Genomic DNA, 71,931 nt, shown 5'->3' with positions numbered 1-71,931 from the left:
CGATAACCCTTTTCATATAGGAAATTTCGAGTTTTAATAGTGTCCATTTGAGAGCTGGTAAAATCTGGACTAGCTATGAGCAAGTCATCCACATACTGTATTAGACTACTGTTTGTTAAAGTTAATTCCCTTAGTTCTCTCCCCAAGGAAGTCCCAAAGATATGAGGGCTATCCCTAAACCCTTGTGGTAGTCGAGTCAAGCAGAGTTGTATGGTCTCCCTTGTTTCCAAGTCCCGCCACTCAAAAGCAAAGAGTTTTTGGGATTCAGGATGGAGGGGAATGCAAAAGAAAGCATCTTTAAGATCCAAGACTGAGAAGTACTTGGCATTTCCTGGGACTTGGGATAGGAGGGTATACGGGTTTGGGACTATGGGGTGGATGGGAACCACAGCTTCATTAACAGCTCTTAGATCCTGGACGAATTGATAAGATCCATCTGGTTTTTTAACAGGCAAGATTGGAGTATTGCAGGGGGGCTCACAGCTGATTAGAATTCCGGTATCTCAGTATTTGTTAACAAATGGTCTAAGACCCTCAAGAGCTTCTGGTTTTAAGGGATATTGTCTTTTCCAGGGGTAGGGAGCATTTGGTCTCAGAGAAATCTTTACCGGTGGAACATTTATGGCTAGACCAGGGCTGGAGACATCCCACACCTGGGGATTGACCTCATCTAGGAAAGGGACAGACTCCTCCTTTTCTACCTCTGACTGTAAATATTCAGACACTAGGCAAAGAAAATTATCGACTTCTACCTTTCCCCAAGTCACTCTGGTTTGGAGGCGGCAAAGAAGGTCTCTCCCCAGTAGGGGAGCAGGGCAACCAGGGATGTATAAGAAGGGGTGGGTTCCTTGCCAATTTCCCACCTTACAATGGAGGGGCTTAGTAAAATTCTGGCTTTGGGGTTTTCCATCTACCCCATCACCATTTTAGTCTGGGAGTCTAAACGTCCTAATCGGAAAGGAAGAACGGAGAAGGCAGCCCCCGTGTCTAAAAGAAAGTTCACATCCTTACCTTCTATTTGTAGAGTCACCCAAGGGTCGAGAGGAGTGATCTGGATCTCACCATTCGCAGGGGTTTCTCAAGCCGCTGGGCATTGTCAGTCCCAGTCGCCCAGGACTAACACAGAGGGAGCAGGTGTAGGGGTCGCCATACGCCTTCCCTTAAGGCGATATGGACACTCCCTTTTCCAATGTCCATCCTCTCTGCAGTAGGCACACTGGGTGCGGCTCAGCCGCAGTGGATTGTTAAGATCTTTTTTTCTTCCTTGCTCTTCCCGGGACTCTCGCATAGTGGCAGGATGAATCAAGGCCAGGATTTTAGCCTGTTGTTGGGCCAAGGCCTGGGTCTGCCTATCTATTATCCTCTCTTTTCGGACTTCTTTTTGCTCCCTTCTTGCTTCCTCCTCCCGGTCCCTGTTCAAAAACACCCTATTTGCCTCCTCCACCAAATCGGAAATTGGGGTCTCTGATCCTTTTCCTAGTTTTTGTAATTTTCTCCTTATGTCTGGGGCTGCCTGGCTTATGAAGGAATGGCCAACAGGGCTCGTCCTTCCATACTTTTTAAATCTGTCTTGGTAAAATTTTTAAAGGCTTCTGTGATTCTGCCCAAAAAAAACGCTGGATTTTCATTCTCTTCCTGTGTAACCTCTTTTATCTTACTATAATTAATAACCTTTTGCACACCCTGGGTCATTCCCTGTAGTAGGCAAGTAATGAGGTGTCTTAAGGATTCCTTTCCTGCCCTTGTATTAGGATCCCAGTCTGGCTCTGTCGAGGGAATTGCCTCTTCGGCAGGGGCCGGACTGACATCTATCCGCTGCCTTTCATCAGCCACTTTTCTAGCCTGATCTAGGATTCGAGCTTTTTCCTCATCATTACAATACCAGGTGAGGATGACCATTATATCCCTCCAGGTGAGGGAGAAGTTAAGGCTAAGACGCTCAAATTCATCCTTAAATTTTTGGGGGTTCTCAGAATACGAGCCCAATTGTTCCTTGCATTGGGTAATGTCTTGCATAGAGAACAGAACATGAACGTGCATAGTTCCCCTCTCCCCATCTGGTACCTCTCTAAGGAGGCAGATTTTGCCTGAGGATGACCTTTCCTTCTGTGGAGGACAAAGCTTACTTCCTGATCGTAACCCCATGGGGGAGGGGACATATGGAGGAGGAGCCAAGGTGATTGGGAGTGACTCCTCTTCGGATCCCATGACTTCCAGGCCCAGCCTCGTGACTTCTGGGCCTAGCCTCCTAACTTCCGTGCCTGGGCTCATGACTTCCGGGTGTGTCTGACCCTCCTTTCCTCGTGGCCTCTCTGCTGAAGCAGAGGAGGTCAAGAGAAGGTCAAGGGGATCTTCTGTTTCAGACCTTGTTAAAAGGATTTTGGAAGAGCATTTATCAAAGTCCTCAAGCTTATATTTTCCCTTTTTTTCGGAATCCTGGTAGAGGGCCATAAAGGCCTGGACATAGGGAACTTCCTTGTATTTACCCTCACGTTTGCAGTATAGACTGAGCTATAAAATGGTGTTGTGTCCAAGTGATCCTGACTGGGGCCATTTTTCCCCTCCTCCCAGGGAGTAAGTAGGCCAGTATTGAGTACAGTATTTGATAAGTTTTTTTCTTTTTTAGCCCTCCCAGTTGGTATCCCTCCCAGTTGGCCAAAAGACAACCGAGTGGGGTGTCTAGAGGGAAGGTAGGCTTATTTCCCATTTTAGCGATGGTATAGCTTATATCTCGTTCCCAAGGGACCAGTATTGGAGCGGATGCCTCTATATCTGACTCTAGAGAGATTGTAAGCTCTCTCCTGGTCCCAAAGGGCCTGATTGTATATGCACCAAAGGAAATGTTCAGTAGTAAGCACAATCAACGGGGCTGTAGGGCTGGTCCCAAAAGGTAAATTAACCCCTAAGAATGTATCTAGGGTGTTAATTTTCACACAAGACCAGGTGCAACTATACTGAACCCCGTCAATCACTTCCACGTGGAAGCACTCAGCCAAATGCTCAATTAAATGGCTGAATTTATAGAAACAGGGCACCCGATGGAAGGCTTCTAACGCCCAATCGTCTCCCCAAGAACAGAAAGCACAGTTGATGGGGAGCAGAGGGCATAGCCTCTCTGAAAATCTCTTACAAAGACCCAGAACTTCAGGTCCAAGTATTGAAAGACAGAGTAAGCGGAAATAACTTGGGTCTTCAAAGAGAGGGAAAAGGGCCAGGTTGAGAGTAAAGGAGTGGGAAGAAACAGAAGGTCTAGGAGTGGGGGAGAGAAAGAGAAAAAAAAAGGGGGTGGCCTTACAGACGTCTCCTGCTACCTGCAGACACCCAGGTGTTACAGGACTTTTCCCTGGGCTTCCAGAGAAGGGAGGACTGGAACTCGGCCCTACCAGAACCAGAATTCGAGTTCTCTGCCAAGAGGAGGTGATCAGTCTCCAATCCTCAGCTCAAGCTGAGGCCCTTCGACCAGATTCCTGCGTCCAGGACCGGGGGACTAGAAAAATAGGATAGGTTGAAAAAGGGGTGAGAAAAAAGGGGTCAACAAAATCTCTTGTTCCTTACCCAGTCGGGGCACCCTGGCCAGTTGTCCGCGTCAGGAGGAGACCAGGGAAAAACGAGTCCCAGTTGCGGCCGCTGGGTCAGATCCGTTGGCAGGCGAGCTGGTCCTGGAGTACCATAAGCGGTCTGTATGTCAGCCCCAGTAGAAATGGGGGTGTCCCTTCGTGGTCGCCAGTTGTTGTAGGAAGGGGGACCCCTTCCAGGGCCCAAAGTTGGGCTCTTGTCTAACACTTTGAAAAGAATTGTCCGAGGAGACACGTGCTGACAAAGCAAGAGATTTTATTGGGAAGGGCACCCAGGTGGAGAGCAGGAGGGTAAGGGAACCCAGGAGAACTGCTCTGCCTCGTGGCTGGAAGTCTTGGGTTTTATGGTGATGGGATTAGTTTCCAGGTGTTTTTTGGCCAATCATTCTAATTCAGAGTCTTTCCTGGTGGCACACGCATTGCTCAGCCAAGATGGATGCTAGCAAGAGGGATTCTGGGAAGAGGACGGACAGGCAGGGTCTCCTCTCGACCTTTCCGAACTCTTCCGGCTGGTGGTGGCTTATTAGTTCTGTATTCCTTATCAGGATCTCCTGTCATAAAACAACTCATGCAAATGGTTACTATGGTGCCTGGCCAGGGTGGGCGGTTTCAATCAGTGTGCTTCTCCTAACATTTTGGTCTGGTGATGAGTTCTAACACACAACAAAAAAAGCCAACTTTTCCAAATTGTGAATATAAGTTATTTCACACATTGACTTTTACAATTTTAGGCATTTACTCTGCAAAGGACCTTATTCAAGAGAAGCAAAAGACAAACTGGTAAATGAACCACTGACCACCCACCCTGGCCAGGCAGCAGAGAAGGGAAAACACTTCCAGGAGTCATCTTGCAACAGGAGGTCCTGGTCAGGATCAAGGAACTCACAAGCTACCAGCAACCAGGATTCTGGAGAGGTCGAAAAGAGATGGGAGACTCCAATGCAGAGGTCCTACTGACTTCCCAGGATCCTCCTCGCTGGAATCCATCTCGTCTGAGTGGTGCGTGTGCCCCCAGGAAAGATGCCAATTCAGAATGACTGGCAAGAGACAAGCCAGAAAGGAACCCAATGACCATAAACCCTGAGACTGTGAGCTTCCCTCCATTTCCCTCTGGCAAGAGCAGTTTCTCTCCCATTTCCCTCACCCTCCTGCGCCCCTAGGCGGCTGCGCTCCGGCGGCCGCTTCTGGCTGCGCCCCGCCCCCCGCCCGAGCTCACAGGTGCGGCGCCTAGGCCTGGGAGCGCCCCGCCCGCACACCCACTTCCAGCATGGGCCCGCGAGCCTCGCTCTTGCCGCCAGGTCAGACAGCTGGAACACCAGCAGATCCACCCCACAGAGACAATCCAAGCGTTTTATCCACTGATCTGTCTATAATTCGGCGATCAAACTAAGTCTACAGAAAGGAAAGTTGACCTGACCTAGGACGGCCTTGATATTCTACAGAACCAGAGACAACTGGTTACAGTGAAAAGTGTTTTCCTCCTGGAAATGGTAAAGCTGGTTCTTTTGCATATGCAATTATTCAAAACAATTGCTTCTTACAAAGGCCTGCCTAGGGCCACGCATGAAGGGAACCCTTTCCAGGGCCTTGGGAGAAGTCCCTCGCAGCTCAGGTGGTAAAGCTTCCCACCTACAATGCAGGAGATCTGGGTTCGATCTTTGGCTCAGGAAAATCTCCTTCAGAAGGGAATGGCAACCCACTCTGTTATTCTTGCCCAACCCAACCCCCTCCAAAAAAGGGGCTCAATAGCACATTTTAAATCTCAGGTAGAAAACTAGAAGATCTCCGACTGTCTGCATTTACGTATGTCTCCATGTGAGTCTTCTGTTTTCTCATAATTGCTGAAGTTGTGAGTTCTTATCGAAATGGTCTAAAGAAAAGGAAGCCCTTACAAATCAAACAGCTCTAACTACAAGAAAAAATTGACCTAAATGATTTTCAGATTCACAGGAACTGGAGAATATTCAATATTAAGTATCTAGTATTTTTTTTCCTGCTACTCTTCTATAGACATATTTAAAAGTAATTAACATGAAGCCCAAAATTGTCATTGTGCCTAGGTTTATTATAAGTTAAAAATTGCTATATTGTTATATCTGTCACAAGCTTGTCAACAGAGAAAATACCTCTAAAATAATAACAAAGAAAACTCCTAAAAAATGCAAATGTGATGTCAGCTTTTAGATAAACTCTTAACAATAATTATACTCTAAAATCCCTGTCTATAATAGTCTCAATTGAGGCAGAGGAGAAGGGGACGACAGAGGATAAGATGGCTGGATGGCATTGCTGACTCGATGGACATGAGTTTGAGCAAGCCCCTGGAGTGGGTGATGGACAGGGAAGCCTGGCGTCCTGCAGTCCACTGGGTCACAAATAGTCAGACATGACTGAGCAACTGAACTGAACTGAACTGAACTGACAATAGTTTTTCCAGATTTTGGTCACCTGAGTTTCTATCATTTTTCTAAACTAAGTGATGACAGTGTATTGAATAGCTAGGTCATTTCCACATAAATTAAGGTTCTGAAACATTCACTACTTTACAGGACCTTCCTCTTACACAGAAATGAGAGATTTTTGACTATCCATGAATAGCGTCTGGTGCCATCCTGAAACTAAACAATTTTATGGAATCACATTGCTGTGCTCCCCTACAGTCCAATGGACTTTCACAAGGACATGATTTCCTGAATGTTTATTTCAAAAAGTTAGAATTGGATGACTGCAAACAATAAAACTAATAATATTTTAATACATAATATTAACAATACAGAGTTGGTCATTCTTTTTCCTATTCTACCACAGCCTACTGACTGGAAGTCAGTTTTAGTAACTACTACTATCATAAGACCCTCATCAGTAAGTGAAGATATATAGGAAAACCCATAATATATCTAAAATAAAAATCAAAGATACAATGATGATTAAAAAAAAATACAGTGACATCTTAGTTGGTATAGATACAGGATGATTATGAAAGCACAGCCCATGATCAAGTACAGGCCATGGAAACCTGTGACTGTCACGAGTGTTGACTTCTCCTTCATCTGAGGTTGTCAAAAGTGCTTTGTAAAATCCTCAGGTTTGCAGCACTTGTAACCTCCTGAAGAGACTGCAATCAAAAGGGTTTCTAGAATACCCTGATGATTTGCATCTACCAGACTGTGGTGAGCTCAAGTAATACATTCTCCAGAGGACAGAAGACAGACATGTTGGGAAGTGGGAATGACTTCTACTGCACTTAGGGAGAAAGGGCATGTTGCTACTCAGCCTCGTACAAGTATAGAAGCATCACCTCAGTGATGAAACCTTTAAAGGTTCGATAAAAATGACAATGACTGGTAGGAATAAACCTTCAGAAGTGCCTTCTCAGACCTCCCATCATAAGCACAAGCATAATAAAAACACCAAGTTTTCATGGTCTCACACAAAATTAGACTCACTTATGACAATGGCCGGAGAGGCTCCTATAAGACATTGGGGCTGGGCTTTACTGTAGGATGCACGTCGGTTCAGTGCATCGCTATGTGTTATGGAAATATATGTTACTGGCAGGGTGAAGGCATATTCTTGAATAACACAGCAAATAACACTACAAATTGAAGGAACATGGCTACTGTTCCTTCCTTCCTTATGACAATAGCTGATTTCATGATGGCTACTGCTTGGTAGAGCTAGGATTGCCTCTCCCATTAAGTACCTCAATGGCCAGCTGTGATAGTAGCCATTAGTTTCTCACTGGAATTCTCACTTAGAAACCGAACCTAATACTTACCATGTTGACTAGCACAAGAACAGTGAAAGCTCCTTGGAGAAGCAAGTCAGACAGACATGCTTCTGTTTTCTCACAGAAGCTGCTTATGACCGGTCCTGCTCACAGACAGATTGCTAATTCCAAATTTATAGACAGTTATGCAGATATTCTTTACCAACTGAGCCACCAGGGAAGCCCTAATAGCTCAGTTGGTAAAGAAACTATAAATAGTGAAGAGAGGGAAGGAAAAATGGGAACCTGTCATGAGGCCCCTCAAAATAGGGAACTAAAAACATTTCAGAGATTCGAAGTCAAAGGGGGATAATGGAGCAGCATGCACAAGCTCTAGAATGAAATGAAGGGCAGAAGAATGAAATTAGGGAATATAAGATAGAGATTTGAACATAGAACAATGTCAAAGTGAAGTCCAACTCTTGGAGAGGGAATTCACAGGGCCTGGACCCCGTCTCAGACCTGTCCATGCTGGTCGTGCGCGGCCGCCTCTCCAGTGGACTCTGAGCTCTGCGCTTAGTGCCTGTGGGAACGACAATGGAAGGATAGGACCCCCTCCGCACAGGGGGACCTTGAAGAGCGTGTCCAGGTTACTCATCGCCTAAGAGAAAACAGACACTCATCACCCCTGTCTCTGGACCTGTCTCTGGACAGGTCATAAATTTTTCTGTATCTATCAGAGTGTAACCTCGGGCTTATTGATTATTGGCCAATTGTTTAACTTTTTGAACACATAACACATGAATGATGGGATTATTGTGATTGTATTTACCCTTCCTTTGTTTATGTAAGTCTCAAGGAATTTGGGGTGCTGAGTTCGGACACAGACACATGGGGTATAAAAGATTTTCACAAATGCTGGTCGGGATCCTTGGCTAACAGAAGGCTCTGCCTTGGGCCTGCCACTGTAATAAACTGCACTCCACTATCTGCATTGTCCTTCTGAGTGAATTTGTTTCCCAGAATGCATGGCTACAACACTCTTACAAAAAGTGTAGATCAAAGAATTAGGGAAGAAAATTAAGATATACTGACTGCTTATTATGTCTTGCACTGATTAGGAACTTTATAACTACTTTTTTAATTTAATCTTCCAGGCTCCCCTGGTGGCTCAGTGGTAAAGAATGCAGGGAACATAGGTTAAGTCCCTGATCCAAGAAGATCCCACACGGCAGGAAACAACTAAGCCTGTGTGCCACAACTATGGAGCCTATGCCCCAGAGCCCGGAAGCTACAACCATTGAGCGCAGGTGCTGCAGCTGCTGAACCCCTGGAGCCTGTGCTCCACAGGAGAAGACACGACAATGGGACGTCCACGCACCGCACTTAAAGAGTGGCCCTCACTGTCCACAACTAGAGAAAAGCCCGTGGGGAACAAAGACCCAGCACAGCCAGAAATAAATAAATAAAGTGACTTTATAGTTTAATCTTCCAGTTTCTATTTTCTATGAAATAGCTATCTCACTAGCGGTGATATTCAAATATTTAACAGTAGACAAATATTTAACAGCATAGACAATGAACCAGTCAGAAGCTGGCCAGAGCACCCCTGCTGAGCCAGGTATTAATCTCTAATGACTGGCTCCCAAGGCCACAGTAGGGATCTTGGGAGGGGTCAGGGCAGGCCAGCGAGCACACAGGAAACAGGCTCTAGACAAAGGCCATGCACTCTTCTTAAGAGTGAAATGATATGTACCAACAGAATATCAGCTCTCAGTGGAAATGTCCTCTGGGCAGGTTTAGACTTAATCTCCATCTTTACGTTATCATCTCCTTGATGCTTCACTAGCAACTGGGGTCTTCCCTGCTGCTCTTGCCTTCAAGGGGCAGTACCACTGCTACAGACGGTGGCTCCAAGGAGAGCAGGCAGCAGAGACCCTTGTTATCATTTGCCTCCAAATCCCTTCAGCATCCCCAAGATTAGCACACTAGCCTGTATAAATTTAGGTACATTTCTTTACTAAAGGCCTGGGAGCAATTACAGAAGGAAATTATAATGAAGGAAAGAAAGAGTTCAAGTTCTAGTTCACTGAGAGTTCTAGAGAAGACAGGGTTTCCTAGACATTTTTACTTGGTCTGCCCAGCACCCTTTCCCCAACCCCACACCATGGTGCCTTGGTTAAAGGTGTAGATGTGCAGCCTGTGCTGTGGGATTTGCAGTTATCACTCAGTAACACTGTAGCATTTAGCTACACCTCTCAGAGTGACACCTCTCAGAGCCAATATGGATTGGTTATTAAGACTGCTAATTTTATTAGGTGGGACATTGGCAATTTGTAAGAAAAAAAAATTTTTTTTTGCTTTGACTTGTAAATGGAGGTATGTGGGGAGCAGGAAATGAGGTGGTGCTTGGAATTTGTCTTTAAACACACCCCAGGCCAAAAAAGGGAGTGCTGGTGCAGTGGTAGGAGAGGACAGATGATTGCTGCAGCAAGGCGAGGGCTACATAGAGCGGGGTGGGGTCTCTGTGCTCTCCAGAGTTGTGTGTATGTTTGAAACTTTTCACTAAGAGTGAATGAACCAAAAACAAACAATAAGGATTTCTGAAGTGCATGTACATTTCATAGTTGCAATTTATTTGATTTTCCGGATAGATTCCAGCTCTCATCCTATCCATTAGCTTCCCTAGACATTAGCAGGGATATTCCCTTTGACAAGACTTGCCAGGTCCAATGCTAGTGAGCACACTGGTCTGGATTTTGTCCGTTCACTTCAGTCGCTTAGTTGTGTCTGACTCTTTGTGGCCCCATGGATAGCAGCAAGACAGGCTTCCCTGTCAATCACCAACTACCAGAGCTTGCTCCAATACAAGTCCATTGAGTCAGTGATGCCATCCAACCATCTTATATTCTGAGGTCAACTTCTCCTCCTGCGTTCAATCTTTCCCAACATCAGGGTCTTTTCAATTGAGTCAGTTCTTTGCATCAGGTGGCCAAAGGATTGGAGTTTCAGCTTCAGCATCAGTCCTTCCAGTGAATATTCAGGATGCTTTCCTTTAGGATGGACTGGTTTGATCTCCTTTCAGTCTAAGGGACTCTCAAGAGTCTTCTTCAACACCACAGTTCAAAAGTATCAATTCTTCAGCGCTCAGCCTTCTTTACAGGCTAACTCTCACATCCATACATGACTACTGGAAAAATCATAGCTTTGACTATATCAATCTTTGTTGGTAAAGTAATGTCTCTATTTTTAAGTATGCTGTCTATGTTGGTAAAGCTTTTCTTCCAAGGAGCAAGCATCTTTACATTTCATGACTGCAGTCATCATTTGCAGTGATTTTGGAGCCAAAAATAATAAAGCCGGCCACTGTTTGCATTGTTTCCCCATCTATTTGCTATTAAGTGATGGGGACCAGATGCCATGATCTTAGTTTTTTGAATGTTGAGTTTTAAACCAGCTTTTTCATTCTCCTCTCTCAGTTTCATCAAGAAGCTCTTTAGTTCTTCTTCACTTTCTGCCATAAGGGTGGTGTCATCTGCATATCTGAGGTTGTTGATATTTCTCCCAGAAATCTTGATTCCAGCTTGCACTTCATCCAGCCCAGCATTTCACATGATGTATTCTGCATATAAGTTAAATAAGCAAGGTGACAAGATACAGCCTTGACATACTCCTTTCCCAATTTGGAACCAGTCCATTGTTCCATGTCCGGTTCTAACTGTTGCTTCTTAACCTGCATACGGATTTCTCAGGAAGCAGATCAGGTGGTCTGGTATTCTCATTTCGTGAAGAATTTTTCAGTTTGTTGTGATCCACACAAAGGCTTTAGTGTCAATGAAGCAGAATTCTCTTGCTTTCCCTATCGTCCAGCAGATGTTGGCAATTTGATCTCTTGTCCCTCTGCCTTTTTTAAATCAGTTTGAACATCTGGAAATTCTCGGTGCATGTACTGTTGAAGCTTGGCTTGGAGAATTTTGAGCATTACTTTGTTAGTGTGAGATGAGGGCAATTGTATGGTAGTTTGAACATTTTTTAGCATTGCCTTTCTTTGGGATTAGAATGAAAAGTGACCTTTCCCAGTCCTGTGTGGCCACTGCTGAGTTTTCCAAATTTTCTGGAATATTGAGTGCAGCACTTTCACAGCATTATCTTTGAGGATTTGAAATAGCTCAGCTGGAATTCCATCACCTCCACTAGCTGTGTTTGCAGTGATGTTTCATAAAACCGGTTGATTCACACTCCAGGATGTCTGGCTCTAAGCGAGTGAGCACACCATTATGTTTATCTGGGTCATTAAGATCTCTTTTGTATAGTTCTTCTGTGTATTCTTGCCACTTCTTCTTAATATCTTCTGCTTCTGTTAGGTCTATACTGTTTCTGTTCTTTGTTGTACTCATTTTTGCATGAAATATTCCCTTGGTATCCCTAATTCTCTTGAAGGGATCTCTAATCTTTCCCATTGTATTGTTTTCCTCTGTTCCTTTTCACTGGAAAGGATTCCAATAATTCCAATTCCTTTCCTAAGGAAGGCTTTCTTCTCTCTCCTTGCTATTCTTTGGAACTCTGCATTCAGATGGGCATAGCTTTCCTTTTTTCCTTTGCCTTTCACTTCTCTCCTTTTCTCAGCTCTTTGTTAGGCCTCCTCAGACAACCATTTTTCCTTTTTGCATTTCTTCTTCTTGGGAACGGTCTTGCTCCCTGTCTCCTGTACCATGTTACAAATCTCCGTCCATACTTTCTCAGGCACTCTGTCTATCAGGTCTAATTCCTTGAATCTATTTGTCACTTAAACTGTATAATTCTCCCTGAAGAGGGGAAAGGCTACCCACTCCAATATTCTGGCCTGGAGAATTCCATGGACTGTATAGTCTAGAGGGTTGCAAAGAGTTGGACATGACTGAGCAGCATTCACTTTCACTTTTCATTGTATAATTGAGAGGGATTTGATTTAGGTCATACCTGAATGGTCTAGTGGTTTTCCCTCTTTCTTCAATTTAAGTCTGAATTTTGCAAAGAGGAGTTGACGATCTGAGCCATAGTCAGCTCCAGGTCTTGTTTTTGCTGACTGTATAGAGCTTCTTCATCTTCGGCTGCAAAAAATATAATCAGTCTGATTTCAGTATTGACCATCTCGTGATGTTCATGTGTAGAGTCATCCCTTGTGCTGTGGGAAGAGGATGTTTACTATGACCAGTGCATGCTCATGGGAAAGGCTAACTCTGTTAGCCTTTGCCCTGCTTCATTTTATAGTCCAAGGCCCAAACTTACCTCTTACTCTATGTATCTCTTACTTCTTACTTTTGCATTCCAGTCCCCGAGGATGAAAAGGACACCTTTTTTGTTGTTGTGAGTTCTGAAGGTCTTGGAGGTCTTCATAGAACCATTCAGTTCAGCTTCTTTAACATTAGTGTTTGGGCATAGACTTGGATTATTGTGATAGTGAATGGTTTGCCTTGGAAATGACCAGAAATCACTTTGTCATTGCTGAGATTGCACCCAAGTACTGCACTTTGCACTCTTTTGTTGACTATGAGGGCCACTCCATTTCTTCTAAGGGATTCTTGCCCATAGTAGTAGATATAATGGTCCTCTGAATTAAATTTGCCCATTCCAGTCCATTTTAGTTCACTGATTCCTAAAATGTTGATGTTCACTCTTGCCATATCCTGTTTGACCACTTCCAATTTACCTTGATTCATGGACCTAACATTCCAGTTTTCTATGCAATATTATTCTTTTCAGTATCAGAATTTACTTCCATCACCAGTCACATCCATGATTGGGCATTGTTTTTGCTTTGGCTCAGCCTCTTCATTCTTTCTAGAGCTATTTCTCCACCCTTCTCCAGTAGCATATTGGGCACTTACCGACCTGGGGAGTTCATCTTTCAGGGTCATATCTTTTTGCCTTTTTTTTTTTTTTTTTAATGTTTATGGGATTCCCAAGGCAAGAATACTGAAGTGGTTTGCCATTCCCTTCTACAGTGAACCACGTTTTGTCAGAACTCTCCACCATGACCCATCCATCATATGTGGCCCTACATGGCATGCTCATAGTCTAACTGAGTTAGATAAGGTTGTGATCCAAGTGATCAGTTTGGTTAATTTTTGTAATTTTGGTTTTCATTCTGTCTACACTCTGATGGATGAGGAAAAGAGACTTGTGGAAGCTTCCTGATTGGAGGGATTGGCTGTGAGGGAATCTGGGTCTTGCTCTGACATGCTTAGTAAATCTGTAATCTAATTTTCTATTGATGGGTACAGCTGTGTTCCCTCCCTGTAGTTGGCTTGAGGCCAAGCTATGGTAGGGATAACGGAACCTCTTTCCGAATGGTTTATGCCAGGACTGTTGTATTCAGTGAGACCAAGCTATGGTAGGGGTATTGGCAACCTCCTTCCAAATGGTTTATGGCAGGACTGTTGTATTCAGTGTCCCTGACCCCACAATAGCCATGTTGACCCATGCCGCCCCTGGGGACTCTTGGACACTCACAGGCAAGTCTGCCTCAGTCTCCTGTGAGGGTCACTGCTCCGTTCTCCTGGTTCCTAGTATGCACAAGGTTTTGTTTGTGCCCTCTAAGAGTCTCTTTCACCAGTCCCATGGAAGTTCTGTAATCAAATCCCACTGGCCTTCAAGGTCAAATTCCCTGAGGGTTCTCAGTCCCTTTGCTGGATCCCCACGTTAGGAAATCTATTGTGGGCCTTAGAACTTTCATAAAAGTGTGAGAACTTCTTTGGTATGATTGATCTTCAGTTTTTGGGTTGTCTACTCAGTGGCTCTATGATGGGGCTCACACATTGTGCTTCCCCAGTCTGCTGAAGCCACAGCCCCTGTCCCCACAGCAGGCCACTGCTGACCCATGCATCTGCAGGAGACACTCAAACACTCAAAAGCAGGTCTGACCCAGACCTATAACCATGTTTTAAAAATGTGACCAGTTTGCTGTTTGCACTAACTTGAATGCAAGAATCTCACTTTGAGGTGTTATCTTCCTCTGTCCCACTCTTTCTTAAGGACTGTTAAGGGTTAATGTTATCTCCAAGGTGAAAACAGCCTTGGGAGGAGCAGCCTACACCTGGTGCATAAAGGCAAAGTCTGCAGGAAGAAGAGTTTCAGGGTGAAGAGTGTCAAGAGAGGTTTGTAGTTTGAGTTATCAGTCTCAAGGAGAAAAAAAGAAAAGTGAATCCTCATCATTTGATCATGGTATTCGGAGCCAGAGGCAGGGACCTTGGGAAAGTGAAGAAGAGAAAAAGAAAGAAAAATGTCAAAATAAAATAGGGATGTATGGGGGCAAGAGGAAGGAGAAAGTCTGAGAAAATGGGGTTGGGTGTATGATCACATTGATTTGCTGTTGTTGTTTCGTCTCTAAGGCGTGTCCAACTCCTTTGCAACCCCATGGACTCTAGCCCACCAGGCTCCTCTGTTCATGTGATTTCCCAGGTGAGAATGCTGGAGTGGGTTGCCATTTCCTTCTCCAGGGGAATCCTTCCAACCCAAGGATCAAATCTACCTCTTCTTCATTAGCAGGTGGATTCTTTATTACTGAGCCACCAGGGAAGCCCAATCACATGGATACTGGCCTCAAACACAAAAATTTGTTATTCCTAGTGGAAAATGGAATCAGCTCAGTTCAGTCACTCAGTCATGCCTGACTCTTTGCGACCCCATGGACTGCAGCACGCCAGGCCTCCCTGTCCATCACCAACTCCTGGAGTTTATTCAAACTCATGTCCATTGAGTGGGTGATGCCATCCAACCATTTCATCCTCTATCATCCCCTTCTCCTCCTGCCTTCAATCTTTTCCAGCATCAGGTTCTTTTCCAATGAGTCAGTTCTTTGCATCAGGTGGCCAAAGTATTGGAGTTTCAGTTTCAGCATCAGTCCTTCCAATGAGTAATCAGGACTGATTTCCTTTAGGATGGATTGGTTTGATCGTGCTGTCCAAGGGACTCTCAAGAGTCTTCTCCAACACCACAGTTCAAAAGCATAAACTCTTTGGCTCTCAACTTTCATCATAGTCTAATTCTCACATCCATACCTGACTACTAGAAAAACCATAGCTTTGACTAGATGGACCTTCGTTGGCAAAGTAATGTCTCTGCTTTTAATATGCTGTCTTAGTTGGTCATAACTTTTCTTCCAAGGAGCAAGCATCTTTTAATTTCATGGCTGCAATCACCATATGTAGTGATTTTGAAGCCTGCCAAAATAAAGTCTGTCATTGTTTTCATTGCTTCCCCATCTATTTGCCATGAAGTCATGGGACCAGATGCCATGATGTTAGTTTTCTGATTGTTGAGTTTTAAGCCAAGTTTTTCACTCTCCTCTTTCACTTTCATCAATAGTGATGATGAAATTCTTTAATTCTTCACTTTCCGCCATAAGGCTGGTGTCATCCTCATATCTGAGGTTATTGATATTTCTCCCAGCAATCTTGATTTCAGCGTGTGCTTCTTCTAGCCCAGCGTTTCTCATGATGTACTCTGCATATTAGTTAAATAAGCTGGGTGACAATATACAGCCTTGACATACTCCTTTGCTGATTTGGAACCAGTCTATTGTTCCAAGTCCAGTTCTAACTGTTGTTTCCTGACCTGCATACAGATTTCTCAAGAGGCAGGTCAGGTGGTCTGGTATTCCCATCTCTTTCAAAATTTGCAACAGTTTATTGTGATCCACACAGTCAAAGGCTTTGGCATAGTCAATATGCAGAAATAGATGTTTTTCTGGAACTCTCTTGCTTTTTCGATGATCCAGAGGATGTCGGCAATTTGATCTGTGGTTCCTCTGCCTTTTCTAACACCAGCTTGAACATCTGGAACTTCACAGTTCATGCATTGCTGAAGCCTGGCTTGGAGAATTTTGAGCATTACTTTACTAGCATGTGAGATTAGTGCAATTGTGCGGTAGTTTGAGCATTCTTTGGGATTGCCTTTCTTAGGGGTTGGAATGAAAACTGAAATTTTCCAGTCCTGTGGCCACTGCTGAGTTTTCCAAATTTGCTGGCATATTGAGTGCAGCACTTTGACAGCATCATCTTTCAGGATTTGAAATAGCTCAACTGGAATCCCATCACCTCCACTAGCTTTGTTTGTAGTGATGCTTCCTAACGCCCACTTGACTTTGCATTCCAGGATGTCTGGCTCTAGGTGAGTGATCACACCATTGTGATTATCTGGGTCGTGAAGATCTTTTTTGTATAGTTCTGTGTATTCTTGCCACCTCTTCTTAATATCTTCTGCATCTGTTAGGTCCATACTATTTCTGTCCTTTGTTGTGCCCATCGTTGCATGAAATATTCCCTTGGTATCACTAATTTTTTTCAAGAGATCTCTAGTCTTTCACATTGTATTGTTTTCCTCTATTTCTTTGCATTGATCACTAAGGAAGGCTTTCTTTTCTTTGAACTCATCACTGAGGAAGGAGATATGGAATAGTTTCTGCCATATCAATAAACAAAGGATATCACAGTTGTCAGCAATTGCAGCCACCATGGAAGGTGAGCTAGTGAGCCCTGAGGGTATTTTTCAGGATGGAAATAGTGCCTGCCATCTAGTAGCCATCAAACTGCAGCCATTCCCTATGGTGGGCCCTGAGGAAGTTCAGGATGTTAAAACAGATTACTGGCCCCAGATAGTTGAGGGGCATATCAAAGGAATAATTTCAGTAAGCCTAGTCTCTCGCATCTTTCTTTACATAGAAAAGCACTAAATTTCTCATCTTGGGATATCTGGTTTTCTTTCAGTTACAAAACACTTTTGACATTCAGACTACCTACACTTTGTTGCAAAACTTCTATATAACCTGTCCCCCAGCTCCCTGCCTCCTCAGAGCAGTTCTCTCAGGGTCACTTGAGCTGCTGTCTCCCGGACTTGAAGTCCCAAAAATTCTCACCAAATAAAACATAACTCTCAACTTCTAGGTTGTGAATGGTTTTTAAGGAGATTACAAATAAATATGTATGCACATGTATTTGTGTGCTATGTTCCGACTAGCTGGGTGATGAGGTGCTCTTTAAGAAGAGTGAAGACCAGAGTTACTCAAAGGTGCTCCATTAAGAAGAGTGAAGACCCAAGGTTATTCCAAACTCCCACCTGGATCTGAGTCAGATCCTGGAGCAATATCAGGGAAGAGATCCTGGAAGAATGCTGCAGGTAGATTTTTCCCAGTGGAAACGGTGGCTGGAGAGGAAGCCCCAGACTCCTCCAGCCCGTGCTCTTCAGCCTCAGACCTACCTCACCGGGAGCAAGACTGCCCCGCCCAGCTTGCCTGAGCTGCAGTGCCGCCCACCGCCGCGTGGAGGCAGCATGACCTACAGCGCGGTGTCAGCTTCTATTCCCCACGCCCCTCTTGGCGGCGGCGGGCGGAGGCCTGCCGGGAGAGGCCGGCTCGCGGAGCCTTCGCTGACTGGCCGCGGTGAGGCTGCTGCCATGTTGGCTCTCTGCGGGAGCAACTGGCTCTGGCTGCGGCTGCCCGGCCTGTACGCATAGGATCTTCCTCATTCCCCTCACCCGCCGTTGGCGCTGAGAGGCGGCGTCCGGCGGGATGGAGAAAAGTAGGATGAACCTGCCCAAGGGGCCGGACACGCTGTGCTTCGACAAGGACGAGTTCATGAAGGTGCGCCCGGGGGACTGTGCTCCCCGATCCGAGGCGGGTGGCCTGTCTTCCTTTCCCTCCGGGGCCTCCTCGGGCTGCTGGGCCGCGCATGCCCCTAATCTGCCCCCTGCGGGACCTGGCTGCCTTCACAGTGAGTCTTTTGGCCTCAGGTGGGGCCCGGGCAGCCTGCTGTGAGAAGGCACTTCTGTGAAATGGTGCATAGTGACGAAAAGGCCTGAAGTTGTGGGCAAGTGGTTTTGAGTTAGGTGTAAAAGCTCCTGTTATTCCCGAGCCCATTCCCATGCAGTGCAGTCGGAATTGCCAGATCCTGGGCAGACAGAAGTTTGTCGATCGCCGCCTTGCACCTAGAAGCTCAGTACGAATGTATTGACCAAATCTCTGGACCCACGTCTCTACCCAGGGATTAGGTGGGTGGAAAAGGCACTCAATCGAGAGTTTTTCCTTAACGTTTGCCTAAAGTTTCTGAATGGGATATTTAAAAGATTAGAATCTTATTACTGATTTTGTTCCAATACAACAAAGCAAACCATTGTGCTTCTCTAAAGTTACTCTACTTTTTATAAGGTGAACTTGAGGTTGGTCTGAAGGTAGAGAGTTGAAATATGATGGATATTAAAGGTTTATCCGGCACAGCCTTTAAAGTGTCCAAGATTTGAATCGGAGCTAGGAGGAACTTTGCATATTCTTTTGGGGGTAATGTTCTGGAACTGTACATAACACCATCAAGAAATACAGTGATTGTTCATAATAGCCAGGACATGGAAGCAACCTAGATGCCCATCAGCAGATGAATGGATAAGGAAGCTGTGGTACATATACACCATGGAATATTACTCAGCCATTAAAAAGAATTCATTTGAACCAGTCCTAATGAGATGGATGAAGCTGGAGCCCATTATACAGAGTGAAGTAAGCCAGAAAGATAAAGAACATTACAGCATACTGACACATGTATATGGAATTTAGAAAGGTGATAACGATAACCCTATATTCAGAACAGAAAAAGAGACACAGAAATACAGAACAGACTTTTGAACTTTGTGAGAGAATGTGAGGGTGGGATATTTCAAAAGAACAGCATGTATGCTATCTATGGTGAAACAGATCACCAGCCCAGGTGGGATGCACGAGACAAGTGCTCCGGCCTGGTGCACGGGGAAGACCCAGAGGAATCGGGTGGAGAGGGAGGTGGGAGGGGGGATCGGGATTGGGAATACATGTAAATCCATGGCTGATTCATATCAATGTATGACAAAACCCACTGGAAAAAAAAAATAAAAATAATAAAAAAAAAAAAAGAAAGAAAGAAATACAGTGATGCTTTATTTCTAAGGATTGGGGTTTTTGATACCACTTAGTGGCTGCTTTCAGTGTTAAAAAGTTAAATCTTTTGGCTCAGTAGACACTTAAACTTTTGAGCAACTGAATTTAAGTCTTACTTTTTTTTTTTTTTTTTTTTTAATGACTTCAAGTCTTAGTATGTCTTTTGCTTTTTAGCTTCATTAGTTTATCTTTTTGATGCTTACATTTCAGTTCACAGTCTCTGGTTTTAAACAGTATTTACATCTGTTCTTTTTTATAGCTGAGTAGTATGTACCACATGGACTTGAACTTGGGCATACTTGGGGAGGTGGTGAGGACCGGGGAAGCTGGGTGTGCTGCAGTCCACGGGGTCGCAAAGAGTCAGACATGACTTGGGGACTGAACAACACCACATCTTCTTTATCCATTCCTGTGAACTTTTAGATTGTTTCCATGTCTTGGCCATTGCAAATAGTGCTGCAGTGAATACTAGGGTGCGTGGATCTTTTCACAGGATGATTTTCTTCTGATTTTTGCCCAGGAGTGGGGCTGCTGAATGATATGGTAGTTCTATATTTAGTTTTTAAAGGAACTTCCATATTGCTCATCAAAAAGAGCCAAATAATGCCATTTGCAGCTACATGGATGGACCTGAAGATTATCATACTAAGTGAAGTAAGTCAGATAGAGAAAGACAAATATATCATTCACATGTGGACTCTAATAAAAATGATACATGCATGCGTGTATGCTCAATCTTAAGCAACTCTTTGAAACCTCATGGACTGTAGCCTGCCAGGCTCCTCTGTCCATGGGATTCTCCAGGAAAGAATCCTGGAGTAGTTTGCCATTTCCTTATCCAGGGGATATTCTTAACCCAGGGGTGAAACTCACATCTCCCATGTTTCTTTGCATTGGCGGGTAGGTTGTTTACCACAGAGCCACCTGGGAAGCCTGAAAAGTGATAACAGATGAACTTATTTACAAAACAGACTCACAGATCTCAAAATTAAATTTATGGTTCAATTGATTAGCCATGTCTGACTCTTGGCAAGCCCATGGACTGCAGCACGCCAGGCCTCCCTGTCCCATCGCCAACTCCCAGAGTTTACTCAAACTCATGTCCATTGAGTTGGTGATGCCATCCAACCATCTCATCCTTTGTCGTCCCCTTCTCCTCCCACCTGCAATCTTTCCCAGCATCAGGGTGTTTTCCAATGAGTTAGTTCTTTGCATCAGGTGGTCAAAGTATTGGAGTTTCAGATTCAGCATCAGTCCTTCTAGTGAATATTCAGGACCAGTCTCCTTTAGAATGGACTGGTTGGATCTCCTTGCAGTTCAAGGGACTCTCTAGAGTCTTCTCCAACACCACAGTTCAAAGGCATCAATTCTTCGGTGCTGAGCTTTACTTATGGTCCAGCTCTCACGTCCGTACATGACTACTGGAGAAACTATAGCCTTGACTAGCCGGACCTGTATGGTTACCGAAGGGAGGCATGGGGAGAGGTGATAAGTTAGGAGACTGGGATTAACGTATACACACTACCATATGTAAAGCAGATCAGCAGAGGTTCACTGTGCAGCGCAGGGAGCTCTGCTCAGCACTTCAGTGACCCACGTGGGAGAGGAGCCCAGGGCAGAGTGGGTCCACGCGTGCACACAGACAAGCTGCTCTGCAGCACGCCTGGGACTGGCACAGCAGTGCATGCCAGCTGTGGTAAAAAAGTTAAGTGATGCAGTTTAAGAAAAAAGCAGTTACATCTGGATCTTCTCCAGTGTGGCCATGTCATTTTTATTATGCAGGCCATCTAGACCCAGGAATAATGTACTCTTGTCCTTGTACAGTGATGTTTCTGCTAAACCTCTGTGATGAAGGGCGTCATTTGAAAGGGAGTACCACTTGAGCTTGCCAATCCAGAAACGCTTTGTTCCATCCGCTGGCTGAGAACTGTCCTGGAGCAAGGGTAGGAAGAAAGAGCGTGATGAGGCGAGGTGTGCTGAAAGAAGCCAAGGCACAAGCAGAGATGAGGGGCTTTGTTCTGTTCGGGAATCTCAGAATACAGAGAGCTTAGCCTGACCAACTTTGCCTTCTTCAAGGCTTCCTTCAGGCTCAGCACCAGCATTCTTTCTGACTTGCTAGCCCCACCATGTTTCTTGCCCTGAACTGATAGAAAGCCTTTGGGAAGAAAGGCTTCAGAAAGTAGAAACCTCAAAATAAGTTCTAAAGTAGAACTTGATGAAGGGGAGAGCAAACTGGGGAGGTGGCTGAAATGGCAGCAGTTTCATATTCTTTCATGCCTCCTAAGCCTCTGAATGTGCTCTGTAGTTTGTAGTGCTAATAAATGTGACGACTTCACATGTAAAAGCAAAATACATAGGACAGCCACCCTGTGTTAAATGTTGATTTTCTAAGTGAGACTTGGAGATTAAGGTTACTTGCAATTTATGTTTCCTTCAGAGAGACATTTTAAAAGTTTTGGTCACATGTCAGAAATGATAGGTAGAGAGTTTGCCTTTGGGGTTATATTTCTTAAGTCTGTCTGATTTGATGCATATTGTAATTTGTGCCTGTGAGAAAGTTAGAGAATGTCTGATTTGCATTAGGAGAGTGAAGGTTACTCAAAAAATCCAGTCATTGGGAAATTTGTTTCCAGTCAAAGGAAACTGTGTCACACACATGATGAGACCCTATTAGGACAATGGTGGCAGTCATTCATTTAATAAACAGGCACTCACTGATCACCTTGGAGGAGGAAATGGCAACCCACTCCAGTATTCTTGCTTGCTGAATCCCATGTACTGAGAAGCCTGGTGGGCTACAGTCCATGGGGTTGCAGAGAGTTGGACATGACTTGAGTGTCTATCACTTCACTTCACTGATCACCTGCTTTGTGTCCACCAGCAGTCTAGACTGGATGGTACAAGGTAGATAAGATTTAGGCTTTTGAGTATGGTCACAGAAAGACCACAGTGTGTGCTGAGAAACTGGACTTAGTCCAGAGAGGCTGGGAGGATGACCAGAATTGAGACTAGAAAAGTAGAAAGACAGCTGGGTGCGACTGCAAGTTGTTCTCGTGTACTGCACTGAGGGGTTTGCGCTTGATGAGTTACAGTCAGGTGGAAAGCAGGAAATGACGTAGTCATGTCTGTTGCATTGGACCCGTGTTAGAGGATGCTGGACCACTGGTTACTTCAGGTTAATATAGGGTTCTGTTTCAAGGGGAAATTATGTTGCATTTGAACTGATGAGCTAATATTTTGATTTGGGCCATTCTTGCACATGTATTTCAGTCCTAACTCAATGTCATAGTGGTATCTCAGACTTTTAGGAAGTTATTTAATAAATGCTTAAGAAACAACCAACTACCTTTCTGAACATAGAGAAAAAATGCTTCAGTGGTCCTTGTAAGATCTAATGAGAAATACAGAGCAGAGGACAGATTTGTGGAGGATGTAGATGATCAGAAAACAAGAGTGGCAGATGGTAGTAGAGGTACCATCACTTGGGGACCTCTGTCACTTGGTAGTAGAGGTGGTGATGACATCATATCATTAGTTTTGTCAGCTTAAAAAATACAAAAGTCCTTAGCGAGGGTTGATGGTCAACTAATCCATGAAATAGGACATGAGATACTAGTAGTATGGGAGAGAAGAGGCTGCTAACAAAGATAACTTAGACCAATTCACCTAGGTGTGCTGTTGAAATCTGTCCTTCTATCTCAGCATATGACTTCTATTTTATAGAAAAAATAGTGCCATCAGATGGGAACTTCTTCATCTTGACTGATGACAGCTCCATTCTTGTATATGTACCCATCCCCTTTCTCCACCTTGCCTGTTTGGAAAAGGGGTTTTCCTTCCTGAGGTTGGTCCTTCCTACCCCACTCCTCCCCGTGCTTGCAGCCCAGACCCCCTGGTACTCTCTCCACCCTCTGATTCCCCTCTCCTCTGACCTCATTCCCAGTGGCTTTCAAACACGCTCCTGCTTTGGTCTCTTCCTCTTGACCCTCCTGCCTCTAGTCATTTTCATATCATTCTCTTCCACATTCCAGCCAAACTCTTGAGTTGTTTTTACTTTCTTATATGCTGATTGGCTATTTGTATATCTTCTTTGGAGAAATGTCTATTCAGATCCTTTGCTAATTTTTTACTTGGTTTATTTGTCTTTTAACTGTTGAGTTGTAAGAGTTTTTATACTCTGGATGTTAGACCCTTGTCAGATACATGATTTGCAAATATTTTCTCCCACTCACTGGGTTGTCTTCTCACTTTGTAAATAATGTGTTTTAACACACAAGTTTTAATTTTGATTGAGTTCAGTTTATCTGTTATCTTGATGTTTTTTTGTGTCAATGACTGCCTAATTCAAGGGCATACAGATTTTCACCTGTTTTCTTCTTAGAGTTTAATTGTTTTAGCTCTTCTATTTGTCTTTTAATCTATCTTGAGTTAAATTTCTGTGTGTAGTGTGAGGTTGGTATCTAAATTCATTCTCTTCCATGTGGATATTTTCTAGATAATAATATCAATTGCTGGATGTTTAGTAAATCTACAGTGTAAAATGAAACCCTCTGGGAAGTGAAATGTGGCAGTTATTACATGCCACTGTGAGTCTGAAGTCGTTTGCTGTCAGAGGAAAAGCTCTGATATTCACAGGTGTTCTCAGTCATTTTCTCTTGTGTGGAGCAACATTTGTTTATCCAAGAACAAATATATAAATGGCAAACTGAGCACTAATATTGCCTGATAGCATTTGTTAGAGCTCAAGTTATATGATTTAGAATGCCATCATGAAGTTCAGCTCTGAACTTCATCCACTTGAAGTTCATACTTTCAAAGTAACAAGCCGAGTGCTCTGTGTAGTCATACGGCTGGTCAGTACCAAGGCCAAGCTGCCAGGCTGAGTCCTGCCCCCACATTCTTTCTGTGATTGTTGTGTAACTGTGAGTCTAAGGTGTTATCTTAGGTAGTCTCAAGAAGTAAAAGAAACAGATGGTTTTTCACTAGGTGGCTGTGAAATTATAGTTTGGTAAGAAATCTCTTATCTGACACTATTATAGCAGGTGTTTGGATGATTAATTAAGAAAGTCAGTTTTTATAATACTCTTATGGAATGGTGCATGTTGTCCTTAACATATGTGTACATTTGTTCTACATTGATGTGGCTCGAAACTCTTTTCTCTGAACATCTGTCTGTGAATTCGATTTTTTTTGTTGTTGTTGTACTTTAAGTTGAATGAGAACCCCAAGGCATTTGCAGAGAATCTGGTATAGAATCCTTCAAGATTTGTATGATCCTCCTTCCCACAGCACTACCTGGTTCATGGTCATCTCATACATTTAATATAATTCAGCAAAAATTGTCTTATCAGTTTCTCAGTATCAGGTCTTTGCAAAGCATCTGCTGTAGTTTTCATGAAAACAGTTATCACTGTGTGCTTATATTTTGTTGGTTTATACAATGTTTAATAAAAGTATGTAGTTTTGGTGATAAGTATAAGTGGTCTTAACAAGTTTGGGAATCATCGTACCTGATACTTGATAACTAAATAGCTCAGTTAGTACTGAAGTCATAAGTAGACAGTGGTTTGCTGTCTGTATGCCTGTGTGCCTACCAGGGGCATCAGAATGTTATAAAGGGAGACAGGGCATAATGATTCTGTGAACAATGCTTGGAAGTTGGTTTTGAAAGATTTTGAACATCTGTTCAGTTGAATACTCAACATCCATGTAAAATGTCAATACCAATTAATATGTATTATGAAAAGACATTGAAGCTATATGTAAAAGGAGAAAAATAGCTTAGAAAAGGTCTATTAAGATTCTGTGTATGTATATGTGTTTGTGCATGTGTGTGTGGACATAGAAAAAGGTCAAGGATTTCATTCAGGGAGGATCCTACAACACTTACCTCCTCCCGTGGACACATGAAATCAGTAGCTACTCATGAAATAGTTTCCTCCTCTGAGCAACTCCTGCACATCTGGCCAACACCCACATCAAGGTGGATAGGAGAGGCTGAGACATGGTCTCACCATCCAGCCCACTCCCAGCATGGTGACCCACAATTGGAAGGAAGCTACCATCCCCAGCTGCTCCCTGAGAAGTGAAGGGTCTGAACCCTAAACTTGGCACCCCTCCTTTAAAGACTTGCACCTGGGAGATGAGCCCCCAAACATCTACCTTTGAAAGTCAGTGGAACTGGAATCTGCAAGACCCACCAGGCTCATGATGTGAGAAACAGCTTTTGAAGGGCAGCATGAACTTGGTCACCCTCCTGGGGCCTGGCACAGGGACAGAAGCTGAAAAGGGCCCAGACTTTCTGTGAAAGAGACTTGTTTATCTTAAAGCATCAGCCTGAGGGGCCGGCCTCTCATTTAACATTCTCTGGGGGCTTGGAGGCTGGCAGGAGCCGTCTTTGCCCTCTCTGCCTCATTCCAGCTGGACAGTATCTCCTAGAAAGGAACTTGGGTACTTGTCTGGTGCCCTGATGTTTGCAATTGCTGCCCAGAGACAACTCTAGGTCACCTGGCTTTGGTGGCCGGTGAGGCTTACACCTGTAGGTCCCCAGTGTTCACTGCAATATTATTTGCAATAGTCAAGACTTGGAAGCAGGCTTAGTATCCATCGATAGATGAATAGATAAAGAAACCATGATATACACACACCACACACACACACACAGGAATATTATTCAGCCATGAAAAGGAACTAAATCTGGACTCCCCTGGAGTTAAAGGAAAAGTTAAAATTTGACATAACCTCCTGCTCTTTCTGCCTGTGTAACTCAGCTTGCTCCTTGCAAAGTCTGGATCAGGTAGGTCACGCAGTCTCAGAAAGTGGGGATTTAAGATATGAGGAAGTGGAGCTTATCTCACCACCCTTGTCCTGCTCTTTGCAATTCCCTAGCCCCTGTAAACCTGCTTAATCATGCCTTTCCATATAAAGGTCAGGCATTCCCCTCCCCATCTTGACTGCTGTTTCCGTGCACACGAAACTGCTTCCTTTAAACCAGCCTATTAGCAGCTAGTGTTGCCCACTATAGTCTGTCTGTGAAAACTCTGTAACCCCTCTGTTTGGGGCTCAGAGCTTACAGTGTTAACTGCTCTGGGCCCGCTGGCATAGTAAACGTGAGTTCTCCAACTCTCCGAGTATGGTGCTTGGTTTCTCGAGTACTGGTTTCGACAACAGTAAAGTGACTAAGAATCTGCTTGCCAGCTCAGGGGACACAGATTTGATCCCTGGTCCGGGCAGATGCAACATGCCACAGAGCAGCTAAGCCTCTGGGCCACAGCTACTGTGCCTGTGCTCTAGAGTCCGTAGCCCACAACAAGAGAAACCAGCAAATGAGAAGTCTGCAAACCGCAACACAGAGGAGCCCCTGCTCGCCACAACTAGAGAAAGCCCGCATGCAGCACTGAAGATGCAGCACAACCAAGAATAATAAATTAAAATATTTTCAAAAAAGAAAGAAATCTTGCCATTGGTGGCAACGTGGATGGACCTTGAGGGCATTAATGCTACATGACATCAGTTAGAGAAAGATGATCATGATCTCACTTTTATGTGAAATCTATAAAACAAAACAAAAAGTAACTCAAAGGTACTGAGAACAGATTGGTGGTTGCCAGAGCAGGGGGTGGGGAATGGACGAAATGGGCGAAGGGGTCAACTGGTACAGACTTCTAGTTAATCAGTTAAATAAGTCATGGGGATGTGATGTATAGCATGGTGACTATAGTTAATAATACTGTACTGTATATTTGAAAGTTTTGGAGAGTAAATCTTAAAATTTATCATAGCAAGAAAAGGAAATTTGTAACTATGTGATGGATGTTACCTCATCCATCCTCACAGTGAAAATATTTGGGAAAAAAATTCCAGAAAGTTTCAAAACACAAAATTTGAATTCGCTGCGACAAATAGTTGGCAACTCTTTACATAGTATTTTCAGTGATCTATATAACATTTACATTTTATTAGGTATTATGTAATCTAGAGATGATTTAAAGTGTATGTAAATACTGTGCCATTTTATTTTAGAGACTAGGACATACCTAGATTTTGGTGTCTTTGGGGGTCCTGAAAACAGGCCCCCATGGATGCTGAGGGATGGCTTTATTTATAGGTTGAAATTGTCACAGTGAATATTTGTTACTTTTAAAACTTAAGGGAAAAGGAACTACTTCTGTTCTGAGAAGAGCCTATTGAACATGTGTAGTTAAAAACAAATGAAATCCCTTTTGGGACTTAGGCAGCAGGAGAGAAAGCTCTTGGTCAGGGGCCTCCCTCTTGGCACCTTGACAGTGTGCAAGCGCCTTTCTGTCGTGTGTGTTTTAAAGTGCTTTATCCTGACAGCAGTTAACCTTTCAAATGAATAGAATGGCGTTTCTCTGTTGTTCTCTATCCTTTTATTTGTATGTGTAAAATGGGATATTGTTGCAATAATTCTTTTTTTCTGGTTTTATTTTCAGGAAGACTTTGATGTGGATCACTTTATGTCTGACTGTCGGAAGCGAGTCCAGCTGGAAGCACTTAGAGATGACCTGGAGCTCTATTATAAGCTGCTTAAAACAGCGATGGTTGAGCTCATCAACAAGGACTACGCAGACTTTGTCAACCTGTCAACAAACCTGGTAAACTTGAAATCCACAGTTCCTACCTGTCAGTGTATTTACATATGTACTGCACACTTTTTTTCTCACTCATGTTTCTTCTTAACAGCTCTGCGTCTTTTTAGAAACCTTTTAGTTATTTTTTTTCCTCAGAAACTTGAAGGGATTGCTAATCTTGATTAATAAAGGAACTAAACTTTCTTGATACACGTGTTTTGTGTTTAGTTTGATTATGTTTTGAATGACTTATTAAGAAGTGGTGAAAAGTAAAGGATAGCAATGCCAAGAGTGTTTGTTTTTGTTAGTTGCTAATTGATTCCCATGAAATCCCACCAGTTTAGACTAATTTCCGAGAGCAGATATTAACTCTTCTTAAGGAAATGTTTTATTTACTTTTAGGAACATGTGCTAGCCAGAGATAGGTTGAGAAAACATTGGCCAATATTGATCATTAAGAAGCCTCTTTTTATACATCTTATAAAAATGTAGGAACTGTTTATAAGAAGCATATCAATCACTTGGGAAAGTTGTTTAGAAACACTTGAGTTTTCATACTTGCGAAAGTCTTGTTCATATTTTGTTTTTAAGTCTGTTTGTCGAAAGAGGTATGGAAAATAGCCATCTCTATGGGAATTTCAAGAAACATTGAGAATAATGAGCCATATTTGCTTTTGGGAAATACACCACTAAGATAAATGTTCCAGTAGGATTAGAGACCCTGAAAATTTTATTTCCATCCTATTTAATTTGGATTTTTCTGAAGGGTTATAATAATGCTTAGGAGAGATGTAGTCCGTCAGACTTTCATATCAGCTGGTTGAATATCATAAACAACAGAGATAGCTATTTTTCCTGTTAGTTTTTTAAGTCATTTAAAATTTCATCCCAAAGGCAAATTGTGCATAGGAATTTTTTATTTATTATGACTTTCCTTATTTTTATAGTGCTTATGTATCAACAGGTTTTTCACATTCAAGGAGCAATGTTTATGGCCAAATAACATTTTTGTTATGTAGTTACTAGCAGCATTTAATTGTACAGAAAGAATAACCTAAGCCTAATACTGCTTTGATCATTAAGCATAGGCCTCACTGTTAATCCTGGCCCTGATGCGTCTGTGCCAACATGCTTTTGCCTTTACGTTGGTATGGACAAGGCCCTCAGTCAGCTTTCTGTGCCTTTGGGACAGTTACGAGAAGAGGTTCTGGTACGTCCCCAGATAACAGTCAACAATCTACCATAAAACATATTACACTTGTTTGCCTTCTCCAAGAATTCTTTTTTATTAATCTGTTAGATTGTTGTGATTGTTGTGGTTGGTGTTTTTTAATGTTCCATGATTATAGTATAATACTTTCAAAATGTAAATGATTTGCATGTGATATTACAACCTAAGAAACATATTTGGTTTGAAGACGGCAAATTCTCAAGAGTAGAGTAGACACTTTTAAATGTCGGGGAGGAGGAGAAGGGTATTTCAAAAATTAAATTTGTTAATACCACCTCACCCATGTATAAGTGGTCTCCAGCTTAGAACTGGCTTACTTACATTTTAAAATTTGTCGTTTTACAAGTATTTTCCCAGACAATATTTTATATGTAGTTAGATTTGTGGACCAGTTTATACCAGCCATTTAACCCCTGATGTAACTGAAGGGTAATATAAATGTCGTGTAATACCTAGTTTCTCTGAGAAAATCTCTCCCTTGGGAATGGAACTGTCTGCCCCTAAGCCATGAGAACAGGGACTTCATCCGGGTGAACAGTGGAGAGGGAGTTTTGGTATCACCTACAACAGAAAACTGCCGCCCTGTCCTCCCCTCACCCTCTGGGCTGTGCTAGGCGCCTCGACCTCCATCCTCCCTTCGTTGTGAAGCACTGCACCGTCATTTCTGCGTGTGTCAGCAGACCACGTGGCCTTATGCTCCTTGCCTCGAGACAGTACCTGGCATATGCAGGGTTCTCAGTAGATAATGTAGTAAAGAGGTTCTGCTTGGATAAAACTGTAGGAAATGCAGGACAATGGGAATGTCAGGGCTGAGAAGTCCCGAGGAGGGTAGGCAAGAAAAAATTCTTAAAAGAGGTTTAGTTGTGGGCTGTGCCTTGAACTAGCAGATTGTTTGAAAGTCCGTGTCTTACTTGAATTTCACAAAGCTTATTAAAGTGCCTTTTGTTGGAATAGAAGAGAAAGAAGTTTTTGGTCTGCTGCTGGATTTCACACCAGCCTCTGCGTGGCCTTCCTGACTCCTTTTCAGGACTCCTCTTCTCCCAACCTGTAGCTATGACATTTCCCGAACCCCATCCTTTTTTAACCTTCCACTCTTCTCTCTGAACTCTCTCCACTCTGCCCACCTGTGCTTGAACTTCCTCGACTGACCTCATGCCTTCAGGCTCTTGTCCTACACTGCCAGCTGCCAGCACCACCTACCGTCCCTTACTCTGCGGCTGTCTTTATCACCACCCTTCTCCTCATCAACCAAGACCTCACCTGCCTTTTTAATCTCAACTCAAGAAGCTTCTCTGAGATTCTAAGATCATTGAGGGAAAAGACTGTTTCTATCTAATTCATCATTGTATCCTCATTGGCTGATTGTTAGTAGACATTTCATGTTTATTGAATGAATTAATTCACTTTTCTATAAAATTTTTGTAATTTGTCTGGTGGTGGTGGTTTAGTCGCTAAGTCATGTCTGACTCTTGCGACCCCATGGACTGTAGCCTGCCAGGCTCCTCTGTCCACGGGATTCTCCAGGCAAGAATACTGGAGTGGGTTGCCATGTCTAGTTTATTCTCATCGTTTCTTTTACCTTTGCTTTGGCCTGACTCTTCATATTTTGTTTAATTTATTAGCTTCTGGACATGTTTCTCCACCTATGAGCTGCCTTTTCCTGGCCCTTCTTTTCCTTACTCCTTGATTCGTAATATCCTTAGAACAACATGGCATCATGAAGTATCAGTGCTTAAGGATTGTTTAGTTCCTGATAGAATCTAGTCTAAAATTCTCCTAAATCTCCCCCACCCCCCGTTTATTTCTACTTCTCTCCAAAATGAAGCCTGTTCTGCAGCCGGGTGCACCCTCCAACCCTGAGTGCGCCCTGTCAGTTGTACCTTTCCACCCTCTGTCTTCTAGTGACTGCTCTCCTCCACCGTCGGCCTCCACAGGCTCTCCAAGTCAGACTCGAGTTCCATCCCCTGCGCCAGATTTTCCTAGTGTTTGATTCAGATGGTTCTTTCTGTACTCTGACCACGTATGGCGGTGATTGTATATGTATTGGGTTGGCCAGCAAGTTCCACTGGTTTTTAAGTAAAAATAAAAGACACAGTTTTCATTTTCACCAAGAACTTTATTGAACAGTGTGTTAACAGTTTTGTTCCACTACCTTCTGCCATTTTTTTCAGGCAGCTTCATAATTCCATCTTCCCAAAACTTTTTATATTTTTGAGCAAAGAACTGTTGCAGGTGTCTTTTATGGTCTTCCAGGGAATTGAAATTTTTCCATTAAGAGAATTTTGTAAAGACCAAAATAAGTGAAAATCTGAAGGTGCAATGTCTGGTGACTGTGGTGGATGAATCAGAACTTCCCAGCCAAGCTGTAACAGTTTTTGCCTGGTCATCAAAGAAACGTGGTCTTGAGTTATTCTGATGCAAGATTATGCGTTTTCTCTTGACTAATTCCAGATGCTTTTCGTCTAATGCTGCCTTCAGTTTGTTTAATTGGGAGCAAGTACTTGTTAGAATTAGTCATTTGGTTTTCCAGAAGGAGCTTATTATAGAGAATCCCCTTCCAATCCCACCGTATACACAGCATCACTTGTGGGTGAAGAGCAGCCTTACGTATGATTGTGGTGCTTCATTTTGCTTGTCCCACGAGCTCTTCCATTCTGCATAATTGTACAGTATCCACAGAGGATGAGATGGTTGGATGACATCATTGACTCAATGGACATGAGTTTGAGCAAACTCTGGGATGTAGTGAAGGACAGGGAAGCCTGGTGTGCTGCAGTCCATGGGGTGCAAAGACGGTCACAACTGAGCAACTGAACAACAATAGCAATCCACTTTTCTCTCTCCTGTCACAATTTGTTTTAAAAAGTAAACATTTTTGTTACTTTTAAGTAGAGAATTCCCTGTGGAAATATGGTCAAGAAGGTTGTTTTTTCCCTTCACTTATGTGGAACCCAAACATCAAAACGATTCACATAACCAAGCTGGTGCAAATGGTGTTCAACAATTGATTTGAATATTTTGAGTATGTTGGCCATCTCCTGCATGGTATAACATTGATTGTTCTCAGTTAAGGTCTCAATTTGATTGCTGTCAACCTCAACTGCTCTTTTCAACCGTGGCAAAATCTATCCAGTCAGAAGTCTGCAGCACAGAATTTTGCAAGCCATTTTGACACTTCAGTCAGCCACAGCACCTTCACCATACACTGCACAAACCTTACTTTGCATTTCAGTTGTATTCTTACCTTTCTTGAAATAATAAAGCATAATACGCAGAAAATGTTGCTTTTTTCTCCTTTAATATTAAAATGACTACACAAAAATTCAGTAGTCTTGATTTTTTTTTTAATGCACACTGATATGACAGCTGTCACAATACAGTCTTACAAAATTATTTCTAATGAAATTAAAGACAGCCAAGCACTACTAGAGCCATCTTATGGTAAAAAAGTAAACTAACTTCTTTGCCAACCCAATATTATTATTCTTTTGGCCGTTAATCCTCTGTGATCTTGGCTTTATATGTCATTTTGCCTTCAAATCATGAGTACCCTCAACAGCAGGTATATTTGATATTATGTATTTTTGTCAATATCTATATAATACTGGCCCAAAGATAATTAAGTTACATGGAATTTAATGTGTAAGTTTTGTAATGCCACAAAACAATTTCTGCAATACGTTTTCTTTATTCTTTTAAAGAGTCTTCGGTCATCTGTCAGTGAAGGAATTCGGGCAGTAGATGAATGAATGTCTAAACAAGAGGACATTAGGGGAAAAAAGGTATCCTTGAGTGTCATACTGTTAAACACGGGCTTATGGTAGCACCTTGGAGCTAACGACACTTTCATGGATGCAGTGTGATACACTCCTCTTGGTACCTCTGCAGATAGGAGTGTGGAATCTTCTTTTCTCTTTAGGCATCAGCATTCAGCCAGGTTCCTGAGGGGTTCAGCCAGAGCTGGAGCCCAGGTCTTCTCACTCCCTGGCTGATTAAAGTCCTATTGATAAGAAGGGTGTGGTACAAAGGGATTCCCATAAGGATAACAGCTGATCTATCAATAGAAACCCTCCAGGCCAGAAGGGAATGGCAGGACATACTGAAAGTAATGAAAGAAAATAACCTACAACCTAGATTATTGTACCCAGCAAGGATCTCATTCAGATATGAAGGAGAATTCAAAAGCTTTACAGACAAGCAAAAGCTGAGAGAATTCAGCACCACCAAACCAGCTCTCCAACAAATGCTAAAGGATCTTCTCTAGACAGGAAATACAGAAAGGTTGTATAAACGTGAACCCAAAACAACAAAGTAAATGGCAACAGGACCACACCTATCAATAATTACCTTAAATGTAAATGAGTTGAATGCCCCAACCAAAAGACAAAGATTGGCTGAATGGATACAAAAACAAGACCACTATATATGCTGTCTACAAGAGACCCACCTCAAAGCAAGAGACACATACAGACTAAAAGTGAAGGGCTGGAAAAAAATATTTCATGCAAACGGAGACGAAAAGAAAGCAGGAGTCGCAATACTCATATCAGATAAAATAGACTTTCAAATAAAGGATGTGAAAAGAGACAAAGAAGGACACTACATAATGATCAAAGGATTAATCCAAGAAGAAGATATAACAATTATAAATATATATGCACCCAACATAGGAGCACTGCAATATGTACGGCAAACGCTAACGAGTATGAAAGAGGAAATTAATAGTAACATAATAATAGTGGGAGACTTTAATACCCCACTCACAACTATGGATAGATCAACTAAACAGAAAATTAACAAGGAAACACAAACCTTAAATGACACAATGGACCAGCTAGACCTAATTGATATCTATAGGACATTTCATGCCAAAACAATCAACTTCACCTTTTTCTCAAGTGCACACAGAACCTTCTCCAGAATAGATCACATCCTGGGCCATAAATCTGGTCTTGGAAAATTCAAAAAAATTAAAATCATTCCAGTCATCTTTTCTGACCACAGTGCAGTAAGATTAGATCTCCAATTACAGGAAAAAAAAATTGTTAAAAATTCAAACATATGGAGGCTAAATAACACGCTTCTGAATAACCAACAAATCATAGAAGAAAGCAAAAAAGAAATCAAAATATGTATAGAAATGAATGAAAATGAAAACACAACAACCCAAAACCTATGGGACACTGTAAAAGCAGTGCTAAGTGGAAGGTTCATAGCATTACAGGCTTACATCAAGAAACAAGAAAAAAGCCAAATAAATAACCTAACTCTACACCTAAAGCAACTAGAGAAGGAAGAAATGAAGAACCCCAGGGTTAGCAGAAGGAAAGAAATCTTAAAAATTAGGGCAGAAATAAATGCAAAAGAAACTAAAGAGACCATAGCAAAAATCAACAAAGCTAAAAGCTGGTTTTTTTTAAAAAATAAACAAAATTGACAAACCATTAGCAAGACTCATTAAGAAACAAAGAGAGAAGAACCAAATTAACAAAATTAGAAATGAAAATGGAGAGATCACAACAGACAACACTGAAATACAAAGGATCATAAGAGACTACTACCAGCAGCTCTATGACAATAAAATGGACAACTTGGATGAAATGGACAAATTCTTAGAAAAGTATAACCTTCCAAAACTGAACCAGGAAGAAATAGAAGATCTTAACAGACCCATCACAAGCAAGGAAATCGAAATTGTAATCAAAAATCTTCCAGCAAACAAAAGCCCAGGACAAAAGCTGAATTCTACCAAAAATTTAGAGAAGAGCTAACACCTATCTTACTCAAACTCTTCCAGAAAATTGCAGAGGAAGGTAAACTTCCAAACTCATTCTATGAGGCCACCATCACCCTAATTCCAAAACCAGACAAAGATGCCACAAAAAAAAGAAAACTACAGGCCAATATCACTGATGAACATAGATGCAAAAATCCTTAACAAAATTCTAGCAAACAGAATCCAACAACATATTAAAAGAAACCATACACCATGACCAAGTGGGCTTTATCCCAGGAATGCAAGGATTCTTTAATATCCACAAATCAATCAATGTAATACACCACATTAACAAATTGAAAGATAAAAACCATATGATTATCTCAATAGATGCAGAGAAAGCCTTTGACAAAATTCAACACCCATTTATGATTAAAACTCTCCAGAAAGCAGGAATAGAAGGAACATACCTCAACATAATAAAAGCTATATATGACAAACCCACAGCAAGTATCACCCTCAATGGTGAAAAATTGAAAGCATTTCCCCTGAAATCAGGAACAAAACAAGGGTGCCCACTCTCACCACTACTATTCAACATAGTGTTGGAAGTTTTGGCCACAGCAATCAGAGCAGGAAAAGAAGTAAAAGGAATCCAGATAGGAAAAGAAGAAGTGAAACTCTCACTGTTTGCAGATGACATGATCCTCTACATAGAAAACCCTAAAGACTCTTCCAGAAAATTACTAGAGCTAATCGATGAATATAGTAAAGTTGCAGGATATAAAATTAACACACAAAAATCCCTTGCATTCCTATATACTAACAATGAAAAAACAGAAAGAGAAATTAAGGAAACAATGCCATTCACCATTGCAACAAAAAGAATAAGATACTTAGGAGTATATCTACCTAAAGAAACAAAAGACCTATACATAGAAAACTATAAAACACTGATGAAAGAAATCAAAGAGGACACAAACAGATGGAGAAACATACCATGCTCATGGATTGGAAGAATCAATATTGTCAAAGTGGCTATTCTACCCAAAGCAATCTATAGATTCAGTGCAATCCCTATCAAGCTACCAACAGTATTTTTCACAGAACTAGACCAAAGAATTTCACAATTTGTATGGAAATACAAAAAACCTCAAATAGCCAAAGTAATCTTGAGAAAGAAGAATGGAACTGGAGGAATCAACCTGCCTGACTTCAGACTATACTACAAAGCCACAGTCATCAAGACAGTATGGTACTGGCACAAAGACAGAAATATAGATCAATGGAACAGAATAGAAAGCCCAGAGGTAAATCCACGAAATTATGGACACCTTATCTTTGACAAAGGAGGCAAGGATATACAATGGAAAAAAGACAACCTCTTTAACAAGTGGTGCTGGGAAAGCTGGTCAACCACTTGTAAAAGAATGAAACTAGAACACTTTCTAACACCATACACAAAAATAAACTCAAAATGGATTAAAGATCTAAATGTAAGACCAGAAACTATAAAACTCCTAGAGGAGAACATAGGCAAAACACTCTCCGACATAAATCACAGCAAGATCCTCTATGACCCACCTCCCAGAATATTGGAAATGAAAGCAAAACTAAACAAATGGGACCTAATGAAACTTAAAAGCTTTTGCACTACAAAGGAAACTATAAGCAAGGTGAAAAGACAGCCCTCAGATTGGGAGAAAATAATAGTAAATGAAGAAACAGACAAAGGATTAATCTCAAAAATATACAAGCAACTCTTGAAGCTCAATCCCAGAAAAATAAATGACCCAATCAAAAAATGGGCCAAAGAACTAAGCAGACATTTCTCCAAAGAAGACATACAGATGGCTAACAAACACATGAAAAGATGCTCAACATCACTCATTATCAGAGAAATGCAAATCAAAACCACAGTGAGGTACCATTACACGCCAGACAGGATGGCTGCTATCCAAAAGTCTACAAGCAATAAATGCTGGAGAGGGTGTGGAGAAAAGGGAACCCTCTTACACTGTTGGTGGGAATGCCAACTAGTACAGCCGCTATGGAAAACAGTGTGGAGATTTCTTAAAAAACTGGAAATAGAACTGTCATATGACCCAGCAATCCCACTTCTGGGCATACACACTGAGGAAACCAGATCTGAAAGAGACACGTGCACCCCGATGTTCATCGCAGCACTGTTTATAATAGCCAGGACATGGAAGCAACCTAGATGCCCATCAGCAGATGAATGGATAAGGAAGCTGTGGTACATATACACCATGGAATATTACTCAGCCATTAAAAAAAATTCCTTTGAACCAGTTCAAATGAGATGGATGAAACTGGAGCCTATTATACAGAGTGAAGTAAGCCAGAAAGATAAAGAACATTACAGCATACTAACACATATATATGAAATTTAGAAAGATGGTAACGACAACCCTATATGCAAAACAGAAAAAGGGACACAGAAATACAGAACAGACTTTTGAACTCTGTGGGAGAAGGTGAGGGTGGGATGTTTCGAAAGAACAGCATGTATATTATCTATGGTGAAACAGATCACCAGCCCAGGTGGGATGCATGAGACAAGTGCTCGGGCCTGGTGCACTGGGAAGACCCAGAGGAATCGGGTGGAGAGGGAGGTGGGAGGGGGGATCAGGATGGGGGATACGTGTAAATCTATGGCTGATTCATATCAATGTATGACAAAACCCACTGAAAAAATAAATAAATAAATAAAGGATAAAAAAATGAAAAAAAAATAAACACTAAGAAAAAAGAAAAAAAAGAAGGGTGTGGTAAAGTAACTCATTGAAGAAAAAGACAAAGAATATTGCATAATCTTCTTGTGCTTTATTAATGATAGCAAAAAATTTTAAATGTAGATTTCTTCTGCTACATGCCAGCTCAAAGCCTCATGTCTTCTCAACTTCTCACCATATGAAACTTTTTTTTCTCCCAAAACTGTTTCTGTGCTTATAATGTCATGTTAACTATTTGAAATAAAGCTGAATTTTAGAGGTACCCAAATGGACACAAAATTAACATTCCTCAATTTTTCCAGAACAAGACACAGGAATAACTGGTATCAGTGAAGCATTTTACAGTTTAACAGGCATAAAACTAATTTCTCAGCACCCTTGTAAAGAAGATATTCAAATTTTAGTGATTCGGGAGCAAGTAGGCCTTCTAAGGCCAGCTCTTCCAGTGTTCTCCTGCAAGTGGAAAAACTAGTGTGTTGCTCTCTCATTCTGCCACATTTACTTCTTTTGTTTCCACTTCTTAACTGTACCTCTGCATGCACTACTTTTAATTTTTAGCAGTCTCATGTTTTGATTTTATTTTCTGACTTTAATGGACATAATATTACATTATCATATAATATTACATATCCATTATTGTATATATTGTAATATAATACATAATGCATATGATATATATATCCATTATTATTGGATGTAATGGGATTAGAATTTGAGACAGTTATCAGCTTTCGTCCAGAGATTTCAAGAATGCAGTGCCTTTCTGGGAAAGGCTGTCAGCCTGTGAGAGCAGGGACTCTGCCTGTTCCGTTCACTCATGTGCTCCCTGCCTGGATCAGTGTCTGGTGCACAGTGGGTGCTCAGTAACTACTCACATGTTTTATTTTGTCTTTTTTAGAGTGATTTTTACTGGAGTCCAGTGCTTTACAGCACTTTAGTCTCTGCTGCACAGCAGAGTGGATCCGTCACACACACACACACACACACACACACACACACACGTCCCCTCGTGTTTAGGTTTCCTTCCCATTCAGGTCACCACAGAGCACTGGATAGAATTCCCAGTGCTATACTACTGTGTAGTTCTGGGAACTGTTTGTTTAATGAGTGCTTTATATCTTTCTGTGCTTTTAAGGATGGGTTTTTGTATAATGCTCAACTTCTTTGATAAAGTTGTGTAATAATGTCTTTAATGAACTGATGCTTAAGCATATAATTGTGTCATGTACATGTCAATAGGATAAAGATGATCAGAAGCTACAGTTATAACATGAAAAAGGGTCATAAGAAAATAAATGTATTACCTATAGAGAGGTTCATTTAAGATAGGAGAAGAAAGGAATAATAGTGTGGGAAATGAGGAAACAAAAAGTCTAGTTTTCTCTTTTTTTAACTATAAACTTGCAGTAGAATATTGAAAATGTGCTGCTTCTTGACACCTAAAATTAAGATTTGCATTCTTGGGAATTCAGTTTTATGTAGAAGTGTTCAAAATATAGAATGCCCTACATACTCTTAAGTTGACTTCTTGCTTTGTGTGTCCCTGAATTTAGAATGGGGAAATAAGATGATTAAGATGAAATATCGTGATAACTTTGTGTTTTGCTTAATTATTATTTTATAGTTATGTGTGTTGTGGCTTATATAGGTTATTCCATCAGTTGAGAAAATTGAAAAAATCTAATTCTCAACATTCTAAAGAAACATCTACACTAGAAGCAAGCAGGTAAGTAAGTATTTTCTTCACTAAATATTACATAAATTAATACTTCGCATCTAGCCTAATTTTTTTGTTTTTATTTTTTAGTTAAAATTCATTTCTGAGAAAGAAGAAAAGCGAAGTCTATGGTTCAGTGTTTTTGAGTGTAGCTTGTGGAAAGTGGAGGGTGTGAGATGGTAAAGTTTATAATACATCCTTATAAAGGCTTTATGGTTGTCGGCCACAGTTCCAATACATCACTTCACAGGGAATCAGAGGAGTGTGCTTTTATTGGAAGAATTTTAGTCTTTGGAATTGCCTTAGAGAAGCATTGGCAAAATTCTGTTGATCTTCAAGATATGAAATGGCTTTCATCTTTCCTAAATTCATTTAGACCAGAGTAATGCCCAGAGTATTGCCACTTATGTATCTTACCCTAGCATTACATCATTAAGAAACAGGATAGGCACATTTAGTTAACATTTGTCAACAAGAAAAAAAAAAACTTGTGAAATTAGAAAAAGATGACCATTTTCTTTGGTACATACTGCAACTGTCTTTTTATCTTTCTAGTCTGAATTTTAAATCAGCCAGGTAGGTGAGTGACTCAGAAAATGAGTAGCTCATACCAGCACCATGGGAAGCACCATGGACAGATTCGTGCTGTATATTCCACTGTGCAGCCAGAGCCATGGAACTCAACTCCTGGCGTCATTGACAGTGGAAGGCTAACGGGAACTCCTCTGGCAGGGTTGTCTGACACTGAGGTGCCATCAGCCCATACCTGGCATGTAGCAGTTCTTGCCAGCTTATCTTCACTCGACATCCACCATACCTGCCTTCCTGTTTTCTTTCCGTTTTTGTCCATCCCTACTCTTCCTTTGATAGAGATGCATCACAATGTCTTTTTCTATAATACTGTTCCTTTGTGGTATTCCATCTTTAGTGTAATAGATATTATGCTGTTTCTTGCTCAGAATCACCTTCGAGGACTTTTTAAAAATTCAAATCAGCAACTTTGAGTTGTAGAGGAGGGAAAACCAGGGCAATGTAAATAACTGGGTAGAGCTAAAGAGAGGGAAGGGAAGTTAACAATGAAGAAGGCCCTGAATGAGAGAGGCTGGGGGAGGAGATGGAAACACCCACACTGGCCTGGGCCAGCTCTTGCTTCTCGGTTGGACCCTGTGGTCGGGGCCTGGCAGTGTCAGGGGCTTATGCTTAACTTTTCTAGTTTTCCACTGTCCTAGAACATGCTGTAAAAGCTCATGGTACAAAGGATGCTGTAGCTTCTACCTTATAACAAGGGGGCTATAGAAAAGCACAACGAAAGCATCAGGATTGCTGATCCTGTGATATATTCCTGGAAATTAAAAACCTTTAGGAATTAACTCTTTTTAATTGTCTCCACTAGCCCGCTTTTGACTGGACAAATGTTGGAGAGAATTGCCACAGAATTTAATCAGTTACAGTTTCATGCTGTTCAAAGCAAAGGCTTGCCTCTTTTGGACAAAATAAGACCAGTAACTGTTGTTTTAGATTTTTCACACTTTAGTATTTAGGAATTTGCTAAAGAATTCTGATTTTACCTGGTACAGGCAGACCTTGTTTTATTGCCCTTAGATTTATTGTGTTTCACAGATACTGCACTTTTTTTTTTAATTGGTTTATTGCAGCTCTGCGTCAAGCAGGTCTATCACCATGCTAGTACCCTTTTAAGAGCACTTGCTCACTTCAAGTGCTGTTATCTCTGTATCTCATTCTGGTAGTTTTCACAGTATTTCAAACCCCCACCAACAAAACGATGATACCTTACTGAAGGTTCACATGATGGTTGCATTTTTTAGCAATAAAGCATGTTTTAATTAAAGTAATTAAGGTCTGTATCTTGTTTTTTTTTTTCACATAATGCTTTTGCCAATTCAATATACTGTATATAGTACAGTATAAACATATGCTTTATATCTGCTGAGAATCCAAGAAACCCCCATAACTGGCTTTATTGTGCTAGTAGTCAATTTATTGTGGTGGCCTAGAACCACACCTGCAGTATCGCCAGGGTATGCCTGTATTGTTCAGATAGTTGTTGATCTGCAGGATTTTGAAGCTAGCTTTGAATTTTCTCTTTCAGTTTTTGTTTTTTAGGCCCCTGCCTCCTAAGTGTCGCACATGATAGATTTTGTGTAAAGACACAGGCTTATTCTCTGAGTTATAAGGGTAAAATTAATTCTAAATTTCATGTAACTTGACACACTATATGATTTAGTCAGAATTAATTTATCCAAAACTCTTGACTGGACTTTAGAATCATGATGTTTGTCAGATTTACCCTGTAGCTCAAAAGCACCTCATTCTGAAGTGATATCTAAATCCTCCTTTGATACAGCAAAGATTAACTTACAAAGAGATGTGAGAAGGAGGAGGAGAGATTCATTTTTCCTCTCCAGAAAATGTTAATATTTAATTTTACATATCTTCTGTTGGGATAAGAAGTTTGTTATGTCTGTGTTTGGATCTTTAGAAATGATTACAACTGGAGCTTTTTAATCTGTCTTTCTTGCAGCGTATAGCTGGTATTGCAGCCATGTTACAACAGTCACTGGAAGGCCTCCTATTAGAAGGTCTTCAGACTTCCAGTGTCGATATTATTCAGCACTGCTTACGGACTTAGGCCACAATTGACAAGACACGGGATGCAGAGGCGTCAGTTGGTCAAGTCCTCGTGAAACTGTACGTAGATGAGGTTTGTGTACTGTTGAATAAGGCCTTCATTCAGCAGATGTTCATAGAGCATCTTCTCTGTCTTGGATGCTTTACTGGGTGTAAGGGGTAGTTTAGAGGCCTTTCTGTAAAGATTCTCAGTTACTGTAGTACCATCAGTTGGAAGAAAAGGTTGGTCCCTGGTGGTTACAACCAGCATGCAGGAGTCAGGCACCTTCTCAGTATTTTTTAGTGATGCTGTAGCCCAGGGATCATGTTAATTTAGTGGGAGGAGGGTCTTGCCTAGGGAGAAGGAATGTATCAGAACATTTTTAGGTCAGTTTTATGGTATGTAAATTATTTGCCACTAAATTCTTAAAATGAATTTTTAACTATTGGTCTAGTGGGTAAAATGGAACAAGTAAGCAGATACCAAAGCCGCAGCATAAGTTCCTGGTGAGGGAGCCTGCTGAAACCCTGACCATGGAAAATCTGTGCTGAAGGTTGTCTTCACAGAGATGTGGCCTAAGTCTTGAATACTGAGGAGTCTCTTAGCCAGGAAGGTGGGAGGGAGGAAATAGTCACTGATGCAGGACTTTCCTAGGCAAATTAGCAGCGTAATACCCTAAGTCCAAAACCTCACTATCCAGTGTCCTTCATCTCCAAGGATGCAGTTACACTTTGGAAAGCAAGCATATTCTGCCTTTGAGCAGCCAGGATGTAGACTGTACCATATGAAGTTGCCAATACTCAACGTCTTCTGACACACAAAAGCAGCAGCTTCATCTGGTTCAAACTGATAAAAGTCACAAGCCCATCCTCAGTGTTTGCAGACTCTTCAGTCCTCTGTCAGTGTGGGTGCTCTTTCTGTCCAGTAAGTACAAAGCCCTGTTCACCATGACTTTGGGATGAAAGCCTCCCATTTATAAATGGGGGAAATGGAATCCCATTGATAACAATGAAATGTAAGGATTAACTTCAGTAATCCTTTCAGCTTTTATTAGAGTTACTAAAAGTAAATGATCTGTCAGTTTCCTCTCTTCCTATCCTGTTGTATTTCTTACCTAACTTGATAAGAATGAAAAAGACAAATTACCTACATTATTTCTGTCCCAGTAAGTGAAAATCATTACTAACTTATGCCTTTGTTTTTCACTGAACTGAACCTAATGTGCTAAATGAGAGAAATATTTGATGTTTCAGTGGCATATTAAATAAACCAAGGCCACATTTTAATTTTTTTTAAATTTGTATGCTTATCTTGTCATTAGCCTCTTGACTCTCAACCTTAACACAAAAGATAAAATAATTAAGTAAAATAAAATATATATTTACATCTTCCTCTGTCTCACGCCTTCCCCTGATCTGAATTATGGTAGAAGAAAAGGCCGAGGTCAGTACAGGGAGGGGCTGTTGTTATGGGAAAGTGTCATTTTATTTTGTTTTCAGTCTCGGGAGGGGAGGAGGCAAATGTGCTTGGCTTTCCAGCTTCAGGCCAGTCTCTGTCACCCACCTGTGTTTCCCCTGGGTCAGAGCTGTGCTTCCAAATCCTGAAACTCATTCTGAGTATAGCTGTTACTGTTAGAAAACATGTTAGCTGGGGAGGAGGAGGCATGAGGAAGCATACTTTTGAGGTTTTCTCTATTTTCCCTGTAGTGTGTAATTCATACCTCTCTTTGAGATGCTTTTTTTAAATACTATTCGTTTCATAGGTGATTCTAGAGCAGATTGTTGATAGTCGTCTGAGTGATCTCCAGCTCATGTATGATAAACTCTTGGAGTTCGTTCCCCATCACTGCCGCCTTCTTCGAGAGGTCACAGGAGGAGCCATCTCAAGGTAGTTTAAGCAGCTATACTCAGAACTTGTGCCTGCTGATTATTGCTGCCTCCTTTGGGTCGGGTTCATATGCGCTCCCCCGGTGAATTGTTAGCATGGCACTATGAGGTGGGTGTGGGTCATCGCCTCAGAAGGAAACTGTAATGAGTAGGGCAGAGGTAAAGGGTACATCTTTGTGAATTCACAACCCATATTTTCCCCTTTTGTGTACTTTTTCCTCAATTACATGTGAAATAAAAGTTGGTTTCCTTCCATTACTTTAATGTTGTAATCTGTTTATAAGTATGAATTCAGTGTAACTCAACAAGTTTTATATTAATTGTGGTTAAAGTCATCTTCAGTTTTCCCTCCTCTTGCCTGATTTCCATACTTTTAGCTTTGTTTCATAAATACCCGGCTGCCTTTCACTGTCACCACTGGCCTGATCCAAGCCTTTGTCATAGTCTTATCCAGAATAACAGGATCTGCCCACCTCCTCTCCCTGCCTCCACCCTCTCCCTTCTCACCCTTCCCCTCTGCCCTTCGGCTGTCACATTGACCCACAATTCTGATATGTAGGCACTGCCTTCTTCCTAAGTCTTTAGTGGCTTCTTGTTGCGTGTGGAGGAAAGTCTAGGCATCTTGATGCAGCGTACGAGGCCCTGCGCACTCCGGCCTCAGTGGTCCTTGTGTGTGGCACTCTTTGGGCTTCCCTTGCTCCGCTGGTCCCCGGCACACATTTGGTGGGTCTGTGTTTTTCCTCAGAGTCCTCTGCCTTTCCCTTTCTTTTTGTTGATCTGTCATCCCATGTGAAGCCCCAACGCAGATGCCACTTCCTTCAAGAGACCTCTCACCTTCATCCTGAAGTCTGGCTTTCATCCTGTTCTCTGCAGGCGATTGCGTGTTGCTCTTGCTTCTGTTGAGGACTAGTTTCCATCTTAACAGCTTGCTCCCATCCTGCACAACCCATACTCCCCACCCCTGGCACAGTGTCCTAAGACAGCAACTATCCAGTGTTTGCGTAATGGAAGACTCAGTCAATTTGCAGCACTAGAAAGGCAAGTCAAGTCCCTTTCTTCATGGAGTGAAAATTATTTTTAGCCTTGAAATTTTTTTTTTTTTGAAAAGAGAAACCTAGGGAATAAATGTGCTGATTGACTGGAAAGTACCCTCTCTGTTTCCACTAGATGATTTCAGATGAAGATTTGTTTTGCCACTTTTGTGTAATAATAATCAAGATTTAGTTGGATTTGGATTTGGGATAAGAATTTATAGAAGTCATCATGTGAAATTAAAGAGGCCACAGTAACGAAACAACTGATCCTTAGATTTGACAAGCCTAGTCTTGGTCCTGAAATGTCAAGTTTCATGCCTCACATGTTTGTTCTTTTCCACAGTTTTCAGGGTGGCAGAACTCATGTAGAGAGCTCAGAAATTTGAGTATCTAGACTGTACCTTGGTAGGTCATCTGCCTTTGCTTCACGCCACATCATCTTGTTGTCCTGGACCCTCCCTGGCTCAGCATCTGCCTTTGGGTACTCTGTATACCCAGCAATAGCAGTGATGTTCAGGAGTTATTTTCCAGAGGATGTAAATTAGCTTTTCTAACTGTTGATCTTGCAGAGTTAAATTTTCCTTTTGAGGTTTTAATTGTATATTTAGTTTGGAAATGAGGTGATCTTGTCATTCATTGTTGCTCACAATATGTGCATTTGTATTCTAAAATCTTCAATTTTGTTCTCTCTTCCTATACCTTATTAGAGCTAGTTCTTATTGGGATTAAAAGTATATGATATGATACGTGGAACTGGGTATGTGGGACATAGGCATCTCCTTTCCCTCATCAAATATAAAGAAAATTACCTTAATATAAGAGCATGTTAACAATGCAGCAAAGTGGGTAGGTCAGTGAGATGGTGTTGCCTAAAGATATTTACAGATTTTTAAGTAGAGAAAAACTTAAGGAACCCACCTTTTTTATTTATGTACTGTGTATTTAACACTATTAACATAGCACTTACTATATGCCAGTAAGTGCTAAGTGCTCTACAAACCGTACACCATCCTAAATGCTTTACAAACCTTATTCCATATAATGACCCTATGATTTTAAAGATGAGGAAACCAAAACACGGTTAAATGACCTGAGATTTGAACTCAGGTGCTGTGGCTCCTGAGAGCATGATTTTCTCTCAGTGTTCTCTCTTACCTAAGTCAGTGAATTAGAAACTCAGAATTTGGCCTTTTTGCTGACAATGCAAAATAAAGCATGTGCATATGGAAACCATGAATGTTATCAGTTTTTTTTTTTGTATTAGGAGTTGTAATCCAGATTTTACATGAAATAGTCATAGAACATTAGACCTGAAAGTAATCAGAGATAGCTGAGTCACAAAGCTGTTAGTAATTGGTAAATTAGTGTGATTAACAGTGTTTTAGAGCTGAGTGGTGTTAAGGTTGAATACAAAGATTGCTTTTCTTGTGGTATTAGATTGCTGGTTTTTCAAGATAGTGTATAAAACATGGTAGCCCATTTAAGGGGGAGAAAACTGTGCCACGGCAAGTCGGCCTAGTTTTCCATTATCCTTGACCCCAGCTGTCTGCTATGTGATAATTGTAGGAGTCAGGACACAGAGGATGTGTCAGGTTCTAGGTGAGAATGAGATCAAGGAGTGAAATAGAAGTTTGGGCCTAAAAACAAAATAATTGACAAATACAGTTGTTTTTAAAAGGTTGAAGTAAATTTTATGCCAAGGAACTTGTATTTTACTAAAACACCACAGTGGAATTTGGCTTTTTGTAAGTAGATGTTTCTGGTGTATTTGACTGAAATTTTTCTCTTATCTTACAGTGAAAAGGGAAATACTGTTCCCAGCTATGATTTTTTGGTGAATTCTGTCTGGCCAGAAATAGTACGAGGATTAGAAGAAAAGTTACCCTCACTTTTTAATCCTGGGGATCCTGATGCATTTCACCAGGAACCTTTCCCTCTGTTGTCTTGATTCTTGAAGGTGTTAACCTGAAATAATCATGTCTTTTTTGCACAGTCTTTTGCACAGTTCTGTGGTTTATTGAAAATCACAGTCTGAGTTGCGGAGCCAGCATTTACCTTAAAAATACACGCATTATTTTATTCAGGTCATAGTCTCTGATACTTTGGGGACTAAGAATATTTTTTAGAATGTAAGGTAGAATTCAGTCAAGAAGCAGGTATGACTAGATATGGATGTTTTTTATGTAAATTTTAAAAAAGATCTTAAGGACCATTGAAAGCAAATCTCTTTACAGTTGTTTTCGATGAAAAATTAAGTTTGTAGAACTCTGCTATATCACTTTGAAGGAAAACAAGAAGTAGTAATTGGATTGTAGTATATATATTATATAACTAATATTGTAATTATTAATGTAGTATAAAAATGTCCTATATAATTTGAAAGATTAGGAGGCCTTGATATTCCTTTTTTTTAAAAAAAATTATTTTATTTAAAGGACTTCGTGGTTGATGTATCAGAAGTAAACCCATATGTTAATTTTCTGTTTTTTAAAGATGTTATGTAGTGTCCTGGAGAAGAATGAAGACTCTAGGCCAAATGGCCTGAGTCTGCACCCCGCTCTCCTGCTCAGTTCCCTGTTGCTCAGCCTCTTGGTGCCTCTCCTCCTCTTCCTGTTCTGGATTTTGATTTTTGTTTTTTTATTTTTTTATTCAATATGACAATCTTTGTCTTATAATTAGGTAATTTATTAAATTGACAATGATCATAGTGATTGATATATTTGTGGTTTTTTTAGTTCTTCCTATTTGTCCCATTTTTCTTCCTTCTTTTCCTTTCTCTTGTCTTTTTTTTTTTTTTCTTTCCCACCTCTTTCTTTTGCACTTTCGGGAATTTGTTTTTCTCATTTATTCTCTTTTACCCTTCTACTAATTTGGAAGTTCTGCCCTCTATTTATTTGTGTATTAAGTAACCTTAGTGTTTACTTAAGAGAATTTAAAGTTACTGGTATTCTTCAGCCTCCCATGCAGCACAAAGATCTTAGATGCCAATCATGCCATTCCATAGTATATATTAGTTACCAGGGTCTTATTTCTATTTTTATTTTTTTATGCCCCCCCAATTGGGCATTACTTTTATTGCTTTAACATGGCCATCATCCTCCTCTCAAAATTATTCCACTTGTTTATAATTTCCTTTGCTTATTGTTCTTTCTTGGATGTTATACCTTTTCTCTTGGATCATTTTTCTTCCTCCTGAAATTCATCTCTTATGAATTTCTGTTGATAATAAATTTCACTTTCTTATGATAAACCCTTGGTTAATATTTGTTTGAAAATAACTTTATACCTTTTATGTTTGAAAGGTAGTTTTGCTGGAAGTAGAATTCTGTGCACTTTGAACTTTGTCACTTGAAAGTAGTTGTTGCTGTTGTTGCTTGGTAGTTATCATGGCTTTTTCCCCTGGCTCCTTTTAAAATTTTCCCAGTGACTTTGGTGTGCTGTTTCATTATGATCTATCTAGTGTGGACTTCTTTTTATTTGCTGAATTTAAGATTTGTTGGGTTTTCTGAATCTGAGGATTGGTGGTTTTTTAAATCATTTCTGTATCATTTTTACTCATTGACTCAGTTGTGCTTCTGTCTCATTCCTTTATTACTTGCTTTTAGAACTCTTAATTAATTATCCTCACTTTATCTTTCATGTTTCCTGAATTTACTTTTTTACTTTTCATCTCTTTGTGCTACATTCTGGGTAATTTCTTAGGATTTTTCTTCTAGTTCAAGAATTCCTTTTTCAGTTGTGTCTAAATTCCTTTTCACGTGTTTCAAATTTATCATTGTTTTCATTTCTAACAGCTTTATTTGCCTCTTTTTCTAATTGTGCTTGGTCGCTTTGCTTACTGATTTTTAAAGTGTAGAGAGGCACAAGTTGAGTGTGGTGAGTCTGGGCCTGATAACTTCACAACAGGTGAAGTTCACAAGTTCAGAACTTTACTATCAGAAATACCACTTATCTGTTCTCTTGACCCTTGTTACAGTATGTTGAACCATATAATTAAGTAATATGATTTTCAGCCAGTTGTGTGACACTGAGTTTTGTGACTTTATAAAGTAGATCTTTGTAAATAAATAAAGTAGGGCTTTTAAAAATAGATACCATAAGCAGAATGAGGTAATGGTCTTAAGCATTAGCAATGCTAATGCTAGACCCTTTGCATCCCTCTTTAGAGAATCATATTGATCATGTTAGGCTCAGGAGATTTTTTAGCTCAGAAATGAAGCTTTCTGATGAAATCATTGACTTTAGAATTCTAAACTAATACTTAATGTTCGTGGTTACATTTCTTGCAAGAAATGCTTTCAGTTTTCAATGTTAATGAGACATGCTTTTGAGAAGAGAGAAGTATTTTTGCATTCTTTTAATATCCATTATATGCAGGGGTGTGGTTTTACCCCAAAAGGGATGAGTAATACTTTTCTTTGTCTCAGCTCCTCACATCTAGACCACACTTAGGGAATTCAGTAAGTGTAGCTAAGAGTCAGACACAACTGTGCGACTTCACCTTCACTTTTCACTTTCATGCACTGGGAAAGGAAATGGCAATCCACTCCAGTGTTCTTGCCTGGAGAATCCCAGGGACGGGGGAGCCTGTTGGGCTGCCGTCTGTGGGGTCGCACAGAGTCGGACACGACTGAGGTGACTTAGCAGCAGCAGCTCCAAACCAGCTGAAAGGAATTTAACACTATATGGTGTTTACTGTACTACAATTCCCATGTAATCACAGACATCGTATTTAGGCAATTGGTTTGGTGACCCAGAATGGAGCTTCTCTTCAGTGAGAAGTCCGTGGGAAATCCTGCAGTGTCCTCCCTAGAGCCTGGGGACTGAGAGCCCTTGCCAAAGGACGTGCAGCTGCAGTTTTCACTGCTGACTGTCTGGGCTTCTGGTTCCTCTCTTTCCTTGCCTTGTTTCTGAGTCAGTTCTCTCTGAGCCTGAGCAGAAGAGGAAGTGTCATCTCTATGGGAGATGATAATGAAAGCAGTTAACCTAGTAGTGTAGTTTTCTGGGTTAAATTAAATAATAGAATTGTAAGCACTGTGTCCAGATGATATGTGTTCAGTAAGTGTTACCTGCTGCTCTTAGTGGTGTTGCTAGATTCCCCTTGTCAGTCTTCATGCTGTCCCATCTATAAAAATGATGTAATTACTCACATGGTTTGAGTAATTGCTTTCCTTTTCTTCCCTCCTTTCTTCCCTTTCTTTAAATTTTCTACTTCTTCTCGAAAGGCAGTGAAAATTATACCACTTAATCTGTGATCTCTCGTGGTTCCAGTGGACAGTTAGGGGTGCCCTAGAAGATGAGTGAGAGCTGTCACTTAAAGACCGCTGGACTTAGAATACCTGGGTCTCTTGATGGGCTTGCCACCTGAGACCTTGAGCAAGTCATAGAACCACTTTGGGCATTACTCAGTGTGGGGATCTTCAGAGGAAGATCCTGTAAGGGCCTAATTAGATCTTAAACCTATGATTCTGTGTGTTGATCTTTATCTTGATTTCCATTTTTCAGTATATGATCCTGATTCTGGTTAGTTTCCTTAAAATGAAAATTCCACCTGTTTGTTCTTATTTTAGAAATATACCATAAGTATGGATTTTGTAAGAACATTTGAACGGCAGTGTGGATCACAGGCCAGTATAAAAAGATTAAGAGCACATCCTGCCTATCACAGCTTCAGTAATAAGTGGAACTTGCCTGTTTATTTTCAAATAAGGTCAGTAATTTATTCCCATCACCTCCACCCTTCTGAAATAGAATTTGAACACCAGTTCAGATGGACTGAACTCCCATCTCACAGCCCCTTCTTGGAGATCATCATATTATTCCTTGGGAAACAATTTAGAGCAGAAACGCACCAGAAGTATCATGATTGCCAAAGTTCTGGCCTGTATGACAAAAGGGTTAAGTTTTACTCTCTTGTCATTAGCAAGCTGAGAACGCTAGACTCCAAGGGAGCTAGACCAGGCCCAGCTTCATTCCCAGGTGCTATGTCTTCATTCAGCGTGAAGAGACAGAGAGAGGTGGTCACCTAGCAGCTCTTCCTCTCCATTTTCCTCTTTCATCATTGCTTCAAATAACAGACCTATCCTTCATCTGTAGTTTTGCTCATCTATAACATTTTTATCCTCAGAGGGAATCAGGAAAAGTGTTCTTTCTTGACATATTCTTTGTAGCTGATTTCATCCGTCAATGTATAAGAATTGTAGTTATTATTTTGGCTTCCTTTATAATCTTGGTGAGTATTCTGGAAAATGGTGACACTTTCCTTCCAGATAGCATAATGACATCACCAGTGTCAATAAGTGGTCCTGTAGACAATTTGGGGGCAATTTAGGATAACTTCTTAACAATGTATGTTAAGAAAAAGATTCTCTTGAATGAGATCACAGTGAGTTCCTCCATAGAATGGTGTTAACTAGAGCATTTTATTATGGTTTTTAAAGACTTGCAAGCTTTTTGCTTAAATTGCTGGTTGCTTTCATTAATTATGATGCAGTCCTTCTCTGGAGTTCTGAGGAATAATTACAGAGAAGGAAATATATTAAATCGCTTGACTTGCCATGATTGAGAATGTATATAATCCTCCTTTGATGATGAAATCAAAGCTGTCAGACTGTTAGTATGGTGCTCTTTTACATACAATACTGAGCTTTATACTTAATTTTTCAAGGCTATGTTATCATGTAGGTAAGAAATTAAGGATTTGTTTGTCTGAGATACTCATGGACTGCATGGGATGTAATCATTACATGATGATCAAGATGTAGCCAGGGCAAGAAGCCCTTTTGGTTTGTGAGAAAAATTTAAAATGGTGAAGCATCATTTTATAGTGTTAAGAGTGCAGTAGAGAAATAATATTTAAACTTTCCGTGTCTCCTGTAGTCTACGTTTTGGCTTAGATTGCTTTAGACATCTAATAACCATCACAGCCCATACTCCTGTTTACTGCCTCCAAACACCTCTTAGCTAGTCATTTCCCCAGACCCCAGACCCCCACACTTGGTAATCTTGCACTGTCATGTCATTCTGCCTTCTGGAGCTCTGGGCCCTGCAGGGTAGCACAGCCTGGCCTCAGCCCGTCCTCCTCTCATCATAGGTTCTCTCAAAGCTGGTAATTGAGTCTTAAACTATGCCGAAACTCAGCCAGTCCCATGAAAGACTTTTTTTTTTTTTTTAACTATTTTATTTATTGTTTTTATTTTTTTACAGTTACTATTTTAATGGTTGAACAGTGCACCTCAAAAGTTCTGTCATCAATACACAGTGAATGGACTCCAGTGATGAAGGCTCCAGAGAGATGGCACACTATTTTTGAGTGAAAGTTTGTGATGGAGTGTCTCCAAATTGGAGGAGAAGAGGATACGGGCTAGGGGATATAGGCAGGGTAAAGGAATTTCAACGTACTACTGCTTAGGAGTATATATATTTCAAGGCAGCTACTATACCTTGTCTATGCTTTATCCTAATCTGGAATAACTGCATGTTCATGCCAAATAAAGTTTCTACTTTCTAGGAAGAGGAGCAGTCTGTTAGGAAAAGTATGTTCTTAGTCAGGGGAAGATGTGAAGACATTTCTCTCATAAGTCCTCTTTTATTTGGTAATGTCTTTTGATGTCTTTTGGCGACATCACTGTATGCTATTTCAACCTTCTTATCACTGGGGCAGGTGTTGGTGAACTCATCCCTACTGTAGGCATTAGTTAGGTATCTCCAGGTGCCAGTCATTCCTTTTGGAATATCAAAGTTGGGGTATTTTTTCGCCACCACCTTGACAATGTGCAGCTTGGGCAGCAGGTTGCAGTCAGCTAGTGTCATTTCATTGCCATCCAGAAATTTACGTGTGGAAAACTTAATGTCCTCCATACTATTCTCATCAATTTCATCAGGCAGGGGAGAATTCAGATATTCATCTACTTTCTGCAGTATTTTCAAGAGACCCCGCTCCAAAGCTTCATTAGCCTCTGGCCTTGAATTCTTGATATATGCAGAGAATTTGGCAAAGATATCCATTCCAGCAGTATTTGATTCTGGGTGTTTTGGTGAAAGCTTTAAGTACTTGGAGGGGGGGTGGGGGCATAAGACTTCTTCAGGAAATTCTTCACTCTTATTTACATCCGTTTTGACCTCATTGTTGAAAGTTATAAATGGTGGGTGGGTCCCCTGAGCCAAGTTCTACAGGTCTGCAGGCTTCCTTTTCAGGTCAGTGGTTGTGACACAACTCCTTTGAGCCAAAGAATCATGAAGAGCCTCTGGGAAAAGGGGCAGTTTCCTATGCTTTCACCATCACTGCCAGCCTTGACAAGAGCTCGATGATGGGCTCTCTGTCCTCCTCCTCCAACCCATTCAGTGGCATCGACAACGCCATGGCCAGTTCGGCTGGGCTTTGTGGACAGCGGCGACAGCGGCCGTTTCTGCTCCGGGACTGCTCTGGCTATGGCTCCCGCTGCGCTGCAGCTGCCTGGACTGTTCTGGCACCTAGCTCGCCTCAGCCTCCGTGCCTCAGGCTCGTCTCCTCAGCACTGCCCCTTGCCCCGCGTGCTAGACTTGGAGGCTCTGAGGCGGCCGCAGCGCCGGCCCCTTCAAGTTGCGGGGGCGGGGCGCTGGGGCATGAAAGACATTTTTAATCTTCACCAGAGTTTAGCCATAAGCATTCAAAGGAATTGCTTAACTTTTCTTTGTAAATAGTTTTATTTAAAATTGATGAAATTTAAAAAGTTACGTTTGAGTTATGAAGTGTGGAAGAGTTCTCAGTGCATTTGCTCTTCCACTTAAAAAGGAATTCAAGTAATACTTTATAGAACACCATTCTGTTGATTTTTGTCAGTGGTTGGATTATTTATTCTCTGGGATAACAGAATGTTCTGCGAACATGGCTAGTGTCAAAGCTGTATTGCTGTCTGATTCACTTCAGGGTCATTTAAAGTAAGCCTAAACGCCAGTAGGGTGGTGATGTTTCAGCAAATTTCTAGGAAGGAATATCGGTACTAATATTGCACTCTCAGTAGCAATCAGATAGTCCCGGGTCTGACTCTGTGCCAACATCCCCATCATCTTCAGGAAAAAAGGCACCCCTCCCACCACCACCATTCTGTGAGCACACGGGCACCCCTTCTGTCTCTGGTCCCCTATTGTGTCAACACCTCATTTGTTCTTCCAGGAGTTTTGGAAAGTAGGGTTAGGCATTAGTTTTCATAGAAAGAGATTAAATGCACATGGGCCCCCAGCAGTCTCAAATGGTAGTAAATCAGTGGCTGCCTGGAAGCTGGGTGTTAGCGCCTTAAATGCTACAGGCAGTGGTATGTCTTTTTTAATTGAACTCTTGCTAGAATGGTGTATGCTCCCAGGATGGTCACATGTGTGTTCTCTGCTCCATTCAGCACATGCTTAGCATGGTGTAGCTCCTCTACAGCATGAAGTCTGTGTGGTACTGATGCGCCTTCCTTCCCCTCCACCCTCCTCAGGTTGTGTCCATGCGTCAGTAGAGCCATGCATGGGGGACGGGGTATGTGTCTCCAGATCATCCCCATACCCAAATGGAAGAGTTTAGGAGTGTTTGTATTTGGGGTTGCCTTTCTTACAAATCCTCTATCAAGAGTAGAATGGCATCCCATATACCTGTGAAAACTACAACATAACTTTTCAAATTTCACCAAAGTAACATCTCACTTTGTTTATCTTCTAAGAAGAAGTACGACCTAACACCTCAATCCTGGAAGTTACTGGCCAGCAAAGCTACTTGAGGGATGGGTTCTAGGCTCCTGGAGGGTAGGAAGAGGGGACAGCTGGCTCACACGACATAGACAGTTTTAGTCTTAGGGATCTCACACCTGGTCACACGTCATCTGCACGTCTGTTTAAAAGGCATTAATGTTAGGGGTCTGCTGCATTTGTGTCTTGCACTTTCTCGTTTGTATGACTTTCAGATTGTTGTGGCATACATACAGTTTTATCCTGTGTCCTTCCTTACACTGAGTTATACCTGTTCCTCTGATGGCCACAGAACTTCCAGCTGACCTCTCTTCACGCTGCATTCAGTAGGAACTGTGCCGCATGTTACGGAAACCTTCCCTTCCTTGGGGCTGTGAAGGTGGCTTCTGTTTTTCCGCGTTCTGAACAATGCTGTGTTGGTGTCAGGCCTTTTCTGTGCTGAAGCTTCCTTCCTGTGTTTCGTGTGTTAACAGCTGTGGGCAAACGGTGGGATTCGGGGTCTGAGGCGAATGCAGGAGCTGGTCTGCTCTCGTCACCGCAGGGCAGCCCCTGCCCTCTCCTCCCCAGTGTGCTCAGGAGCACCGCCTTCTTTGCGGTTCTCCAGTGCTCCCTTCTCTTCCTCCACTGCTCTTCTGCCACTTGTTCCCTCCGTGCCTCTCCCTGCTGCTTGGAGAGACTCGCCTTCCGCAGGCTTCACGGGGCAGTCGCTGAGTTCTTTCCTGCATGTGGCACAGGGAAGCTGTGGGGAGCGGCCAGCTCCAGCAGGCAGGGTGGGCCAGAGTCCTCTGCTCTCGGCCACTCGTGCCTTTGAGGGCAGGGCTGCTGCTCTTTCTATGAAGTGCTGCTGCGTTTACTCTCCAGTTTCCTGAAGATCAGTCTCTGAACTGCTTTTAAAAAGCATATAAGTGCTGTCCAAAAAACCAAGATTGTGGATTAGGTAAATTGATGTTAAGTATGTGTCAGAATTTATTGGTAGCAAGGGAACTAGTGGGTGACAGAAGAATGTATGGTAAAGAAAGTATGAACATGGAAGGGTTATATAGGTGGGAAGGAGGATGCTACATAGGCAGCTAATTAAGGAAATGAATACACACACGGTTTCATTTCACAGTCTCAAAAATGTGTCCACATCAGGTATTAAAACAGAAGGCTGTTTGAAGACGGCATGAAATGACAAATGGCCCAGCAGAGAAAACAGAAAACCCATCCGGAAAGCAGATCCTGAGCCTCAGGGTGGACATGCAGTTACCAATAGCAGCACGAGAGACAGGCAGCAGACATCTGATGAGCGCCAGGCAGAGACTTGTTCTAGTTTAACTGCCTACTTTCAGTTGTATGTCTCAAGCTGCAAACCAAGATACAGAATATAGCTTCTCCATTTCTTAGTTTGAGGGACATTTGCTTTCTTCTGATAGTATGTAGGTAAGAAGACTGGAAAAACCAGTCTTATGGCCTGAAGTGACTACCAGATTATAGGTGGTGGGACTTGCCAGAAATGGCTTCCTGGTCAAGTAATTCAGATAAGTTTATTTCCTGCTCAGTAAGAAAAAAAAGCCTGGAGGCCAGGTATCAGGGCTGCTGAGGCATCTCTGAGGCACTGGCCCTACAAGCAAGCAGGAGAATGGTCCTATTGCCTGGGGAGGGAGAGGTTGGGGAGAGAGGCACCTGAAGCAGAGAAAACAGCCATTTACACTCTTGTTTTTTCTCTCAGATTTAGAGAAATAGCAGGATCCTTAGAGGCAGCACTTACAGATGTCCTGGAAGATGCACAAGGTAACATCCTCAAAGTGACAGAGGCTATCTTTAAGCGGGCTAATTCCTTTCACCAAGTCTTCTTGGTGGCCTTAGCGCCCTGGGAGCACTTTGACCTTTTGCTCTCTTCCAGTAGTGTTACTTGCTCAGTTGTGTCCAACTCTTTGCAACCTCATAGATTGTAGCCTATCAGGCTCCTCTGTCCATGAAATTCTCCAAGCAAGATTACTGGAGTGGGTAGCCATTCCTGACCCAGGGATCAAACCCAGGTCTCCTGCACTGCATGCAGATGATTTACCGTCAGGGCCACCAGGGAAGTAAGTTAGACCCTGAAGATAATAGTTTAAGTTCTTTTTTTAAAAACGGTTTCTAGAGCTTCCGGCTGTATAGAGACGATGTAAAGGATGCTTTAAGAACACAGGAAGGAGACCACATTTTCGCTTCTGAATATAATGTGTCAAGGGGATATAACCCCTGCTGTGCTTAAGTGACAGCCTTTTTTTGTAGCCTTGTGGCTACCCTCCACTTCCCTCTCAAGCTGAGGGAAAGGATCAGAATGTCCCTTCCCTCCAGAGAATGACTCTCAGCTCAGACTGCTGCCTCAGGCCTCCAGAGCCCTTGGCCCAGTCCTGGGTCAGTGGGCGGGTGGCTGGGGTCAGCCTACGCTTTCCAGACGTGTTTGCAGCTAGTCATGCTTTAGACGTCCCTGGTGCCTGCTCACCTAGATGGCTGTTCCTGTAGCCACAAAGCTCCACTCCACTGTGCTCCCTTTTGTGCGGCCAAGTTCCATCTAAACTGCACTCTTCTAGCCTCAGAAGTTTATTTTCAGCTGTCTTTGCAAAAATAGCCATGTGTAATTGACTTCCTATATTTAAATAGCATATTCAGGAGTGGAAAAGAAGACAGGACAAATTCAAAACCAAAGATTAAACCCTTGCAAGTGACTGCCACTCCAATTCGCATTTGTTGCTTTATTATAAAGTACCTGTTAACTGATTATTTCTGATTGTTATATATGTTTAATATGCATCAAATACCTGGGAGAAGGAGTCATGTAAAATTAGAAAACAGCGTTTAAAGGCCTCTTGGCTGTCCACTTCACCTCCCTAAATCTCTGCCGACTTCATAGGATTCTTCAGAATGTCATTGGCTTCACTCTTGGCTTGTCTGTTGAAGATTTTAGCTGTTAGCCCTTCCGCTGCGACTCCTTAACTGCATTTTTACCTCTAGCTGGGAGCTCGTATCGTCTTTTGGCTTCTCATAGGACGTGGAGCAGCCTTCAGAGGTGCTGGCCTGACAAGATGTTTTTGCCGCTGCTGGTGCATCATCTGTGGAGCCTGACACTGCAGATTCTGGCGCGGTTCTCCATGTTTATCAAGGAGGTGAGGGCTGGCTGGTGCTCATCCCTAATCAAGACTGAAATGAATTAAAGATAGGTTAAGCTAAACGTGCCAAGATTTTTAAAGCCCATGTGGTCATGAGAGGTTGATGCAAGGGCTATAGTCCAACTTCCCAAGTTTCTATCGGTTTCACTGGATTTCCTTTTCACTCTTGTTTATGTGACCTTTAGGGGCATCAGTTGTCACATATTCATTGCTTTGTCCTTTTGAAAAGCACCACGTTGACCTCATTTTCCCTTAGGAAAACCAGAATCTTTGTATGGTGCCTCCAATACAGAGGCACCATAAAACAGAGATGATCATTTTAATGAAGATGATAAAAATATGCATATTTTTCCTTAATATTTGGAAATTGAAAAACACCAAATGGCTGAGATTAGAAGGTCGTAAAGTTGATTAACCTTCCGTTTGTTTCAGAAACCCTTTTCAGCTTGGCTGTATTAGGTATTCACATGTCTATGATGACTGATTAGTTTTTGTGCATAAAGCCACAGGAGCATTCATGTGGTCCAGTGCTGAGCACCCGGCCCCACCAGGTCCGCTCCAGGTCTCAGAGATGCCTGCTGCACAGACAGCTCAGTGATAGACACACACCCCGGCCAGTGCAAGGTGATGAGTATAAGAGAGCGTGAGCGGAAGTGTAGGAAAGACGACATGGAGAAGCCATCATCCATGGACACGGAAGCACTCTGTCAACTGGAGGAGAGTGTTTCAGCACAGGCTTCAAGTCAAAGTCAGACCTTGGCCCTGCTGCTCTTTAATTTTGTGGTCTTAGGGAAATTGGCTGAATCTCAGATTCTTTGTCTGTAAAATAGGAACACAGCTTCTACATGTGCTTGTTGTGAGGTGAGGAGTAAAGAGATTTCTTGCCTAGCAAACTGATAATGAAGGTGCCCAGCAGATAATGGTGCTCCATCCAAGTTCCTCTCCTCTTCCTCCTTTGCCTCCCTCTACTCAGAGGAGTCTCAGTAGAGCACCCTGCCCTATGAACCTGTTCATGAAGATTGTGCAGTTCCTGGGACACCATGGACTTGATATGACTCTCTGAGGCCTGGGCTTGCTTCATCATCCCCAGCAAGATGCCAGCCAGTGATTATTCTTACACCTAGTATATTCCATTCTTTTCTCGATGCAAGTGCTCCTCTTAGGTTTTTTTTCCCTTGTAGCAGTCCATTATGCAGAGAACACTTATGTCGTTTGTATTATTTGAAGCATAATTGAGGTTGAGACTTTTTTTTATCCTTATGATGATAATTTATTAAGTAAATACAGTAAATTGTTTACCTTAAGCAGCTAATTAGCTTTTTAAAACCTATGATATTCCGGATCTTAATTTTCCTTTAGTTTCGGGACCTCTTGCTTGCTTTCTGTTACTTAAGTCAAGGAGGTGAAAGTCACATAGGGTGAAAGCTTGTCCTGTTTGTGTTTTTCACACCTACCTGGAGAGACAGGATGTGGTCTCCTTTCTTGAGTTAACTTTCACTTAATAGTTTGTAGACAGCTGGCATTTTGTGTTGAGTTACATGCTCATGTATCTTGCAGGTGGAAACATTTTATGGCTGAAATCCTTTTTCAGCTCTTACTCGGGCCCATCTCTAATGAAAGTGCTAAGGATATTAAAAAGCCTTTGGTAACTGGCAGCAAAGATCTTTCTATCACCCAAGGCCATCGCGAAGACCAAGCAAGTGGCCCTTCTGAAACAAAGCCCATCGTCTCCATTTCCAGCACTCCACTTGTCTATGTGGTCACAGACCTGGACAGGCTTCAGGGGCAGTGAGCCTGTGTCACAGAGGATTCTAAGTGTGGGGTTCAGTGTTCTCACTGTCCAGCCTCATGGGGTTTAGACTTGTGGGTCCAGGGCCCCTGAGAGAGAGCACCCTTTCCCTCCCTCTGGTGTTGCCTCCACCTCCGACTGGCATGCTGTCCTCCTTGGGGAGCAGCCTGTCTACCGCATGCCTGCCTGGAGCCCCGGCTTCCCCTGAGTAGTGACGCCACAGGCCAGGGCAAGCCAGGCCCTCATTAGCTCAGCTCACTCTGTGGAGCCATGGTCTTTAATGGGTTGGATTCTAATTGTTTCTAGTCTACTTACCCAGTACTTATACTTTAAAAGTGCTGAGCTATTAAAACGTCTTCCTGTTTCCTCCACATAGGTTTCATGTTCTTGCTTTTACCATTAACAGAACTTTGTTTAAGAACAGAATGTGTTTAAGTGTTCTGATACATAATTCTGCTTTTTTCAGGTTTAAGTGTTTTGTGGTGCTTGGACAAATACTGTATGTGTTGAGCAAAAACATGGTCTTCATCATAAGGTTCTCTTGGTATTGAGGGGAGCTACAGAATAGTGTTGATAGCTGTGAAAATACGATTTTCCGTGTTGTTGAATTATCTTCTACTGAAAGCATTAATTAAGAATTTTGTTTTCTTCTGATGCAAGTTACTGAAAGTTTCAAGTTTAGCTTTATCATTGATAACATTCTAGAACTGTAGGTGCATATAGAATTGTCTCTTCCTTTGATTAATAAAAAGTAACTGAATATATAAAGTGCATACTTATTTCAGCTTAGAAAGCATGAGAGGGCTTATGAGAGCATGGGAGGACATGCAAGAATTTGTGATGCCATTCGAGGGTGTGCAAGGATGTGTGAGGCTGTGTGAGACTGGGTGAGCAAGTGCAACAGTGCAACACTTTGCAAAGCTGTGCAAAAGTGTGCGAGGGTGTGTGAGAGTGTGAGATGGCTTTTCATGGTGTGCAAGGGTGTAAAAGGATGTGCATCTACGTGTGAGTCTGTGCAAGTGTGTGAGGGTATGTGAGGATTCACGAGTGTGCAAGGGCATGTGAGGAGTGTGCAAGAGCATCCCATGATGTGCAAGAGCATATGAGGATGTGTGAGGGTGTGTATGGCTGTGTGAATGCGTGCAAGGCCATGCAAGGACGTGTGATGGTGTGCAGGACTTACCAGGCCATGCAAGGACATTCAAGGGCTGAGCAGGCATGGCCATGTGAAGGCATGCAAGTGCATGTGAGGACATGAGAGAGCTTGTGAAGACATGCAAGAATAAGTGCGCATGGGCAAGGGCATTCTAGGGCATGCATGGGCATGTAGGGTGTGTGAGAGCATGCGAGGATGTGCAAGAGCATGTGAGGATATGCGAGTGTGGGTGATGGTGTACTAGGGCATGCACGGGCATGTGAGGTCATGTGAGAGTGTGAGAGGGCATGCGAGTGCATGTGGGGATGTGTGAGAGCATGCAAGGGTGTGCAAGAGCAGGTGAGTCCATGCAAGAACGTGTGAGGGCATGCTAGAGCATGGGAGGTCGTGAGAGGGCATGCTAGAGCATGCAAGTCTGTGTGAGAGCAGGCAAGTCTGTGCAAGGGTGTGAGAGAGCAACTTGAGATGAGCCCTAAGCCCCCTGATGCAATTCCAGAGGATTCCCAAGAGGAGCCACCCCAAGCACAATGCGAGAGGAGCACTCTACCACAACAAGGAAGGAAGCTTTCTAAAGAGGAGACCCACCCTGGCCACAACTATAGAGGAGTCTGCAAACCAGAACAAGAGAGGAGCAGAAACCAAAACGTCAGTTGACCCCACAGCAACTAGAGTGGAGCCCCATGTAATAAAAATACAGTAGCCTACCACACATCACAACTAGACAGGAGCCAGCCTGTTAATTGCTACTAGAGAGGAACTGCCCCGCTCAGTTCAAGAGGAGGCCCCACAAAACTCTAAAGGAACCCCAAGTCACCTGTCCCAACTCGAGAGGAACCCCAAGTCCCTGACCGCAACACGACAGGTGCTCTGTGCTGTCGCAAGGAGGGAGCCCCTGGTAACAAACAGAGGAGCCCGCTGCCATAACTGGAGAGGATTCCCCTGCCAAAACTAGAGAGGAGCCCTCCCACACATTGTACCAAGAGAGGAGCCACTCGGCTGCAAATAGAGATGAGGCCCCTGAAGTAACTCGAAACAAGCATCTCACAACCAGAGTGGAGCAACCCCGTGGAAACTAGTGAGGAGCCCCCAATGCTCAATGTAGAGAGAACAGCCTCCCCACAGAGAGCTCCCAGAGGAGGAAATACCACAACTAGAGAGGTGCCCCAAGGCCCCTCCTGATCATTAGAGGAGGCCTATACCAAAACTCAAGAGAAACCAATGGCCACAATGAGAGAGGAGCCCACTGGTCAGAATTGGAGAGTGTCCCACCACTCCAAATGGAGCGGAGACCCTGGACATTGCACCTACAGAGGTCCCCTCCAACACAAATAGAGATGAGTGCCATGCTGCAACTCGAGTAGATACCCCTACCACCGTCAGAGAGGAGTAATCTTGCCACAACTAGAGAGCAGCCCCTTGAACATCGCCACTTGAGAAGGGAATGCCCGCACATCGCAATTAAACAGAAGTCTCCTTACACAACTAGAGAGGAGGTGAGGAGGCTCCCATGCCGCAACTAAAGAGGAGGGTCCACGACATAATTTGAGAGCAGGCTCGCGCGTATCACACCTGGAAAGAGTGCCTGTGCACATCGCTACCAGGGAGGAAACTTCCTCAACAATTCAAGAGGAACATTCCACCACAACGTTAGAGGTGCCCCCCCAACTCAAGGTAACGAGAGAAAAGCTCCCCCCCCAACACAATTTGAGAGGAGACTCCACAACACAGCTAGAGAGGAGCCCACCTGACACAACTAAGAGTTGAACCCAACACCAACTAGAGACTACCGCATGCCGCAGGTGGTTTAGCCACCCACACATCACAACTAAACAGAAGCCACCCTGCACATTGCTATGAGAGAGGAGCCATCCCACCATAAGTCGAGTGGAGGCGCCACCTCAACTCAAGAGGGACACCGAGTCCCCCGACACAACTCGAGAGGAGTCCCCCACCACAACTAGAGAGGAGCCCACACAGGCCCACACCGTGCCCCTAGAGTGGAGCAATCTCATAAAACACATCTAGAGAGGAGGCTACACACCACTCCTAGAGAGTAGCCCCTCAAGCCGCAAATAGAGATGAGCCAGCAAACTACACCTAGAGAAGAGCTGCACACCATGATGCAACAAGACAGGCGTTCCCACTCCACAACCAGAGAGGACTTCCCCAGCCACAGCACAACTAGGCAGGAGAACCCCGCCACATCACAACTACAGAGAAGCCTGACTGCCAAAACTAGAGAATTAAATGCATGCCACAAGTAGATTGTTGATCCTCAGACACGACTAGTGAGGAGCACAAGGCCACAACTAGACAGGTGCCCACCCCATACGTCGCATCTAGAGTGGAGAACCACTGCCACAACTAGAGTGGACACCCCTGCTACAGGCCGATAGGAGGCCGCCCCACACATCACAACTAGAGAAAACTGCCCATGCAAATAAAAACTAGAGTGGAACTCCCACACGGATCATAACACAAAAAGAAGAGGCCAACACTGCAACTAGAGAGGAGACCCCTACCTCGATTAGAGCTAAGCTCCCCTGACATCGCCATTAGAGAGGAGCATACCCTCATATCACAATCAGACAGAAGCCACCTGCCACGAAGAAAGAAGGGCTGTTCAGTACAGTTAAGTCACTCAGTCGTGTCCGACTCTTTGCGACCCCATGAACTGCAGCATGCCAGGCCTCCCTGTCCATCACCAACTCCCAGAGTCCACCCAAACCCATACCTATCGAGTCGATGATGCCATCCAACCATTTCATCCTCTGTCATCCTCTTCTCCTCCTGCCCTCAATCTTTCCAAAAATCAAGGTCTTTTCCAATGAGTCAACTCTTCGCATAAGGTGGCCAAGGTATTGGAGTTTCAGCTTCAACATCAGTGCCTCAAATGAACACCCAGGACGGATCTCCTTTAGGATGGACCGGTTGGATCTCCTTGCAGTCCAAGGGACTCTCAAGAGTCTTCTCCAAAACCACAGTTCAAAAGCATCAATTCTTTGGCACTCAGCTTTTTTATAGTCCAACTCTCACATCCATACATGACCACTGGAAAAACCATAGCCTTGACTAGACAGACCTTTGTTGGAAAAGTAATGTCTCTGCTTTTTAATATGCTGTCTAGGTTGGTCATAACTTTCCTTCCAAGGGTAAGAGTCTTTTAATTTAATGGCTGCAATCACCATCTGCAGTAACTTTGGAGCCCAAGAAAATAAAGTCAGCCACTGTTTCCACTGTTTCCCCATCTATCTGCCATAAAGTGATGGGACCGGATGCCATGATCTTAGTTTTCTGAATGTTGAGCTTTAAGCCAACATTTTCACTCTCCTCTTTCACTTTCATCAAGAGGCTCTTTAGTTCTTCTTCATTTTCTGCCATAAGGGTGATGTCATCTGCATATCTGAGGTTATTGATATTTCTCCCGGAAATCTTAATTCCAGCTTGTGCTTCCTCCAGCCCAGCGTTTCTCATGAGGTACTCTACATATAAGTTAAATAAGCAGGGTGACAATATAAAGCCTTGAAGTATTCCTCTTCCTATTTAGAACAAGTCTGTTGTTCCATGTCCAGTTCTAACTGTTGCTTCCTGACCTGCATACAGGTTTTTCAAGAGGCAGGTCAGAGATGGTATGCCCATCTCTTTCAGAATTTTCCACAGTTTATTGTGATCCACACAATCAAAGGCTTTGGCATAGTCAATAAAGCAGAAATAGATGTTTTTCTGGGACTCTCTTGCTTTTTCAGTGATCCATAAGATGTTGGCAATTTGACCTCTGGTTCCTCTGCCTTTTCTAAAACCAGCTTGAACATCTGGAAGGTTACAGTTCACGTATTGCTGAAGCCTGGCTTGGAGAATTTTAAGCATTACTTTACTAACATGTGAAATGAGTACAATTATGCTTTACTTTGAGCGTTCTTTGGCATTGCCTTTCTTTGGAGTTGGAATGAAAACTGACCTTTTCCAGTCCTGTGGCCACTGCCGAGTTTTCCAAACTTGCTGGCATATTGAGTGCAGCACTTTCACAGCATCATCTTTTAGGATTTGAAATAGCTCAACTGGAATTCTATCACCTCCACTAGCTTTGTTTGTAGTGATGCTTCCAAAGGCCCACTTGACCTCACATTCCAGGATGTCTGGCTCTAGCTGACTGATCACACCATCATGATTATCTGGGTCATGAAGATCTTTTTTGTACAGTTCTTCTGTGTATTCTTGCCACCTCTTCTTAATATCTTCTTCTGTTAGGTCCCTACCATTTCTGTCCTTTATTGAGCCCATCTTTGCATGAAATGTTCCCTGGTATCTCTAATTTTCTTCAAGAGATCTCTGGTCTTTCCCATTCTATTGTTTTCCTCTACTTCTTTGCATTTATCACTGAGGAAGGCTTTCTTATCTCTCCTTGCTATCCTTTGGAACTCTGCATTCAAATGGGTATATCTTTCCTTTTCTCCTTTGCTTTTCACTTTTCTTCTTTTCACAGCTATTTGTAAGGCCTTTTCAGACAGCCATTTTGCTTTTTTGCATTTGTTTTTCTTAGGGATGGTCTTGATTGCTGTCTCCTGTACAGTGTCACAAACCTCCATCCATAGTTCACCAGGCACTCTGTCTATCAGATCTAGTCCCTTAAATCTATTTCTCATTTCCACTGTATTGTCATAAGGGATTTGATTTAGGTCATACCTGAATGGTCTTGTGGTTTTCTACACTTTCTTCAATTTCAGTCCGAATTTGGCAATAAGGAGTTCAGCTCCCGGTCTTGTTTTTTGCTGATTGTATAGAGCTTCCCCATCTTTGGCTGCAAAGAATATAATCAGTCTGATTTCGGTGTTGACCATCTGGTGATGTCCATGTGTAGAGTCTTTGTGGAAGGCTTGGTGGAATAGATTCTGAAAAAAGGACACGGACAGCTTTTCTGGGAAACTGACAAAACTTTACTTCTACAGCGAGTCATTTTATGCATGGGAGCAAGGAAGAAGCTTACAAAAATCAAGGTTACACGGATGGAGCTTGAGCACGTATAAAGTTGATAACAGCAAGTTTACAAAGTTAATGAGACACATAGACTCTATTTTCTCAGGATCAAGAGACAATCTGCTCTCCTCAAGAACAGCTTGTTATTCTCAGCACTATTGTCATGCAGTCCTAAAGCCATATATGCAGGAAATATTTCTCAGGGCAAAACATCGAGACATGCCTGGCGGCTCTGGCCCTTCGCCAGATTCTTGTGAGGACCTTCTCCTCAAGGCAGTCATGTAGTCTCCCTCAACAGTCTTCTCTTGTGTTGTTGGAGGAGGGTGTTTGCTATGACCAGTGTGTTCTCTTGGCAGAACTCTATTAGCCTTTGCCCTGCTTCATTCTGTACTCCAAGGCCAAATTTGCCTGTTACTCCAGGTGTTTCTTGACTTCCTACTTCTGCATTCCAGTCCCCTATAATTAAAAGGACATCTTTTGGGGGTATTAGTTCTAGAAGGTCTTGTAGATCTTCATAGAACTGTTTGGCTTCAGCTTCTTCAGCATTACTGGTCGGGGCATAGACTTGAATTACCGTGATATTGAATGGTTTACCTTAGAAACAAACAGAGATCATTCTGTCATTTTTGAGATTACATCCAAGTACTGCATTTTGGACTCTTTTGTTGACTGTGATGGCTACTCCATTTCTTCTAAGGGATTCCTGTCCACAATAGTAGATATAATGGTCATCTGAGTTAAATTCACCCATTCCAGTCCATCTTAGTTCACTGATTCCTAGAATGTCGACATTTACTCTTGTCATCTCCTGTTTGACCACTTCCAATTTGCCTTGGTTCGTGGACCTAACATTCCAGGTTCCTATACAATATTGCTCTTTACAGCATCGAATCTTGCTTCTATCACCAGTCCCATTCACAACTGGGGGTTGTTTTTCCTTTGGCTCCATCCCTTCATTCTTTCTGGAGTTATTTCTCCACTGATCTCCAGTAACATATTGGGCACCTACTGACCTGGGGAGTTCATCTTTCAGTGTCCTATCTATTTTGCCTTTTCATGCTGTTCATAGGTTCTCAAGACAAGAATACTGAAGTGGTTTGCCATTCCCTTCTCCAGTAGACCACATTCTATCAGACATCTCCACCATGACCTGTCTGTCTTGGGTGGCCTCATATGGCATGGCTTAGTTTCATTGAGTTAGACAAGGCTGTGGTCCATGTGATCAGATTGACTAGTTGTCCATGACTGTAGTTTCAGTCTGTCTGCCCCCGATCCCCTCTCTCAGTGCCTACCGTCTTACCTGCGTTTCTCTTACCTCAGACATGGGGTCTCTCTTCACGGCTGCTCCAGCAAAGAGACAATTCTACAGTTAAAAAGGACTCCCACTGCCACAAGGAGAGTGTAGCCTCCTGTACATCACAACTAGAAAAATGTCCCTTCTCATCACAAGCAGAGAGGAGTCATCCCCATCACAATTAAGAAGAGAATTCTGCTGCAACTAGAGAGGAGCACCCCTGCCACAACTAAGGAGGAGCGCCCCTGCCACAACTAGAGAAGAGTCTGCAAATGACAACTAGAGAGGAGCTGACCCACCACAAATAAAGAGTGGACCTCATTACAACTAGAGTGGAGCCCCATGCTGCAACTAGAGAGTAGCCAACTGCACGTTGCAGCAAGACAGGAGCCACTCTACACATCCCTGCTAGAGAAGAATCACCCCAAGACAACTCGAGGGGAGGCACCACTGCAAGTTGAGAAGAACACTGAGTAACCCAACAACTCTAGAGGAACCCCGAGTTCCCTGCCACAGCTCGAGTGGAACCCTGAGTCCCGCACTGCAACTTGAAAGGAACACCAGCTTCCCCGCTGCAACTTGAGATGAGGCTCGACTCCCCAGTTGCAACTGAAGAGGAACCCTGAGTTCCCTCTCACAACTCGAGAGAAGGCCTGACTCCCCTGTGCAACTTGAGAGGAACCCTGAGTTTCCCACCACAGCTCGAGAAGAAGCCTCAGTTCCCCGCCTAAACTCAAGAGGAGGTCCGATTCCCATTCAGCGACTTGAGAGGAACCCTAAGTTCCCTGCCTCAAGTCCAGAAGAGGCCTGACTAAAAGGCTGCAACTTGAGAGGAGCCCCAAGATCCCCATTGCAACTCAAGAGGATCCCTGAGTTGACCCTTGCAACTCGAGAGGAGGCCTGACTCCCCTGTTAGAACTTGAGAGAAAACAAGAGTTCTCCACCTCAACTCAAGAGGAGCCCTGACTCCCCTGTGCAACTCGAGAGGAACCCCGAGTTCCCCACCAGAGCTTGAGAAGAATCCCCAATTCCCCACCTGAACTTGAGAGGAGGTCTGATTCCCCTTCAGTAACTTGAGAGGAACCCTGAGTTCCCCACCTCAACTCCAGAGGAGGTCTGACTAAAAGGCTGCAACTTGAGAGGAAACCTGAGATCCCCATCACAACTCGAGAAGAACCCCAGAGTTCCCCGCCTCAACTCGAGATGAGGCCTGATTCCCCTGCAACTACTCAAGAGGCACCCCAACTTCCCTGTTGAAACTCGAGACGAGCCCCAAGCCCCCTGCTGAGACTCCAGAGGATTCCCGAGAGGAGACTTCCCCACCACAATTCGGGAGCAGCACTCTACAGCAACAAGAGAGGAAGCTCCATACTAAAACAAAAGAGGAGGCCCCTCCCTTAACAAAACTAGAGAGTAGTCTCCTGCACATCACAACTAGAAAAAGCTCCTGTTCTAATCACAATGAGAGAGGATTCACTTCACTCACAATTTGAGAAGAGCACTCTCCCTCTCCTAGATAGGAGCCCATCTATCACAGCTAAAGAGGAGCACCCATGCCACAGCTGGAAAGGAGTCTGCAAACGACAACTAGAGAGGAGCCAACACAACACAAATAAAGAGTGGACCCTCACTGCAATTGGAGTTCAGTCCCATGCCACAACTAGACAGTAGCCTCCTGCACATTGCAACTACACAGGGGCCAGTATGCACATTGCCACTAGAAAGGATCTGCTCCACTGCAGCTTGAGAGGAGACTCCACTGTAACTCTAAAGGAACCCCGAGTCACATGCTGCAACTCAAGAGGCACCTTGAGTTCCCCACTGCAATTTGACAGGAACCCTAGGCTGTAACAAGAACAGGGACCACTGGCCAAAATTTTGGAAGGGCTCCCTGGGCAAAACTGAGGCGGATTCATCAGCACAAGTAGAGTGGACTCCCCCAAGGTATCACACCTAGACAGGAGTCCTTGTGCAGTAAATAAAGACGAGCTCTCTGAATTAAGTGGAATGTAGACCCTCACAACTAAAAAGAAGCAATCTTTCTTATAGTAGTTAGGAATCCCTAGCCCCAAAAGTACAAAAGACATCCCTCATGGAGACACTCACACCCCCAATCAGAGAGGACACAGTCCTGCAACTTGAGAAGAGCCCTCCACAGCAACTCAAGAGGAAGTCGCTGGACATCACACATAGAGAGGAGTCACTCTGCTGCTAATAGTGACGAACCTCACATCAGAAGTAGAGAGCAGCATGCACACCACAGCTAGAGAGAATCTAACCCATCACAACTACAGAGTTGACCCCGACCTCAAAATTGAGAAATCCCTTGCCAAAACTAGTGAGTAGGAACCTGACATTGCAACAAGAGCCACCCTGCACACCCCTGCTGGAAACGAGTCGCCCCAAGACAACTTAAGAGGAGGCCCGACTCCTGTTACAACTCAAGAGGAAACCCGAGTTCCCCACCTCAACTCGAGAGGAGGCCCGACTCCCCTGCTGCAATGTGAGATGAACCCTGTGTTCCCCCTCATAACTGGAGAGGAGGCCTGAATCACCTATTGCAACTCGAGAGGAAATCTGAGTTCCTTGCCTCAAATAGAGAGGAGGTCTAACTAGCCTGTTGCAACTGGAGTGAAACCCCGAGATCCCCGTCAGAACTCGAGAGGAACCCCGAGGTTCACATCGAAACTCAAGAAGAACCCCAAGTTCTACTCCTCACTTGCGATGAAAACCGATTCCCCTGCAGCGACTCAGTAGGAAACCCGAGTTCCCCTTCACAAGTCGAGATGAGCCCTAAACCCCCTAATGCAACTCCAGAGGATTCCCAAGAGGAGCCTATCCCACTAAAATTCGAGAGCTCTCTACTGCAACAGGAGAGGAACCCCAATACACAACTAATGTGGACGACCCCCCGCCACAACTAGAGTGTAGCCTCCTGCACATCACAACTAGAAAAAGCACCCCTTATCATAACCAGAGAGGAGTCACCCACTCATAATTTGAGAAGAGCACACTACCGCAACTAGAGAGGAGCCCACCTACCACAACTAAAGAGCCCTAGTGTCACAACTAGAGAGGAGTCTGCAAACAACAACTAGAGAGGAGCCAACCCACCACAAATAAAGAGCAGACACCCCTGCAATTAGAGTGGAGTCCATGCTGCAAATAGAGAGTAGCCTCACACACATTGCACTTAGACAGGGACCAGCCTGCACATTGCTACCAGAGAGGATTTTCCCTGCCGCAGCTCACGAGTAGTCTCCACCACAATGCTAAAGGAACCCCGAGTCATGTGATGCAACTCGAGGAACCCCGAGTTTCCTGCTGCAGTTTCATAGGATCCCTAGAGTGTAACAAGAAAAGGGGCCCCTGGACAAAATGATGGAGGGGCTCCCCGACCAAAACTGAATTGGATTCCCCAGGCACAACTAGAGTGGTGTTCCCCCAGGATATCACACCTAGAGAGACCTTCTATCTCCAGTAGAGATGAGCTCCCTGAAGTAAGTCGAGTGCAAGCACTCACAACTAGAGAGCAGCAATCCCACTAATATTAGTGAGGAACCCATAGCTCCAAAAGTAGAGAGGACCTCCTCCGTGGAGACACATAGACCCCATCCAGAGAGGACACAGCCTCAAACCTCATGAGGAGCCCTCCACCACAACTTGAGAGGAGCCCACTGGACATCACATGCCAAGAGGAGCCCCTCTTCTTCTAATACAGATGAACCTCTCACCACAAGGAGAGAGGAGCTTGCACACCACCACTAGAGAGAATTGAAACCCCCACAACTACAGAGTTGACCCCAAGCACAATGATAGAGTAGTCCCTTGCCAAAACTAGTGAGCAGCCATCTGTCACTGCAACAAGAGAGGAGCCACCCTGAACATCCTTGCTAGAGATGAGTCGCCCCAAGAGATCTCACAAATCACGAGGTACACTGAGTACCAACCAAGCTCAAGAACAACTCTGAGTTCCCCGCCATGACTTGAGTGGAATCCTGCATTCTGTGCTGCAACTCCAGAGGAACACTGAATTCCCGCTGCACTTTGAGAGGTGCTCTGAGTCCCCTGAGGCAACTCTAGTGGAAAGTGCCAGCCACAACTAGAGAGGAACCCCAAGTTTCCACTGCAATTCAAGAAGTGGACTGACACCCTGCTGCATTTCGAGAGGAAACACAGTTCCCCACCTCAACTCGAGAGGAATCCTGACTCTCCTGTAGCAACTCTAGAGGAACCTTGAGTTTCCTGCCACAACTTAAAAGAACCCCAAGTTCCCGCTCAACTTGAGATAAGGACTGATTACCTTGCCGTGACTTGAGAGCTAACCCGATTTTACCGTCCCAACTCGAGATGAGCCCCAAGCCCCCTGATGCAACTCCAGAGAATTCCCAATAGGAGCCTACGCCATCACAATTCGAGATGATCACTCTATCACAAGAGAGGAAGCCTCATACCACAACTGAAGATGAACCTCAGCAGCCACAATTAGAGAGTATCCTCCTGCACATCGCAACTAGAAAAAGAGCCCTTTCTAATCACAACAATAGAGGAGTCACTCCCCTCCCACTTTGAGAAAAGCAACTTACCAAACTAAAGAGGAGCCCAACTACCACAACTAAAGAGAAGCCTCCCTGTCACAACTAGAAAGGAAGCTGCAAACAACAACTAGAGAGGAGCCAGCCCACAGCTAATAAAGAGTGGACCTTCACTGCAATTAAAGTTGAACCCCATGCCCCAACAAGAAAGTAGCCTCTCACACATTACAACTAGACAGGAGTCAGCCTGCACATCGCTGCTAGAGGGGACCTGCCCCACTGGAGGTTGAGAGGAGTCTCCGCCACAACTCTAAAGGAACCCTGAGTCACTTGCTGCAACTCAAGAGGCACCCCGATTTCCCCACTGCAATTTGACAGGATCCCTAGGCTGGAACAAGAAAAGGGTCAATTGGACAAAATGACAGAAAGGCTCCCCAGACAAAACTGGAGTGGATTCCCCAGGCATAACTAGAGTGGAGTGCCCCAGGATATCACACCTTGAGAGAAGACCTTCTGACTCAAATGGAGATGAGCTCTCTGAAGTAAGTCATGTGGA

The 71,931-nt window shown here is 42.9% G+C and overlaps 1 protein-coding gene and 1 pseudogene across 5 annotated transcripts; one reads left to right on the top strand and one right to left on the bottom strand.

The window, feature by feature from the left end:
- The first annotated feature begins 17,692 nt into the window (after window positions 1-17,692).
- Window positions 17,693-60,378, top strand: LOC133066800 (conserved oligomeric Golgi complex subunit 2-like). 5 transcript variants are annotated; one of them, XR_009695205.1, is made up of 7 exons: window positions 17,693-17,902; window positions 27,679-27,840; window positions 39,168-39,245; window positions 41,779-43,752; window positions 50,356-50,495; window positions 51,992-52,166; window positions 56,202-60,378. XR_009695205.1 is itself a non-coding variant. In XM_061158223.1 (3 exons), the coding sequence occupies exons 1-3, from the start codon at window positions 17,831-17,833 to the stop codon at window positions 32,794-32,796; spliced, it is 282 nt and encodes a 93-aa protein (XP_061014206.1). In that variant the 5' UTR covers window positions 17,693-17,830; the 3' UTR covers window positions 32,797-33,738. The 5 variants fall into 5 exon arrangements, 3 of the variants coding, with proteins under 3 accessions (XP_061014206.1, XP_061014207.1, XP_061014205.1); XR_009695206.1 differs by lacking the exons at window positions 50,356-50,495; window positions 51,992-52,166 and adding an exon at window positions 32,749-32,829; XM_061158223.1 differs by lacking the exons at window positions 39,168-39,245; window positions 41,779-43,752; window positions 50,356-50,495; window positions 51,992-52,166; window positions 56,202-60,378 and adding an exon at window positions 32,749-33,738.
- Window positions 52,123-56,146, bottom strand: LOC133066799 (chloride intracellular channel protein 4-like; annotated as a pseudogene).
- Window positions 60,379-71,931: the final 11,553 nt, after the last annotated feature.

This window comes from Dama dama, chromosome 12, assembly GCF_033118175.1.
Source record: "Dama dama isolate Ldn47 chromosome 12, ASM3311817v1, whole genome shotgun sequence".
Taxonomy (NCBI): Eukaryota; Metazoa; Chordata; class Mammalia; order Artiodactyla; family Cervidae; genus Dama; species Dama dama.
This window is presented reverse-complemented; position numbering and strand designations above follow the sequence as displayed.

Bases quoted from the DNA above. Each gene is read 5' to 3' on its own strand.
- LOC133066800 (XM_061158222.1), top strand. From the start codon at position 17,831: ATGGAGAAAAGTAGGATGAACCTGCCCAAGGGGCCGGACACGCTGTGC. The intron at 17,903-27,678 runs GTGCGCCCGGGG...TTTTATTTTCAG, and splicing joins ACAAGGACGAGTTCATGAAG to GAAGACTTTGATGTGGATCA. The intron at 27,841-32,114 runs GTAAACTTGAAA...GATTGTTCTCAG, and splicing joins TCAACCTGTCAACAAACCTG to TTAAGGTCTCAATTTGATTG.